Source organism: Cyprinodon tularosa, unplaced genomic scaffold, assembly GCF_016077235.1.
Source record: "Cyprinodon tularosa strain WSP-4 unplaced genomic scaffold, ASM1607723v1 ctg30, whole genome shotgun sequence".
Lineage (NCBI taxonomy): Eukaryota > Metazoa > Chordata > Actinopteri > Cyprinodontiformes > Cyprinodontidae > Cyprinodon > Cyprinodon tularosa.
This window is the reverse complement of record NW_024039008.1, coordinates 2,022,017-2,082,964: the sequence shown is the minus strand read 5'-3', so window position 1 is coordinate 2,082,964 and position 60,948 is coordinate 2,022,017. Positions and strand designations below refer to the sequence as shown.

General features: G+C 38.9%; 6 protein-coding genes across 14 annotated transcripts; 1 reads left to right on the top strand and 5 right to left on the bottom strand.

Moving 5' to 3' along the window:
- Positions 1-5,553: 5,553 nt before the first annotated feature.
- LOC119787662 (reticulocyte-binding protein 2 homolog a-like) lies at positions 5,554-12,066 on the bottom strand. The gene is made up of 4 exons (XM_038291644.1): positions 11,992-12,066; positions 8,875-9,330; positions 8,254-8,430; positions 5,554-5,568 (listed from the first exon to the last, which is right to left on the bottom strand). The coding sequence occupies exons 1-4, from the start codon at positions 12,064-12,066 to the stop codon at positions 5,554-5,556; spliced, it is 723 nt and encodes a 240-aa protein (XP_038147572.1).
- Positions 12,067-12,396: 330 nt separating this feature from the next.
- eef1db (eukaryotic translation elongation factor 1 delta b (guanine nucleotide exchange protein)) lies at positions 12,397-27,634 on the bottom strand. Of its 5 annotated transcripts, none has more exons than XM_038291661.1 (11): positions 27,527-27,634; positions 27,385-27,483; positions 22,394-23,640; positions 21,893-22,010; positions 20,172-20,243; positions 18,369-18,431; positions 18,008-18,095; positions 14,786-14,898; positions 14,491-14,688; positions 14,204-14,398; positions 12,397-12,514 (listed from the first exon to the last, which is right to left on the bottom strand). In XM_038291661.1, exons 1-11 carry the CDS (start codon positions 27,584-27,586, stop codon positions 12,476-12,478), a joined length of 2,292 nt encoding a protein of 763 aa, XP_038147589.1. In that variant the 5' UTR covers positions 27,587-27,634; the 3' UTR covers positions 12,397-12,475. The 5 variants fall into 5 exon arrangements, with proteins under 5 accessions (XP_038147589.1, XP_038147592.1, XP_038147591.1 ...); XM_038291664.1 differs by lacking the exon at positions 27,527-27,634 and adding an exon at positions 24,619-24,676 and having other exon boundaries at positions 27,385-27,485; XM_038291663.1 differs by lacking the exon at positions 18,369-18,431 and having other exon boundaries at positions 27,527-27,601.
- Positions 27,635-29,977: 2,343 nt separating this feature from the next.
- pycr3 (pyrroline-5-carboxylate reductase 3) lies at positions 29,978-33,964 on the bottom strand. Of its 2 annotated transcripts, none has more exons than XM_038291589.1 (7): positions 33,807-33,964; positions 31,607-31,700; positions 31,466-31,530; positions 31,020-31,199; positions 30,694-30,906; positions 30,419-30,511; positions 29,978-30,314 (listed from the first exon to the last, which is right to left on the bottom strand). In XM_038291589.1, exons 2-7 carry the CDS (start codon positions 31,692-31,694, stop codon positions 30,132-30,134), a joined length of 822 nt encoding a protein of 273 aa, XP_038147517.1. In that variant the 5' UTR covers positions 31,695-31,700; positions 33,807-33,964; the 3' UTR covers positions 29,978-30,131. The 2 variants fall into 2 exon arrangements, with proteins under 2 accessions (XP_038147517.1, XP_038147518.1); XM_038291590.1 differs by lacking the exon at positions 33,807-33,964 and adding an exon at positions 33,590-33,647.
- A 127-nt stretch (positions 33,965-34,091) lies between these two features.
- bmb (brambleberry) lies at positions 34,092-40,759 on the top strand. 2 transcript variants are annotated; one of them, XM_038291730.1, is made up of 13 exons: positions 34,092-34,206; positions 35,746-35,999; positions 36,275-36,403; positions 36,468-36,653; positions 36,753-36,975; positions 37,113-37,229; positions 37,322-37,501; positions 38,317-38,523; positions 38,596-38,734; positions 38,891-38,949; positions 39,017-39,129; positions 39,391-39,512; positions 40,469-40,759. In XM_038291730.1, the coding sequence occupies exons 2-13, from the start codon at positions 35,748-35,750 to the stop codon at positions 40,596-40,598; spliced, it is 1,857 nt and encodes a 618-aa protein (XP_038147658.1). In that variant the 5' UTR covers positions 34,092-34,206; positions 35,746-35,747; the 3' UTR covers positions 40,599-40,759. The 2 variants fall into 2 exon arrangements, with proteins under 2 accessions (XP_038147658.1, XP_038147659.1); XM_038291731.1 differs by lacking the exon at positions 39,391-39,512.
- Positions 40,760-44,393: 3,634 nt separating this feature from the next.
- Positions 44,394-51,478, bottom strand: LOC119787614 (GDP-L-fucose synthase-like). 2 transcript variants are annotated; one of them, XM_038291580.1, is made up of 10 exons: positions 51,418-51,478; positions 49,704-49,861; positions 49,510-49,624; positions 45,967-46,095; positions 45,810-45,883; positions 45,583-45,716; positions 45,335-45,466; positions 45,182-45,261; positions 44,703-44,802; positions 44,394-44,622 (listed from the first exon to the last, which is right to left on the bottom strand). In XM_038291580.1, the coding sequence occupies exons 2-10, from the start codon at positions 49,859-49,861 to the stop codon at positions 44,567-44,569; spliced, it is 978 nt and encodes a 325-aa protein (XP_038147508.1). In that variant the 5' UTR covers positions 51,418-51,478; the 3' UTR covers positions 44,394-44,566. The 2 variants fall into 2 exon arrangements, with proteins under 2 accessions (XP_038147508.1, XP_038147509.1); XM_038291581.1 differs by lacking the exon at positions 51,418-51,478 and adding an exon at positions 51,131-51,190.
- Positions 51,479-55,657: 4,179 nt separating this feature from the next.
- Positions 55,658-58,761, bottom strand: serpinb1 (serpin peptidase inhibitor, clade B (ovalbumin), member 1). Of its 2 annotated transcripts, none has more exons than XM_038291791.1 (7): positions 58,581-58,761; positions 57,544-57,726; positions 56,996-57,133; positions 56,802-56,919; positions 56,565-56,707; positions 56,283-56,450; positions 55,658-56,191 (listed from the first exon to the last, which is right to left on the bottom strand). In XM_038291791.1, exons 1-7 carry the CDS (start codon positions 58,698-58,700, stop codon positions 55,784-55,786), a joined length of 1,278 nt encoding a protein of 425 aa, XP_038147719.1. In that variant the 5' UTR covers positions 58,701-58,761; the 3' UTR covers positions 55,658-55,783. The 2 variants fall into 2 exon arrangements, with proteins under 2 accessions (XP_038147719.1, XP_038147720.1); XM_038291792.1 differs by having other exon boundaries at positions 57,544-57,741; positions 58,581-58,720.
- Between the last annotated feature and the right edge of the window lie 2,187 nt (positions 58,762-60,948).

Sequence of the window (60,948 nt, the reverse complement as noted above, 5' to 3'; positions counted from 1 at the left end):
ACAATTATGCCAATTTTCCTAATCCCTGACCGATTTTTAATCTAGGGTTATATGGGTGGTGGGTGAAATGGGTGGAGGGTAAAATAGGTGGTGGGTGTGTTACTCTACTTACATTTTTTTGCCTTGTTGTTGTTTTTTAGTCTGCCAAGTCCAAATAAATGTGTCTGATTCGAGGTAATTCCCGGACAAAAATCACGCCATCTGGCGGAAAATCTCGCGGCTTTTTTAAATCATGCGAGAATGTGTACAAAACAACAAAAATAGCACCGGCAACGCTTGTGGGTCCTTTTTTAAGCGAATGTCAGTGATTTAAAAGTAATTTTGAGTGATAAATAATTTTTTTGGCGATCATTGCACTTGCCTGGTGGGCAAATGCAATGAAATTTGTACTCTCCCGACAATAAAAACTACTTGCCCCGGGCAATTGGGCAATGGTTAACATCGAGCCCTGCCCTGAGTTCTACTGCTTCTGTCTCCTTGAACCCCAGTCGGCCTCGGCAGATGGCCGCTCACACTGAGCCTGGTTCTGCTGGAGGTTTCTTCCTGTTAAAAGGGAGTTTTTCCTCTCCACTGTCGCTACAAGCATGCTTAGTGTGAGGGATTGTATTTGAGTCAATGAGTCAATGCAATCAACTGGTTTTCCTTAGATAGAAAACTTTGTATCAATTTGACTGTATGATCTGGTTGAACTGTAAAGTGCCTTGAGATGACATGTGTTGTGAATTTGGTGCTATATAAATAAACTGAATTGATTGGAATTACTGTTGTTTTTCTTCGATTTGATCTCACCACACATTTAAGGGATCGCCGATCACGATCATTCAGGATGTTTTTTTCGGCCACATTTCTTCCTTGAAGATGATTGGTCCCCACTATCCTTCCAGTTTTTAATAATGCGTTGGACAGTTCTTAACCCAATTTTAGTAGTTTCTGCAATCTCTTTAGATGTTTTCTCTGCTTGATGCATGCCAATGATTTGACCCTTCTCAAACAGACTAACATCTTTTCCACGACCACGGGATGTGTCTTTTGACATAGTTTTCTAGGAAATGAGAAGCAAGTCATTGCACCAGTTGGGGTTAAATAACTTGTTGCCAGCTGAAATCTAATCGCCCATGCAGTAATTATCCAATAGGAGGCTCGAACCTATTTGCTTAGTTGAATCCAGGTGGCAACTTTTTTTTTGGCCAGGTAGTGTATTATATGGTTTTTATGCAATTTACAGTTTAACATGAGGTGCGAAAGATTAACTGACCATCTGAAAGGACGGGTCATCAGGAGTTTATATATGCTCTGTTAGAAAACCTGGGACGCGTCCTTAGAAGGCCAGATTCGAAGGACGATTACGTCATAGCGCGGCGCCGAGGTCTGGTCGGATTCCAAGACTCCTCGTTATGCGGCCTTAAAATGCGTCTTTCTTTTTGCCCGATTTGAAGGACGGGTCCGATGTATCCTCGGTATCCTTGGTTTACCCAGGATTCATTGCAAGAAAAGTGTTTTAACTATATAAAACTGGAGAATAAATAACTAATATGCAGCTATGGACATTTTTACAGTAATGGATATTTGAAAATAGCAACAACATGAGAGATGTGCAAAATGACAGCAGCATGTTATTTAACTGACTAAGGTTTATATCATTACATTTGATTTTATTTGTTCTTGCTCCCGGTGGTTGGAACATTTATTCCACTCTGGATTCTTGTGAGTGTAGTCTTTGTTCACTTTATAATAAAAAATAAATAAATAAACAAACAGTTTTGAAAACTTCGGTATTCATTCTTTTCCTGCTTTGTGTGTCAACTATCATGGTTGCTAATCAACAGAGCATACGGCAGTAAAACCCGCTGAAGGGTAGACCTGTTCGAATTCACAGCCAGAACACTTCTGGTCTCCTTATTTTCACAGACTTCGAAGGATCCAGTCTAGGTAGACCGCGTCCTTGGAGGATGCAGCCTAGGTTTTCGAACAGAGCCATAAATTCGTCACTGTGGATTGAGGACCAGTGGTGAGGGGCGTCCGTATCAGGCCTGCAACGGGGGTTATTGACTATAGTGCTGGCTTTCATTTGTTTTATTTTTAATTTTTTTGGTGGGCCCACTGATTAAAACCTGTCATTTATTTTTTATGGAAGGAAGTCAATAGGGCTTGGGATCTGCATTGCATTGTGGGACGTGGCGGCCATGTTGATGGCTACACTAACGTAAACATAGCTCTGATACAACGTTGTTGTTGAACGAAGAGACGTAGAAGTAGAGAGAAAAAAGATGTTAAAATCCCAAAAAAGGATCTGGAATTTACCGGGACACATTAAATAGAGAAGCCAGGGACCGGTATGTTGACAAAATCAGCATTATTAAAAATTTGGATCAATATGAAGTTCCAAACAATGAGTGGAGCACCGATGAGTGAGCGCCTATACTTCCAAACAGTTCCGAAGCTACAAGTCCTTGGAGTCTCATGTGCAGTTCATGAATGGATGGGTTCAGGAGCTGCAGATCATAAAGCCAGCAAACAGTGGGAACTAAGTAAACCGTACAAAGGTAAGCTGTGCCAGACGCGCTCTGGAACCTGTTAGTTTAGTAACTGCTAACCGTTAGTGTTAAAAACCCCTCACGCATGTAATGTACTTTTAACTAGCTGCTATGTGTTTCAAAGGTGTAGTTATTAAAGTTAACTGCCAACCCTGCCTAAACCCTCCGGGTTTCTCATGTATTTGAGCCTTTTCCCGCTGCCTTTTTTATTATTTATTATTTATTTATTATTAACACACTCTCATTGACATTGGGATATTGTGGAAAGTTATGTTTGGTCGTCTTACAGCCACGATTCAAGCTAGCCGACGACTCTTTATCTCTGACACTTGGTCTCCGTGGTTGCGCCTCCAAGCAGGAACGCGGTGGAAAGTTAACCCATTTTCTATGTTTTTCCACAATACATCAACAGTTTACCATGGTTGAAATCAAGTTAAGGTGAATTAAAATAAGGCTGAGAGGGAGTACAGTATGCGTTAGTCATAGGCAGTAGTCTGAGCAGCGGTAAAGGAGGCCATCAACATGGCGGCCACACAAAGTAATTACGTCATGACGCCTAAGCCCTATACTAAAGGACTCCTCTGTGGTCAGGACTGTTAAAAATGATTTTATCTAGAACTCTATAAGCATTTAACAGAGAGGGAAAGTCCCTGTCTATAAACCAGGTGGTTGACAAAGCCTTTGTTATTTTATTTGTAGTTTGTTGTATTTTTCTATTTTGTTGAAAGGGTAAAGAAAAAGGTTAGCAGACTATACCTGTTTTCATTTACCGTATTTTCACAACCATAAGGCGCAGTCCCAGTTATGTGTGCCATTTCTGTATTTAACACACACATAAGGTGCACTGGACTATAGGGCGCGTTTTTTATATACAGGTACATGTCCTCTACTACGTTTAAATACCTCTACTGCGTATTTAAAAATACAGCGGGAGCAAAACTGAGAATGATTGTGCTTTATTCATGTATTTATTACAAAGTATTAATCAAACCTGGGAGCTGGCCCTGAGACAGACACATCGCAGATGACAGAGCGCTGTGATCACTCCTAAATTAACTTAAAATCCTGAAACCTGCCGACGGAATATGTTCGCTTTTATTGCCGGTATCCTGGTGCCTGCAGTTTAAATTATTTAGATGAAAAACACCTGCCAGCCGCCGCGGTGAAACCGGAGGCTGCCCGGCCTAGAGGCTGCTGTTGAAGGGATTTCTACTGTCGGCGCACCGCTGGTATGTGGGGGTCTGAGCGCCTCGACAGAAATAGTATAGGCAGGATGATAATCTGGATGAACTGACTGCAATTATTAAGTTTTTCAGGTGGACTTTCTCACTTAAAAACATATTAAAACTACTTTATTCCCACTGATCACAGCAAATATAGCTGATGTGCAAGATTTAGATTATTTAGATGAAAAACACCTGCCAGCCGCCGCGGTGAAGAGGAGGAGACCCGGCCCAGAGGCTGCTGTTGAATTAAGTTTTCAGGTAGAAAAATAGAGCGGGAGCAAAACTGAGTATGATTGTGCTTTATTCAAGTATTTATTACAAAGTATTAATCAAACCCATCAAAGTCATGATCCTCTGTTTCTGAATTAAACAGCTGCACTAAATCAGACATGCCAATTTCCCCTTCTTTGCTGTCAGAGTCACTTTCCGTGCCGGGCGGCTCCTCTGAAATGATGCCGGCTTTTGCGAAAGCTTGAACAACAGAGCCAGCAGACACGTTAGTCCAAGCATCAACAATCCATCCGCAAACGGTGGCGTAACTTGCCCGGCGCTGCCTTCCACTTTTCGTGAAACTGTGGTCTCCGTCTGTCATCCATCGCTCCCACGCCGCTCGCAGCCTTACTTTGAACGGCCAGTTCACACCGATGTCGAGCGGTTGAAGTTCCTTTGTCAGACCTCCCGGGATAACGGCGAGCACAGCGTTTATTTGTTTCACCTTGTTTTTCACATCCGCTGATGTGACAGCGATGGTGATGCGTGGAAAAAAACACTTGGTCTCCTCACATACACCTGCCTCAGCCACTCTTTCATTATCTCCTCATCCATCCAGCCCTTTTCATTTGCCTTAATATCATATGTCATCAGAGCGATGTGTCTGTCTCGCTGTCAGCTCCCAGATCAGCTTCTCTGATTGGTTGATGCGGCGTGTCCAGCAGCAAAACTTCAATTTTTCCATCTCGAGCAGCAGAAGCGCGTTGGCGGCGCTTCAGATGCTTGAATGCTCCCGACGCGCTGCGCCTGCTGCTCAAAACGCGCCGCGGGACCTTTTGCTGCGCCTATACGCGCGTCAACCATTGACTTTGCATGTAAACTCGCTGCTTCTGCTGCGCCTGCTGCGTCCGGTTCCCACCGATGTCGAGCGGTTGAATAACAGCGAGCACAGCATTCATTTGTTTCACCATGTTTTTCTCATCAGCTGTGAGATGGGCACGCATGGAGTCACAGATTAACAGCGATGTTGATGAGTGGAAAAAAACCACCTGGTCTCCTTACATTCACCTCCCTCAGCCACTCTTTCATCCTCTCCTCAATGAGGTGGTCTCAAAAGTCGCAGTTACAACACACATAGGGCGCACCGCACCAAAGGGCGCACCGCACATTTTGTGGGAAAAAAAGACGTTTATGTGCGCCTTATAGTCGTGAAAATACGGTATAATTATTCAGTTTGACAAAGGGTGGTTAGTAACGTTTTCCAGCATGAAGAGAAATTCTAAAAGTTTACATGTGGTCTGCTGTAATTTGCATTCTGAAGTTGGTCTATAGGGCTTGGGCGTCATGACGTATTGACAGACTACTGCCTACGACTACCGCGTACTGTACTCCCTCTCAGCCGTGTTTTAATTTGATTAATTTCACCTTAACTTGATTTCAACCATGGTAAACCGTTGCTGTATTGTGGGCTGTAAAAGCTCAACACATGATCGCCATGGGAAAAACATAGAAAATGGGTTAACTTTCCACCGCTTTCCTGCCTGGAGCAACCACAGAGACCAAGTGTCAAAGATTAAGAGTCGTCAGCTAGCTTGGAGCTGTAAGACGACCAAACATAACTTTCCACAATATCCCGATGTCATTGAGAGTGTGTCCCTGCATTTTCATTCTGGTACGTTAAAGATGCACGGTTTTATTGTATAGCCTACATTGTTTCTTTCCTTCAAGGTTGGGATCTTGTACGGGAAAATAATAAAAACGGCAGCGGGAAAAGGCTCAAATACATGAGAAACCCGGAGGGTTTAGGGAGGGTTGGCAGTTAACGTTACTAACTACACCTTTGAAACACATAGCAGCTAGTTAAAAGTACATTACATGCGTGAGTGGTTGTTAGCACTAACGGTTAGCAGTTACTAAACTAACAGGTTCCAGAGCCCGTCTGAGCACAGCTTACCTTTGTACGGATTACTGTGTTCCCACTGTTTGCTGGCTTTATGATCTGCAGCTCCTGAACCCATCCATTTGTGAACTGCACATGAGACTCCAAGGACTTGTAGCTTCGGAACTGTTTTGAAGTATAGGCGCTCACTCATCGGTGCTCCACTCATTGTTTGGAACTTCATATTGATCCAAATTTTTAATAATGCTGATTTTGTCAACATACCGGTCCCTGGCTTCTCTATTTAATGTGTCCCGGTAAATTCCAGATCCTTTTTGGGATTTTAACATCTTTTTTCTCTCTACATCTATGTCTCTTCGTTCAACAACAACGTTGTATCAGAGCCATGTTTACGTTAGCGTAGCCATCAACAGGGCCGCCACGTCCCACAATGCAACGCGGATCCCAAGCCCTATTCTACCTCACATGCATTCCTCATATAGGACAGACAGACAGACAGACAGACATTGGCCACATAAAGTTTGTTTAATCCATCCATCCATTTTCTTACACGCTTATCCCAAGTGGGGTTGCGAGGGGTGCTGGTGCCTATCTCTAGCTGTCTACGAGCGAGAGGCGGGGTACACCCTGGACAGGTCGCCAGTACACAGAGACAAACAGGACAAACAACCATTCACACACACACTCACACCTAAGGGGACTTTAGAGAAGCCAATTTCCTAACAGCCATGTTTTTGGACAGTGGGAGGAACCCGGAGTACCCGGAGAGAACCCACACATGCTCAGGGAGAACATGCAAACTCCATGCAGAAAGACCCTGGGCCTGGAATCAAACCCAGAACCTTTTTGCTGCAAGGCAGCAGTGCTACCCACTGTGCCACTGAGTAGCCTGTTTGTTTTATCCATTAGTAATACATTTTTTTTTGTGGAATTTTCCCAATTTCAACAAAAATCATAATTTCTTCACCAGTCCGGTCTTAAGACCTTTGCACCAGTGCTTTTCAGCCTCATTTTAGGATCCTAGTTAAACTACATGTGCACTTTTATAGAAACCCAAGATTTATTTGCTCACGTTAGACATCAAAATAAGTTTTCACACCCAATGGTTTCTATAGCCCCTTGTACATCCAAACTTTTTCAGTTTTCCATTCCCCATAACTGAATCAACCCAAGCAGGTCTTTATAGCATCCCCGGAGTTCTTATCCCGTCAGTCCATATGTCCCCTGCTAACCCCTGTTAGTTCACCTTTATTCGTTAAAATGTCACTGTTAAAAAATGTATCCATCCTTTTCACTTATCCATTTATCCCCTTAGATTACTCCTTCCGGTCCCTCTTAATTCATTCAAAAAGGTATATGTAAACATATACACTGGCCAGTCGACAAACAACAACACAGATCAGACAAACACATTGCGCAGCCGTGATAACCGGGATCATAACTGATGAATGCCATCATCGTCAACCTGTTTATCTCTAAGCTGTTTAATATTTTCATCTTTTTGCACCATTTGCCTCTTTAATTCCTGAATTTGTTGTTTTAATGAGGTTTTCACCTTCTCATCGTCAACCTGTTTATCTGTAAGCTGTTGAATATTTTCATCTTTTTCCTCGAGTTGCCTCTTTAATTCCTGAATTTGTTGTTTTAATGAGGTTTTCACCTCATCGTCTACCTGTTTATCTGTAAGCTGTTGAGGTTTTTCATCTTTTTGATCTTGTTCCCTCTTTAATTCCTGTATTTGTTGTGTTAATGAGGTTTTCACCTTCTTATCATCAACCTGTTTATCTGTAAGCTGTTGAATATTTTCATCTTTTTCCTCGAGTTGCCTCTTTAATTCCTGTATTTGTTGTTTTAATGAGGTTTTCACCTCATCGTCTACCTGTTTATCTGTAAGCTGTTGAGGTTTTTCATCTTTTCGATCTTGTTCCCTCTTTAATTCCTGTATTTGTTATGTTAATGAGGTTTTCACCTTCTTATCGTCAACCTGTTTATCTGTAAGCTGTTGAATATTTTCATCTTTTTCCTCGAGTTGCCTCTTTAATTCCTGAATTTGTTGTGTTAATGAGGTTTTCACATTCTCAATGTCAACCTGTTTATCTGTAAGCTGTTTAATATTTTCATATTCTTGCTCGAGTTGCATCTTTAATTCCTGAATTTGTTGTTTTAATGAGGTTTTCACCTCATTGTCAACCTGTTTATCTGTAAGCTGTTTAATATTTTCATCTTTTTGCTCGAGTTGCCTCTTTAATTCCTGAATTTGTTGTAAAAATACGGTTTTCACCTTCTTACCTACCTGTTTATATGTAAGTTGTTTAATTGTTCTATTTTTTTTATCTTGTTCCCTCTTTAATTCCTGAATTTGTTGTGTTAATGAGGTTTTCACCTTCTCGTCGTCAACCTGTTTATCTGTAAGCTGTTGAATATTTTCATCTTTTTCCTCGAGTTGCCTCTTTAATTCCTGTATTTGTTGTTTTAATGAGGTTTTCACCTCATCGTCTACCTGTTTATCTGTAAGCTGTTGAGGTTTTTCATCTTTTTGATCTTGTTCCCTCTTTAATTCCTGTATTTGTTGTGTTAATGAGGTTTTCACCTTCTTATCGTCAACCTGTTTATCTGTAAGCTGTTGAATATTTTCATCTTTTTCCTCGAGTTTCCTCTTTATTTCCTGAATTTGTTGTGTTAATGAGGTTTTCACCTTCTCAATGTCAACCTGTTTATCTGTAAGCTGTTGAATATTTTCATATTCTTGCTCGAGTTGCATCTTTAATTCCTGAATTTGTTGTTTTAATGAGGTTTTCACCTCATTGTCAACCTGTTTATCTGTAAGCTGTTTAATATTTTCATCTTTTTGCTCGAGTTGCCTCTTTAATTCCTGAATTTGTTGTAAAAATACGGTTTTCACCTTCTTACCTACCTGTTTATATGTAAGCTGTTTAATTGTTCTATTTTTTTTATCTTGTTCCCTCTTTAATTCCTGAATTTGTTGTGTTAATGAGGTTTTCACCTTCTCATCGTCAACCTGTTTATCTCTAAGCTGTTGAATATTTTCATCTTTTTGCACCATTTGCCTCTTTAATTCCTGAATTTGTTGTTTTAATGAGGTTTTCACCTCATTGTCAACCTGTTTATCTGTAAGCTGTTTAATATTTTCATCTTTTTGCTCGAGTTGCCTCTTTAATTCCTGAATTTGTTGTTTTAATGAGGTTTTCACCTCATCGTCTACCTGTTTATCTGTAAGATCTTGAAGTTTTTCATCTTTTTGCTCGAGTTGTCTCTTTAATTCCTGTATTTGTTGTTTTAATGAGGTTTTCTCATTTTCATCTTCAATCTGTTTCCTCTTTAATTGCTCAATTTCTTGTAGCACTGAGGTGTTCACCTTCTCAAAGTTACCCTGTATATCTGCAGAGTGTTTAAGCTTGTTATTCTTTTGATTGACTACGTAGGTTAATTCCTGAATTTCCTGTATAAACGAGTCTATAACTCTCTCATTTTCAACCTGTTTATCTGTAAGATCTTGAAGTTTTTCATCTTTTTGCTCGAGTTCCCTTTTTAACTTGTCAATTTTTTGTAGGTTATTGGTGTTCAGCTTCTGGTAATCTTTAAGTTTTTGGCTATTTTGAATTAGTATCTGACATGCTGCTCGGAGAAGACTAATCCGTGCCATGAGAAAATCTTTTTCCTTAGAGAGCCTGTCAACTTCAAGTTGGAGATTCCTTTTATTTTGTTTCCTGTTTCGCTCAAATGTAGTGCGAAGCATTTCTATAAAATTTTGAGATTCCTGGTTGTCTTTGCTCTGGGAGCTAAAACGCTGACTGCCCAGAGCCATTTGAATGATGTGAAGAAATCCTTTTTCCTGAAGATTTGGTCAAAGTGAACTGTTAACTTACAGTTTGTCTTTTGAAATAAATCCTTTCCTGTCCTGTAGTCTGAACTCCTGTCAGGGCTGTCAGAATAATCAGGCTGAACAGAGCAAGAACTGGAATGATCAATTCCTTTAAGCCACGCCCCTGAATGATGTCATAGCGTGTCGCAATTCCATATGTAAATTAGGGGCGTGGCATGTCGCAGTGTTACATTTGGGCACTCCATATGTAAATTAGGGGGCGGGGCATGTCGCAGTGTCACATTGGGCTTTCCATATGTAAACGTGGTGGGGGAAGTTTGAAAAGTTTATTTTAGGGGCAAAATAGATTTTTACTACAAGTATCAGTTGTGTGGTTTTTTTTGTTTGTTTGTTTTTTTTTTTTTTTTTTTACCTTTTTCTGTTCTTTCTACTTTATATGAAATTATTCAGACAAATAATTTAAAAGCTATCCATTTTTAGACATGACGTGATGTGAACAGAAAACTCCCGCCTCAGAGTTGCTCGTCAGAAAAAAAAAAAAAAAAAGTTTGCTAGTCAGAGCAGATGCTAATTCTGCCTCCAGCAGAAATTAAGTGACTTTTCATTGGTGATTCTTGAATCGCCCTTTATTATTTCCCTGATTGTTGTTTTTCAGCTTCTTATTTTAATAGCTTTTAAATTAAAAAGCCAATTTATTGTCGGTAAGGTTTATCACAGGCACACTCAGTAGTTAGACAAGCGCACCCTTTCTGAGGCTGTCGTTCTATTGGCTGGAAAGGTTGCTAGGCGACGATCCGATCCAATCTGAGAGAGAGAGCAAAAAAAATCCGCAAGCAGAGCCTACGGGTTTGCAAGCATAACCGAGACTCGAGCAGAGCGTGGTTTGTGCGCGAAGAGAAGGAGGAGAGGAGAAAATATCTGTGCAAGAAGCATTCAATCTGAGAGAAGAAACAAAGATTTGAGAGAGTATGAGCATTATAAGTTTTGAGTGCAAGAAGATGAAATTCTTTTCTCAAATTGAAATTATGTTCTCTTGCATTATGGCAGGATAATTCTCCCATAGAAAACATCCGTTCTGACACGCAACAGGCAGCTAATATTAAAATTTAATAAACTCACAGATCATCAATTATAATTATCCTAACAATCCTGAAATCTATCATGTTGCATTTAGAATGCAGACTCTGAGGTGCATTTTGTGGCGTCTGTTTCTCCGCTTTTCTGTTTTGAAAGTGAGAAGAGCTACATGCTGCAATCAGAAAGGACACCGAATCTCACAAGCGAGTTTTTAGATCACCATTAAGGTGATCACCACTGATGCATCTTCCTCTATGTTGGCTACGAATGACTGTCCTGTTTTTGCTGCACATTTTGCCTATTTAAAATGTTTGCTATTGAGAGTATTTTACACTGAGTTATACTGTTGCAACCATTCTGTATTTCTATGTTGTTGTTTTTTTACATTTGATTGATGATTAATTAACATCTCTGATATTTATTTATCCTCAAAACTAAATTATTTTTATTAATTATTATAAAATTATTATTATTAGCTGTGCCTTCAACCCACTGGTCTGTCCTATGGAGATAAAATGTATTTAATCTCCATATTAACAACTGTATGAATTTTAATATGAATATTAAAGAAGTGCGTCCTTATTTATTTCCTATTCAGGTGGGGGATCAGCCAAACGGCTCTCATTGTTGATGCAATCTTCCCTCCTTAGGATGCTCCTTTAGCTCACTAACAGTCCTCCCTAATCCTCTTACATTTTCCACTTAATGATCTCTCTTGAGGCCTATATTACTTTGTGAATGACTATCTTTCCATGAGGTATTCTAGAATTACACATTTTGTTTTCCTAAATTCTAAAGCCAAAGAGCTACTTTTAGGATATTCACAAATGCTAATCACTTTTTATTTAAAATACATATATTTTTAAATAAATGGTGCAAAGGCTGCCGTCTTACCTATGTTTAAGGTTTATTTTAAGGTATGAAAGTTTAATTGTACACCAGGTTGGATTAACTTTCTTTTATATGTGGTATCTGTAAGAACTGCAGGTCCCATCTGACCAGCAGTTGTCAGCATTGCTCCTTCTTAAAATGCATTTGTGAAACCTGTACTGTATGTTTTCTACTTCACATGTCATTCCGCTGAAGACAACTCTCCCTCCTGATGTCTGGTGTGCAGCCAATTTATGTCCCATAGAAACCAGTCAGATCTCCAACCTTCAGGACCTTCCTAGGTGGGCTTCTGGGTTAAAAAGGTCTCACTCCTGCAGGGCATGGAGGCTGATCAAACTGCTGCTGCTCCCTGCAGATGCGTCTCTGAACGACATCCAGCATCATCTTCTGTAATCCAAACTGACCAGGGGTGACACACATCTAAACATGAGCTCAGTACATAAATAATGTATATAATTTTCTCAAAAGTAGAGCACAGTTTGTTGCTACATTTTTTTATATTTTGAGTATTTTAATAAAATAACAGAATAATCTATTCTTTATTTTGCAGGCTGTAGGTAAATTTGGGTACGCTTAAAAAAATGACCAATTAAGGAGCAATTTAAGGGAATCTAAAATTCATTCTGATTTTATTACAACAATGTTATAGTGCATTAAGGGACACCAGTGGAATGCTGCTCACATTTGACCACTTTAACCACACAAAACAAAAACTTCAGTGCAAGAGTTTTTATTATTTTCAACCGTTGACACAATCAGCAGAGAAAGTGAGCGATGAAGAGACGCCACTGAATCAGATCTTGTTGAACGCTGCTACATCCACACTTTGAACCTAAAACAAGAAAGAAAGATGGAGAAATGTTATATGACTCAACTGCAGGAATTTCTTAATTTTTTAACATTCGGGCCACATGAAGGCCTTCAGTCAGTGAGACAGGTTCATTGATATGGAAATGGTCATTAGATCTACTGACAAACACCCAAAGTATACAGATATAAATGCTAAGTACTTAAATGCAAACTTAAAACCTAATTTTTAGCTTAAGGATCATTTAATGTTGAATTGTGAAGTTTTATTTTTCTTACTTATACTTTCATGCCGAAAAGGTAACATAAAATCGAAAACTGTAGACAGGTTACATGTCTTAGTTTGATTTTTTCATCATCTAGGCCCCAAATGCTAAATAATTCCTGATTTTACTTTGCATCTTAATGCACCGATGTTAGAGCTTGCACTGGAACTTATAGCAAATTTACAGAAATTTTGTTCATTTTTAAATTTTTTTTGGAGGTAATGACTTAGGAAAAAAAAAATCCTCCCAGACCATTGACAAGAAAAAAATATTTTTAAAAAGCATTTCATTTGTGTAATCCCTTGACCTATTTTAACTGTCATAAATGAGATAGATATAAGTAAATATTTCATATAAAAAAAAAAAAACCTTTTGACAGAACGCTTCTCTATGTTTAAACATTGTGGTTAAATACTCATCTTTACTATATTTTAACACATCTACAGTCTAAAAACTGGCAGTGACAAACACGTTTCTGATTTCACTAAGCAACTTCACAGGTTTAACAAAGATTCAGAACCTTGAGATATCAGGACATCGATGGTGATTCAGAATTTGTAGTTAGAACAAACTGAAGCCAATTAGATATGTGACTGTTTATCTGTGTAAATGTTTGTTGTCTGGTTTTATACTGACATAATAAATATGCTGATGAAGATTCTCAGTCATCCAGGTCATAGTCATTCCGTAAAAGTTTAAAAAACACAGTCCACTGGACTTCATTTCCAAGATTTTAAGACATTTCGCTACTTCTCCAGGAAGCTTTCTCAGTTCAAAAAATTTAAATAAGTAGCAAAACGTCTTCAAATCTTGGAAACCAAGTCCAGTGGATTGTGTTTTTTAAACTTTTATGGAACATAATAAATACCAACATAAAATAATATCTATTTACAGCAGCAGATTGTGGTCGAATCCAAAAGCTCACACAGCTTCCTCTTCCTTTTAGGGCCAGTACTTTTGGAAAATGTTTACTGCATCCCACTGTTCTGATTAGTGATTTCTACTTCAACTCTGAATCTTAACCTAAAGAAATGTTGAAATATAACACTGCAAATAAATCTGATGAAGTCTTTATAGATGACAGACTTGAATATCAACTTTATTTAACTGTTCCTGGACCAGTGGGGTTTGGGGTTTAGGGTCAATAATATTATATTTACCCGTCCATGCGGGTGGGGGTTTTGTGTGTGTGTGTGTGGGTGATTTGAATACGATCAAGTAAAAAACAGTCCACCCACCCCAATCACCCGCCCGTCCCCCCCGGTCCGCGAAAATATTGTCTGACATATAGCGGTCCGTGGTGCAAAAAAGGTTGGGGACCGCTGCTATAGAGGATAGAGTTTTGTTTTTTTAAAGTGGAACTAACCAAAAAAAAAAATCATTCCTAAAAAGGAAATGTTCTTTTTACTATTTTTCTCACATGTACTAAATACTCTCCAAGTACTTACATAGTCTTCGAACTTGGTGATCTCCTCCTCCAACAGGTCTGTTCCCACCTTGTCGTCTTCTACCACACATGCGATCTGGAGCTTTTTGATGCCGTATCCCACAGGAACCAGCTTGGACGTCCCCCATAGCAGACCGTCTGCCTGCACCGAGCGCACGCACTCCTCCAGCTTAGCCATATCCGTCTCATCGTCCCACTACGACAAGGAGGAGACAAGGCACAAGTTAAACAGAGAAAATATTAAGTTGGTAGATGTTTATAGAGTAAAGTGAGTTTATGCAAACTCACAGGTTTAACGTCCAGCAATATTGAGGACTTGGCGATGACAGCAGGCTTCTTTGCCTTTTTCTCTGCATATTCCTTCAGCCTCTGCTCTTTAAGTTTCTCTGCCTCTTCATCATCTTCATCACTACCGAACAGGTCAATGTCATCATCTTCGTCATCATCGTCGTCCTTTTTAACTGGAGCGCTGGCCTTATGCTGGCCCTGGGAGAATGAGTGAAAACTTAGCTTAATTTATCCCAACCAGTTATCTTTATAACATTTTCTAATTGGTGGGAAAAAGCGATCAAAATTGGCTCACGTTTGTGTAGGGGACGGAGGGAGCAGGAGCTGGGGCTGCAGTGACCGGAGATTTCTCAAGAACAGCCACTCGACATTCCAGTTTGGAGAGTGCCGCCCGTAGGTCATCTACCACTAAAGAAAACAGGATGAGCGTAGGCATTAATTAAACAGGAAATGTCAAATACTCAGTACAACAGATGATTCACTATAAAGAAAAACCATCATAAAAGAGAGAATATGCCGTTTACCAACAGTCCTCCTTATAAAGTTTTGGAAAATATGTCCTGAGTGCTAGATGTGAACCTTCATGTATCCTCTCTGTTCCATTTGAACTTTTTTGGACGATTAAGAAATTAATATTAAACAAATTGGTAGTTTTTGAAATTTAAATACCTGACAAGTTCAGGGTCTTAAAAATGATTTAGTGCTGAAATTAATTAGAGGATGAATTTTCCTTTTTTATTACAAGCTTTTAACTCTTACTGCTTTTAAATGTTTTAGCAGTTAAATAATAGACTAAGTTATATGGAAAGTTAACATTCAGGGTATAAAACATGTGACTTTCAAATCCAAAATGTTGTGACTAATTTAATAACATCCTCTAATACTCTAAATATAGATTTTCCATTTCAAACTCTAAACCTCTCCAGAAGGAAATTTATCTTTTTTTTGAGGGGCATCTTGATAAAATTACTTTTTTTTTTTACAATTTACCACATAAGTAGATGGATAGCGCAACATTTAAAACAGATTCCTCTTATGATGATGTAGACATCTTTAATAAGGTTTTCCTTGAAACAGGTTTTATCTTAAAACTTTTCAAACAAATGATAAATTAGTGGCACAAAAATAAATAAAAATGTTTCATGGACATGTTCATTAATTTGAAAATTTGTATCGAAATTACAAATTAAATCAATTTTTATCATAGAAAAAAAAATTTAAAACTATAGTAAATATTTAGGTGTTTAAAAGTGAATATTTTACACTCAACAAAATGAGAGGAACTTTTTCGACATAGACAATAAAACCTTTTCCCTCAAATGTTGTTCAGAAATCAGTCTAAATCTCAGATGGTGATTACATCTCCTACGCAGAGATAATCCCTCCCAGGGGGTCTTGGAATTTGAACAGTCAATATCTGGTCTGATCACCATTTGCTTCACATAAAGCAACACATCTCCTTTGTTTAGAGCTGATCATCAATGTTGGTCCATTCCTCTTCGATGGCTGTGCGAAGTTGCTGGATATTAGCAGGAACTGGTACACACTGTTGAATACGCCGATCCAAAGAATCATAAACATGCTCAATGGGTGACATGCCTGGCGTATGCCGGCCATGCAACAACTGGGACATTTTCAGCTTCCAAGAATTGTGTACAGATCCTTGCAACATGAGGTGAGGTTCTTGGATGTATGGCACAAAGACAGTGGTAGCAATTCAAAATTTACCCACTTTCCTTAATGGGCCCTTGGCTGGTCCCCTGCAATTCCTTTTTAAACCTTAATATTTGTACTACAATATTATGTATGATTATGTATGTCATGATTTGTGGACATTAAGATCTAAAGAGAAGCATCATCTCCTGGTCAGACCCTGTAACTCATAGAAAGGGTGAAGTCAGAGTAAAAAAATGTTGGAGACTGGGTCACTCCAGTGGCTTGAAGTTGGAGGGGATTTTCGGTGGGAGTTGGAGGGAAGTTGGCTGCCAGTCGGCTGGCGTTTGCCTAGGAAGGGCCATTTTGAATGGCTGCTGCTGTATGGGATCAGGATCTCATCACGTATCTCTGTGCATTCAAAAACCATCAATAAGATGCACCTGTGTTCTTCTACCATAACAGATGCCTGCCCATACCATAACCCCACATCTACCATTGGCTACTTTGCACAACAATATCAGAATACCGCTCACCCACTGTCTGCCATCTGCCCTGAACAGTGTAACCTGGGATTCATCCGTGAAGAGAACACCTCTGCAACGTGCCAGACGCCAGCATGTGAGCATTTGCCCAATCAAGTCGGTTACGACGATGAACTGGAGTCAAATGGAGACCCTCGATAAGGGCGACAAGCATGCAGATGAGTTTCTCTGAGATGATTTCTGACAGTTTGTGCAGAAATTGTTTGATTAATTAAAATGGTTGTTTCAGCAGCTGTCCGGGTGGCTGGTCTCAGACGGTCGTGGAGGTAAACATGCTGGGTGTGCAGGTCCTGGGCTGGTGTGTTTACACCTGGTCTGTGGTTGTCAGGATTATTGGATGCACCGAAAAATTCCCTGAAACACCCTTGGAAACGGCTTCAGGTAGAGAAATGAACATTCAATCCACGAGCAACAGCTCTGGTTGACATTCCTGCTGTCAGCATGTTTAGTGCACGCTCCCTCAAATCTTGTGACATCTGTGGCATTATGCTGTATAATAAAACTGCCCCTTTCAGACTGGCCTTTTATTGTTGGCAGTCTAAGGCACACCTGTTCAATCATGGTGTAATGAGCATCTTGATATGGCACACCTGTGAGGTGGGATGGATTATCTCAGCAAAGGAGAAGTGCTCACTATCGCATATTTAGTCTGGTTTGGTGATAATATTTTAGGGAAACGGTGATTTTATATATATTTAGAAAAAGTTATAGATCTTTAAGTTCATCTCATGAAAAATGGGAGCAAAACCAAAAGTGTTGCGTTTATATTTTTGTTGAGTTTGGGTTTCAGAGTGCAGTCCTAATTTTAATAGTCAGATCCACGGTTATCACAAATTAAAAGATAAGAAATTATTCAACAACCTGTTCTAAAGATTTTAATTCAGGACTAAACTGGGACATTATGTCTGTATATTACATTTAGCCTTAGAGAAAGGAAATGAGTGGATGCAAGTAGTTTTTCAGCTCATTGAAAGTATTCATAGAGTCCATCTTTCTAATAAAAAAATAGATAAATAGATTCAGCCAAAATAAAGCACCAAATGTCACTTTTGAGTGATGTTTTTTTTTAAATTAGACAAACCCTTCTCATTAAAAATAAAGTTAATATAAATTTACAACATGTCCATTTTTGGTTTTCTTTCAGAGAACTGTTCTTTCACTCTGATGCTTCAAAAAAAAATAAAAATACTGAATAATACATAAAGCCTGAATTATGAATTTGCAATTTATTTGTATATTATACAGGAAATAATACAATATGCCCCAAAAGTTCAAGGACAGATGCTGCATATATGGGAAACTGAAGGCGACAAACAGACCTTTGTGTAAACTCTGGTTCTCCAGCTCCAGGCTTTTGATCCGAGAAACGAGTTCTCCCTGATCGGCTGCATTGTTGCTGCTGTTGTTCTGCAAACGAAGGACATTAAGAATAAAAAGGTTTAAAGAACTAAAAAGAAGTCAACATGGCAGCCTCTTCAACAAGACAGAGACTGAAGAAAAACAAGTTGTGAGAAAGCAGGCAGAATTACAACAGTGATAAAGTTGATGCTTCTACCAAACTGGAAAGTCTTCCACACACTTTGTGGGATTTGGATTTTAAAGAACTGGCTTTATAAGGCCACCTGTAGATAGAGCAGCAGAAGGTGCTTCCAGTGACACACAAGACTGGGAGGAACTTACAGGATGGGACTGTTGGGTCAGGGAAGCTTGGGAAGACCCTTTGTTACGCAGCGTATTCTTCAGCTTGGAGGAGGGGGTGCAGGTATGGAGCAAGGAGAGCAAACGGCAGGAAAATTGAAACCAGGGAAAGGGAAATTGAATAAAGAACATGAAAAAACAAAACAACTGAAATTTGAGGTACATGGAGTTATTTTTGTGAGGGGGGGGAGGGGGGGGGGGGGAGAGAATTCCAGAAGAAAAAGTTATTCTGAAAGGGGGAAATGGCTTTGAAAGTAAAATTAATATATTTTCACACTGATGGCAAAAGCTGATGTTATTTGAGACTGAAGAAAAAGTTTTGAGAAAAAAATATTTTGTCATTGAATAAATAAAATAAATTGACATTTTGAAAATGATTTCCAAGGGAAAAAGGCTCTCTCAAAAATGGCTGGCATCATGCTTGTTTAATGCAACTTATTGTGTTTAACAAGTTGCACATGACACATTTCTCACATCGAGCACACTTATTCTCCCTATATTTTTTCATGCGCAAATAAACACCAGTTTTTGCCATCAGTAAATTTTTGTGCTTTTAATACAATTTTCCCCCTTCAGACCACTTTTTTCTTGAATAAAAAAAACCCCAAAAAGAACTCCATAGAGACAATGAAGGAAATCAATCTGAAAGCAAATAATAACCAGAGTAAAGAAAGGGGCGCATGCAGAAAGCAACTGAATCCAGTGGAAGTGAACACTGCTAGATTAAACTGATGAAATTAGTGAAAAATATCCCATTCATTCAAACTAAAATCACCAACAAGTCTGCAGTCAGACGACTGGAAACCATCCCTTTAAAATTCACCTGTTAGCCAAGCATGCTGGGGATGCCTGAAAGGGCCTTCTTGCTGTCTATTCCTCCTTTTTGGTCACCTGTGAACATTTGTTTTCCTTCTAATTTGAGTTTTTTCTAGTTTGTGTTTTTTTTTTTTTTTTAGGCTTATTCTAGATTGATTCACTCACTATAATATTAGTTGTTAGTCATCATTTATAAGATGTTCCACCCCCCAGATCTTAATAAAGACGAATAAAAATAAGCTGGGACTTTTTTTGTCACCTTGGTAAATGTCAGAGCTCAGTCTGTCTTAGAAGGTAGTGCTTTTCTACTTTTGGCTACTTTAGAACACCAGTGAAATGTAAAGTAATAGAAAATATAGGTAATAGTATGTTGAGACTCCAAAAGAGATCTGATTCTTAAGAAATGGGTGCAACACAGTCTGTCCGAGTAGCGCTGCCATATGATGATGTCATAAGAAGGGGCAGGGCCCCGAGCAGATCTGACATCCCAAGCAGTCTGGTACATTCGTCTCCAAAAGGTGTCGGGTGATCAACTCTTAACCCGTCTAAACAGGTGGCAGCTTAGCGCAAATGTTTTAAGTGGCAAAGAAGAAATATGTCAGAACTAATAAACTAACCAGTAAATAGATTCCTATTTTAAATTACATGGTATTAGATTAGTACCTGGACTCCAATACTCGACAATACTGATGCCAGCATTTTCAGAATTGGAGACATTTCCAATACTGGTAAACCTTAGTTAAATTCAATAAACACAGGAGGTGAGATTATACTGGCAAATGGTCTTATCATTTTATGCCATTTAAAGCTAATGATTGCAATGGTGCTCCGGTTAAAGGTTTCAGTTTAAAATAAGATAGCATGCAAGGCAGAAAAACTCTCAAATAAATTCTGTAGAATAATTAGACATGTATTCCATGGGGGGAAAGGTTTCAAATGTGCATGGTGATGGCTTTTATAAATCCCTACCCCGGCTAGAGATTTCTGGATGTTCTCCCGAGCACGAGCAATGTCCTGCAGGATGGCGTTAGCTCCAACATCCTGTGAGGAAAAACAGGAAATGTTGATGGACTTTTTACTTTGAAAACATTTCATTAGAAGACACAGATGATGGTTGAATATGTGCCTTCAAAATCAGGTTTAACAGAGAAAGAGTCAAATCTTTTGTCTCAATGATTTTTCACCAGACTTAAGCTCCTGTCACACCTTGCTGATTAAGACAGCGTATGCCCGACGGCATACACTGTACTTTCTATGTACTTTTTAAATTTTTTTACATGCAAATAGCGGATCCTTAACAAGTCCAGAACTTATGTCCAACTAACTTATGCATAACTCACGGCACTGTACGAAGCATCAGTTAAAGCTGCTCCCCAGTCTGCATAGAAAGATGTCTTTGAAAGCTGTATTAACCTGGCTACTGTTCAACCCCCACCCCCCCAAAAAAAAACAGAATAAATAAAAAGAAAGAAAGACGGTTTGCAGCCGCAGCAGATTCAGCATCATGTCTGCTAGTAAGTTTGCTGGTCGTGGGCGTGAACGCAGGGAGGATCCATCACACTTACCTTCTCGCTCACCCTATGATGGGGATGCTGCAGTATTGAGGAGAACAGACGGTTTCCTCCTGTGAACCCCCCTTTTATACCAAAACGCTGCCAACTAGGGTTGTCAAAAGTATCGATACTGAAACGTTGTATCCGGATACAATACTCATTTTTAAAAGTATCGATACAGTGCCACCACCAGTGGCACCTAAACAGTCATTCATCTAAAGTGCAGAGTAGAGGAAAATGCACTTTCAGAACACTGTGTGATTGAATAATTCTACGCACTTTTCAGTTTCACACTTTTTCGTAAAAGGTGCAGCTGCTGAGAATTATTTTTGTTTCTTAACCGGTTTGGCTAGCGTCATTGTTATGTGTGCAAAACATAGCCAAGGAAGGAACACTTAATTTTAGTTTTATATGGTTTTTTTTTCACAGCATACAACCTTTATTGTATTTATTTATTGTATTTTATTTATTAATGAAAATATTTCTGTAGAATTTTGGAGTCTTTGTTTTTATCCTTTTGGTATCGAAAATGGTATCGAGTATCGAATATTTTCCTTAATATCAGTATCGAGTTGAAAAGTTTAGTATCGTGACAACCCTACTGCCAACACACCATTATACAGTAGCTAGAAGTTAGAAACACGTTCAGCGGTCCTCTGGAACACGTCAAATACGTTGGAGATTTCTTGGAGAACTTTTTGATAAGTTACGCATAAGTTATGCACACGTTACTCATAGGTTTTGGATAAGCTAGACGCCACGACTTCTGAGTAACTTACACTTAATGTATGTAAACGATCAAATAGCTTACCTGAAACGTATGGCCCACGTATGCCATACACTGTCATACGTCAGGAAATTTTGACAAGGTCTAAATCATCAAGGTGTGACAGGGGCTGTAATATGATAGCAAATCTGCCTCAGCTTCCCCGCTTTTTTTCCACACAAAAAAAAGACCATAATACCTGCATTACAGTGACTGAGCTAATAACACTTGCAGGACAACGCAGTAGAACAAATAATTTAGGATTTAAAAAAGGTTGTAAAAAATGAAAATTAAACCATTCCTGCAGGTTATGATCTACAGCTTCTCTAGCAGTGCTCTCTAAAAACTGAAGGACTAATTTGAATGGTTACCTGCGAGCTTTGTGATGAGCCGTTCATTTGCTCATAGAAGCGTCTTTCTGCCTCATCGTAACGCGGCTTCTCAAACCAGATCTTCTCCTGAGCCAAGAAGTTCATTGAGCTCATCTTTCTATGAGAGAAACGGACATTTAAGCACAAAGAACAAAAAAATACTGTTACGATATGAAGCTTATAATGACGTAGTATGTATTGAAGCTCTGCTATCAACTTTAAACATTTTACATGGCCTTTTAATATGACTTTCTTACAAAACCAAAACCCAAGTGCAACTTAATGCTGGAAGGAGGATGGGAAGAAATAAAGCAAGTCTGGTAGAAGAGTCACCCAGGGAGTTAAAGAATAATAACAAAAAAAGGAAATGAAAGCATGAAATACAATGAATGAAAGAAAAAAACAAAAAGCGAAACTTAAAATAAGGAAGATTAAAATAAAATGTGATGAAAGATGAACTGAAACATCTGGAGCAGCTCCGTTCCCCCGGTTTGGTCATACTTGTCCCTTTTTGCCGTCTTGGAGGCGGCTGGTGTCTTTCCTGCCTCTGGCCTCTGTTTCTTCTTCACGGTGCAGACTTTATTTGAACCTCCGCTGTGAAAACGCTTCTCTGCAGCATCGTACTTCCACTTGTCCAGCCACACCGGCTCGCTGTCTTGGTGAAGGAACAAGCACACCCCTGAAGCTTCTTCAATCTCCAGGAGCTCAGCTGGTTCTTCTTCCTCCTGAATTGGGTGGAGGGCATGGAAGACCTCGGCTTTACACTGCAGGATTGGCCGTTTCTCCTCCTCCGCCACATCCTCCATGTCCTCTTCTTCCTCCTCTTCCATGAGGCTATGAGGGTGGTCGCTTGGTCTGGGGGTGGGGCTGCAGCTTTGTCTCTTGGAGGAATTGTTAGCATACATGTTCTGGTAAAAGGCTGCTTCTGCGCGATCGTACAGAGGTTTGTCGAGCCACACCTCCCTGAGCAGCTCCACCGGGATACGAGGCAGCCCGTTAATCGACTGCCGAGATGTTGGAATGACAGGCGTAGCAGGAGTTGGGGTTCTAGACTGATACCCTTCATCAGGGGTTCTGGAGGCCCTGGGGCGGTTAGTCGGAGGGGGGAGCTCAAGCGAGTTTGGAACGGACCGTGGAGCAGATTCTTCAACAAAGCGGCGCTCTGCTTGGTCAAAAGTCATCTTGTTGACCCACACTTCTTCCACTACATGGTGGCACGCTACCTGATCACCATGGTGACAAGTCAGTCCTGAGGTAGATGGAGTCACGGTGGAAAGCGTGATGGAGCGTTTCCCTGAGGGCAGATGTGAGCGGCTGGGCTTGGCGTTCCGTTTATAGGCGTTCACCAGCCAGCGCTGGTAGAGGCTCTCAGCCCGCTCATAGACGCTGCATTCAAACCAGACGCTGCTGCACTCTGACTGCAGGCCCATTAACACAGCCTGATGGTCAGGGGAATGGCTGCTGCCTTCTACGGTCTTTTCTTTAGTTTTCCCTTCATCCACCTTTCCCTCATTGGCGCTACCAGGATTGGATGAACGTTTCCTGCGACGTCTGCTTTTCCCACTGCGCTTTCCGTTTCCATTCAAGCTGCCGCTCTCTGGGGATGAGGAGGTCGTCTCTCCGTTTCTTTGGCCCGGTTCTGTCTTTTTCCTGCAACTCGGGGCTGCCTTTGTGGTCTGATCCAGCTGACTTTGGCTGGGAGGCTGCTCATGCTCCGACTGGTCCTTTACAGAGATCTTCTTGGACATCTTTGGACCATTGTAGGACAGAAAGAATAACAGGTACAAGCTTTTGGATTAGTTAGAGGCAAGAGAATGAAGGCTTCATTTTTAGGAGCTAGATTAATGGTATATTTTACTCTGGAACGGACCATAATGCAGACTTTAAAACAAAATCCACAGGCGAGTCCATGACTAAAACAGCAGCATGCAGACAGCCTACAAGTCTCCATGCAGAATAACGGGGTTCATGGGATGCAACTTGGTAAATCTGATTATTAAAGGGTTACAGGCATTCAGAGTCCTATATTAGCCGTGATAGATTAAATAGTGAAATTAATACCACAAACCTCAGTGTATTTTATTAGGATTTTTGGTATCAGAGGGGGCAGGTTCTGGTCAGAACAGGGTTGAATAATGAGAACAGAGTTGAAACTAAATACCAGCCAATCATGGAAGGAAGCAGAAGTTGCAGAAAAAAAATTAAAAACCCAGATGGATCTTCACCCTCCATACGGGAAAACAACACCATGTATAAAACTGAAGCTATAATACAACTGTTTATATCAGAGCTTTTAAAATAGAGACTAAAAAATACCAGCATCTCCGGAGCCAAATGTTTTCAGTGCAGTTCAAACTGCATGGAGCTGAACAGAAATCTATTCTAGTAGATGGTCTGTCACATTAAATCCAAATAAAATGCAAGAGATTTGTGGTAAATTATGAGGTAAACATTAAAGAGTAAAGACTGCATGAGGATCAAAACCCAGAGCTACTCTTAAATCTTTACGTACTATAAAAGGTTACTATAAAAACTTCCAGAATACAGGATTAATACTAATGTATGAGCATGCAGAGAAAACCTTTCATGCAATTTATCAACATTGCAGCAAATCCGACATGCAAATCATGCTGGTTTATAATATCCCATAAAATACAGGCATTTACTTACTGAAAAATAACTGATAAGCTAAAACTAATTCCCTTTAGGGAAAATTTTTAACTCACCTTCCTTGGTAAAGGTGTAGCAGTCAAGCTATAAACAAAGTGAACCCCTCAACACGTTCTTTTCATCCAGTTAACCGCAAGCAAGTGAAAAAGAGATTTAACAATCACCACCTTGTTAAGTTTATAAGACAATTACATTACATGCCATGAGAAGTAAAGGTTAAAGCAATCCAATTTGTAACTCTCTTAGAAACTAGTATGTGCAGCTAGAGGAAAAAGAGGTGTGCTATCTTATATAAGTCATTGTTCCAGATTAAAATGTGCTATTACCAAGAATCCAGGGCTCAATGTTTACCAAAATATAGATCAGAATAAATCCCAAAGCTAATTTTTTTAATTTACCCTGATTTACAGTAATCTTTTGGTAAATCAGAGATTAAATTTGAACAATTTTTCTTTAATTATGGCAGACTGGGCTTGATTAAGCCTTATCCTTTAAACTACACGTCTTAGACTAAATCCATGGAGAAGAACTGAAAACTCTGCTCATCTACAGCTTCTTTTAGTTTCAGTCTAGTCTTAGTCATAAAGGATTATAGATATATAAATAAGCATTTAATCAGAAATCCATCCATTCATTCATTTTCCGCCAAGCTTTATCCCAAGTGGGGTTGTGAGGGGTGCTGGTGCGCATCTCCAGCTGGACCCTGGTTAAGTCTCCAGTCTATCGCAGGGCAACACAGAAAAACAACCATTCACGCGCACACACACATCTAAGGAGAATTTAGAGAAGCCAATTAACCTAACAGTCATGATTTTGGACTGTGGGAGGAAGCCGGATAGAACCCACGCATGCTCAGGGAGAACATGCAAACTCCATGCAGAAAGACCCCGCGTCGGAAATGGAACCCAAAACCTTCTTGCTGCAAGGCAGCAGTACTACCCACTGCTCCACTGAGCAGCCCTTGGTCAGAAATATTATTTAGAAATTGGCATAAAGGTTTTATTCCAGCCACAATTGTAATCTTCACTAAATAAATCCAGTTGTTTGGGGCTTTTAATCACCTAGCATGAAAAGCCTGAAAATACTTACCTAAACAGGACAAATACATTCTCCCTGCCTCTTGTATAAACCCTAAAAAAAAAACCTAATTTAGACCTTCTAATGTTAAGGAATGCAAACACAATCATAAGAAACTTCACAAGTCAGTTTTTGTCTTTATCAGAGCTAATCCTGTATGTAGTGATGTTATGTTCTGTGCTCGAAGGGCTGGTTGTACTACTGCAGCAGTGTGTCGCAGCGAGCTTGACGCAGACATTTTTGATTTATGCTCGATATTGAAAGGTGGTCTGCGCTACACGCTGTGATTCTAGATACAGCCGAGGCGGTGAGGAAGTTTGTCCGACAACGGAGGGACATGACGACCAAAAAGAGCGAGGATCCAGGTGGAAAAAGGGTCCCATCGTTCTCGCGCACCTCGCTCTTCTAGCTGGTCCAAGTTCACAAGTTGTTTTCCGCAATTTCGGTCATAAAACAAAACAAGCCAACCTCCTGCCTGCGGCACTGTCTGCGGTCACCTACAATTTGGGATAGGTGCAGCAGAGTGTCAGCGGAGGGGGCAGGGACATCTTTTTGTTCACAGTGACACCTACGCAGACGACCTGGTTTCGAAGTATAAATCAGCCTTTAAGCTGTATGAATGCAATTCACAGAGGAGATCACATACAAGTCGCATATATTTGGAAATGTGAACGGCAACACACAAAAAAAAAAAAACATATTTCACAAAAAAATCTGAATTTAGCATCAAGGCCTGCAGTGTGAACGTAGGCTTAAAGACCAGTTTGATAAAACAATTTCATACAAGAAATATATATAATTAGGGGGTCCCTGCTTCATCTCGCCATCAGTTTGGGGCTCCTTGGCCTGGAAAACGTTGAAAACCTCTGATGTATGTTACAACTTTCCGATTATGATTCCTGCTTAACATAAACATGTCATTTTGTCTTGCTTATGGTCATAGATAGATATCTGCACCTGAACACATCTGTGTTGTAGTTACACATCTTCTGAAGCTCAGGTCTGTTAATGGGCTTCACTTCACAGACCTCCATAAGTCATTCTCTCCTTTATGCACTTTTTTCCTTCCATTAAATCTCTGATTAATATTCTTTTTCAATGGATGACTGTCGACAACTGTTTCCCTTCCCATTATGTAGTTTTTAAATAAAAAGTCAGTGGCCTCAAATCATTTAATACGTTTTCTAAGGAGGAGGGTAAGTTTTTAAAAAAAATAATCTCCCAAATCATAATTTTCTCAATTAACTATGAATCAATCTCTAAATAAAATAATGAGTTTCATTGTTTGAAGTGCGTTATTAATATTGATATGAATATGAAGCTTGTTAAATAAAAATAAGACAAACCTGTCGCTATAAAAGGAAGCAACGTCCTTCATCTGAAGCAATAAAGAGCCTCATCATGTCAAAGTGCGTCCAGCCTGCTAACCTCAACATTAGCCATTTAATTCACTGTCATATCGGTGTTAGCTCGCGCTAAATGTCCCCGTCCGAACATTAATATACGTGATAAAACTAAATTAACAGTTTTAATATGAATGTAGACTACTAGGTACCAATTTCAACCAGCAGCAGCGGCCATTCACGCCGGTTTTCTGAAGGCGTGCCAGTTAGCAGCCTGCTAGCCTCTGCTAACAGGCTAGCACCTTTATTCTTCCCTATAAACACCCAGTGTCCGAATTAACATTTTCAAAAAGCATATAAAACATTGAGCCATATCTGCCAGTCAACGTTATCGTTACTTACTGCTGTGTTTTTTGTCTTTGTTACGTAGTGAATGCAGGCCGGTGGGGAAAACTCGTGTTCCTTCAGCCGAGTGTGTGACGAGGAGGAGGAGAAAGGAGGGACCTGGATGACTGAGAACCTTCATCAGCGAGGAGAAAGGAGGAGCAGGGAGCAGCGGTGGAGGAGTGTGAAATCGGAGCATGTGGGGAGGGGGACTTGTCATTCATTAATACCCCCGCGTGTTTGTGCTGAAATTATACCATTAACAGCATCTGATACACAAATTAATATTAAATGCCGCCATTTTCTACCGAATGACGTCACGAATCAGTCTTTTTGTTACACCAGCATTTTAGTGATGGATCCAATGGCGTAACTATCGGTAAGAAGAGACTGCAGGTGCTTAGGGGCCCCATCACCGACATTTGGTTGGCCCCCAGCTGGGCAACAATAGTCTGCTCAGGGGGGGAAGAAAGGAAAGAAGAGAAAGAGAGACTCCAGGGTTGCGGGTTCGATCCCAGCAGATGCAAAGTTATGTTTGAGTAATAAATGTTCCCAAAGTAAAATAAAGTAATTTGTTTTGCCTTAAATACACCTGATAATAAATCAACTGACCAGACAGTATTTATACACCAATACAGGCCAGATTTCAACATGATGGTGACACCAATAGCAAAGCAGACGGTGGTACTTTTAATTACTATGTTAATAACCGTGTATAATTCATTAGACGGTTGGTAAAAAAAATACACTGATATATGTCTCAAACTGCAATAAAGATCTTAAAAGAAAGATGTATTTGAGTATTTAATTATTGCAACACGACTTGGAATTATGGGTAATCCAGAGCGTAGATTAAAACCATAACCATTCCAGAAGACAAAAAGCGAAGAACAGCTGCTGGAAGAAAGGAAAAAAAAACGGGGATGGGGTGTTGTACTTCATATGGGGCCCACCCAGATAATGTTGCCTACAGGCCTATTGTTGTGTCTTTAAACCATTGGATGCATCACTCTACCAACCCGGGGACCAGGCTCTAGGGGCCCTAGGAAGCTCGGGATGGGGCAGAGGGTTGAGATGCCAGTCATGTTCTAATTGCAGGAGTGTAATTTTGTGATGAAAGTTGGTGGGAACACTCAGGTGGGGGCTGATGGACCTACAGTTACTCCACCCGAACGCTCTCATTAGGTTTTTATATTTTCCAAAAATTAGCTCAAACATATATTTATTTTATGCTTTCCTATTGTTGAGAACACAAGATAAATATAATACCCTAATATTTATATTTAGAGATGTCTTTTTGTGCATTCCATATATAGGGCCCAAAAACAATTTATAAACAAATAATGAATAACAGCAGATTCTGATGCCAAAATCGATACATCATGCATTCCTAGAAGCACAATTCAATTCCATCCATCCAGAAAAATTATGGCTATGCTTCATTTTAAATATAGCATAGCCATATTTTTTTCTTGTAAAGTTGCAGACATATTTTATTGCATATTCCAGTAAATATGTTTTACCTTTAAATCTGCAGTTGTCCCTACTTCTCTCTTTGCTCTGTTTAAAAAGACTCATGAACCTATTTACTAATAAAATGATGCCAGGAACAGAATGTAAAGGTATGTAGAAGCTCTGCAGTCTGATTCTGTCTGTACAATAAGAAAATGTGTTCATTTTAACCTGTAACTGGGAGGCATGGTCCTCTGAGAAGCCCAGCTTTTTTAACTAGTAAAAAAGAACAATGTTTTCTCAAGCTTCTTGAATTATAATACTAACTTTTATAATCTTACAATTTATTAAAAAGCTCTGTATGTCTAACAGATTTTTAAGTAGTATGATCTCTAATTTTTTTAACCAATCCGACTCCTAACTTTTACTTAAACATCAAAGTAGCTGCTAATTAATATTCACTGAGTGCTGCTGTGTGTCTCTCCTCCAACCACGTAGCTACTTTGTACGCAGTGAAATGCGACCGCAAATCAAATGTCTTAAAACGACAGATCCGATGATTTCACCCCAAGATGTGAGACACTGGAGCAGCAGGAGAGAGGAAAAAAAAAAAAAACATAGACTCAAAATGCTCTGAACACAGACAGCTGCACCAACCTCTGTTACCTTAGGCTAAAGTAAATAAGCGGAGAAGGGAAAAAAGTGGAAATTATTGGTGGGTACATGTCCACACCAGTCCTTCAGAAAGTTACACCTGTGTCTCATTTAATAGTAACATCGCAGAAGGAATAATTCAGTCTCTGAGGACTGAGTATATTTATAAAAAAAAAAAAAAAAAAAAAAAGTTATTTTCAACAAAAATTAAATCGCCATAACTGTGTTCGGCTTTTCATATGGTGATAAACAATCCCTGCACTCATATGCAAATTAGCATTGTGTCAAAACGCTACCTACTTTAATTTCTCCAAAATGTTGACATCTTACCTTATCTGATTTTCTGAACATTGGTTCATAAAGTGGAGAGAAAATATAAGTCATGCATCTTTTAGCACAAGTTTAGAGTAAAACTTAGAAAGTTATCATCCGCTGTCATTTCTCAATTTTGAGAAAAGAGATAAATAAGCTCTTATTGTGAAAGACCAGACAATGAGATGCAAAGTGATAAAGAAAATAATCATGTTTTTCTTTCTTTTAATCATAAAACACTAAATTGTTGAAAGAAAAAGAAAAGCATATTTTTAAGACTTTCCGTGGTTAGAGTTCAAGCTGTGGTTTTTGAAACCCATCATGGACGTAGAGATCCTTCCTGCTGCCTATTTGCTGCCAAGCTCCCGGGCCCTCTCAGTGGCTGATTCCACCGCACTCATGACAGACGCCCTCAATCCTCCCTGCTCTAGAGTGTGAAGCCCATAGATTGTTGTTCCACCAGGCGTGCAGACCTCAGACCGAAGCTGAGCTGGATGCTTCCCAGAATCACGTAACAATCTCCCAGCACCCTGCAGCACATTATAGTAGAGAAAAAAAAACTGTAAATATGAAAATAGATTCCTTAATCAAGAATACCTGGAAAACAACTGTGTAGATAGAAGATTAAACTGACAAGAACAGTTTGGGATGCAATGCTGTGAGCCAGAGAACTTGGCATGCCCATTTTTACAGCTCCTTCTGCCAGTGCTTCAGCAAAAAGATACACCTGGAAAAAAAGAAGCAACATTTACAACAAGCAACATTTTACATGGTGCATATATGTTACTCTTGGGAGATAATTCAGAGTAAATATGGTTTATTTTACTAACAAACTCTGTATTCATATTATCGAAAGGTTTAATGGGTGTCATATTATGTAAAAATACAAAGAACTTAACACAGACTTACAAAAGCAACTCCGCTCCCACTCAGCCCTGTGTGGATATCAATCCAGGCTTCAGGCCCTTCCTCCACCAAACCGCAGCAATGCAACAAGCTGCGAAGCACATCCCCATGCTCCTGCTTTGCGTTGGCCCCCCGTGTAAACAAAAGGGCCCCCTCTTGAACCAGACAGGGAAGGTTTGGCATCAGTCGGATGACGATCGAATTTTCCGGGAGAAGCTTGTAACGAAAGCAAGCAAGCAAAGCAAAAGACAAAAAGATGTAAGATATTTGACATCATGGTAGATCAACCCATTGATGTGGAAATCTTTAACAACAGCTGAAGCCCTCACCTCCTGCAACACAGATAGGGTCACTCCTGCAGCAACAGACACAACAATGTGTTTCTTGGTGACGTACTGAGAGATTTCTGAGAGAACGAGTCGAACGAGATGAGGTTTGACTGCGACAAACACCACATCTGACCCACAGACTACCTCTGCGTTCGAGTGAGTTACAGAGATGCCAACTTCCTGAAATCATTGTAAAAGCACATCAGCAGTAGGAGATATAAAATACTCTGAACAGAATCCAGGGTAGGTGAAATAACCGATTGTTGATTTGATTTAAAAAAAAAAGAGGGTTTTCTCTCTTCATAATTGCAGAGCTTGTTACAAAGGGCTTGAAGAGAAAGTCAGACTACTAAACTTAGAAACAGCAACATGTTCTCATCTGTTACCGCTCATTTTCCACAGGTAGCAGCTAGAAAAATAAGAGAAGCAGGATTAAACAATGGTACCTGGAAACGTTTCATATTCCTAGAGGATGGTGCACTGACTTTGATGTTTACAGGGAGAACGTTTCCTGCAAAGTAACAAAATGAACATGAGGATTTTTTGCACAATCATTAGTATTTCAGCTTTTCAACCAGTCTGCTGACCTGACAGCATGCCCTTTGCGATGCCAAAAGCCATGTTTCCTGCACCAATGAAACCGATCCTCAGTGGTTTGTCTGCATCGGGATCCATTTTGGTCTGAAAGAAATGCAGAGAAGAAAAATTTGTCTGGAAATGTCACGATCTTTACTGTACCGATTCTTTCCTCTTTTTTTAGATATATTCTTTGAAAGAATATGTATATTGAAAGAAACACATTTTCATCATCTGCCAGCAAAATATTGTTAATTGAGACCATTTTCCCTCAGTTAGAGGATTCATAGTAATAATGCAGCTCATGTTCTTCCCATTACGACAACAAATGCTGCAGGACATATATAAGACATGAAATTGAGATCCCTGTACGCAACAGTTTACAGATCTGTGTGCAACAGAACATGTGATGTTTTTTTGTGGAATGGAAGGTTATAAATAACCTGTCCCTAAAGTGCGACCCTTAATTAGTTCCTCGTGTCCATTTCAGCTCTTGGTTCATATATATATATATATATATATATATATATGTGTGTGTGTGTGTGTGTGTGCGCGTGTGTCAGGGCTGTCAACTCTCACCCATTAGGAGTGAGACTCACCCATCTCAGTGTCTTCACACACTCTCACTACATATTCCCAATTTCTCACACTAAAAAATGACAGTCATTAAAACTCAGTCTAGTTTAATAATCTCCCGTTGAAATTTAGGAGTAATTAAATCAACGCAAATATTTTAACACTTAAAGTTTTCAGGTTTGCCCATAGGAGGTCCACAAAAAGAAAAAGAACCATTGCATTTTATTTTTCAAAAGATCAGCCACCCAAGAAAAGACCAACCACATCCAGAGAGGAGGTGCAGAAAAACTCAGTTATCCAGGATTCATAGAGGAGAAACCACAGGGATGTTCTTCATTTATTATTACTTATCATATTCATTTACGGTATCTTTATTTTGGTCCATTGAATAAGTTTAAAAACTTAAATTTCCATCACACCTTCCAAAATGAAAACATCCAGAGAAGTGCCGTCTCCTGTCAATTGTATTAAAAACTAATAACATAATAAATAAAGCTTTTTAATCCTTATTCTATTACCAATTATTCATACACAGTGTAGTTTGCATTGGTTTCAACTGCATTGGTTCCTGTTTCAGAGTCAGTAATCCAGTGATAACTTATTAGTTCCAAATTGTTTACTTTACTTGAACTGCAGATAATGATTAATGAACAAAGTTGTGAATTTCTTAGTGTAAAGTATAATTAAGATGCAAGTATTTTAGTGGGGCCCATTCTGCTTTACTTCAATTCTCTAAAAATCCCAAGAATGTAGAAAATAAAGTATATTGTAAAAAAAAAAGAAAAAGGTCCATATAACTACAGTCCACTAATTGTTACTCAGTAACATTTACTGTTTTATAAAAATTTCACATTTTGCCACTTTGTTTCAGTTAAATCCTCTGAAAACCAACCTATAGCTGCACCTGTCCTCATCTGACCTTGACAAGGTTTACTGTCAAGAGTCAAATAATGCTAACCTGACAACAACCAGATGCATGTCTCGCTCCGCCTAGCTGGAGCAAGGCGGAGCGAGACATGCATCCGGCTGTTGTCAGGTTAAAATAATGCAGCCACATTCTTAAAATGAAAAAGAATTTCTGGAAATGCTTTTTCACTTTCAAATTTTACATTTCAAATTGAATTTTGGTATTTATTTGCTGGGGTTCCTTTTTAAAAAATAAATCTCAAATGTTTTTTTCTTTTTCATTTTAATTAAGTAAAAGGATGAGCAGTCTTGTAGAAGAAAATGGAAATGCAAAGAGGATTATTGATTACTAATTTAATTTATGAGTCAATGCAGCCACATTCTTAAAATGAAGAAGCATTTCTGAAAATGCTTCTTCATCTGAAATATGGTGACGATTTGCTTCCATACAATCTGCTTCAATGGGCTAGGCTAGCTTATAATGTGCTAACGCGGCTAACTAGAAGACTCACATAAGCAGATTTATTCCCACTGTCTGGTTAGCCGGCTCAAAAAGATGTTCCGAAAGTTCCATCCCATATTCAGAGAATAAAACCCTCTGCTGGATGAAACGGGCTTTCATTTTAAATTGGTAATCCTTCACACGTGTTTAGCTAATTTAATAACAACAAGAAAACAGAGTCATTTCAGTTTGTAAGAATATCAGACGCCGAAGGGGTTATTATTCACCTGATTCCGTTTTTCTGAACCACTGAAGTCCAATGTATTTTAAATTAAAAGTTGTGTTTTGAATTGTCAAATAGTCTGCCCGGTTTACTCCCCCCTAGCATCCATAAGAACCAACCGGAGGAGAAGAACTGCTTCGTGAGTTTGTTTGATTTCTATTCTTTGTCCTGCCGCTATGATGGGCGGTGCAATGAGTGGCATCTCAGGCAGCGTTTTGCATCTCCTATTTTAGCTGACGTCGTATTTAAATCGAGCGCCCCCTATAAAAGAAATCAACTAATGTGATTGGTTGCCTGGTTGAGGAGCAAATTTAGCCATCATCTCAATCAGCTGTTATTGCCTGCAGATCCCGGACTGTTTGCTTTCCCTGCGCGTTTAGGAGCTTCCCTCAAATTCAAATAAGGTATTTATTACACCCTCTTCAAGCCCCTGCTCATTTTTCATATGTCTTTTACTTTGATACAGAAGAAAACTTAGACAACTTTAAATATAATTTTGTATACTCAGGGTGTAAACAAAACGAAATGTTGTTTTAGTACAGCTTTTCAGACAGTAAATGAACATTTTCATTCCATAAAGTGCAGCAGTGATCTAATGTTAACAGTGTGGGAGGAAAAAAAACATGCATCAATATGGAAATTTAAAGCATTAATATATATATATGATGCAAATATGCATTAATTTTGATCTGGAGCTGTAGCAGTTGCCTCCAGGCGCAGCTATATTGAACATGTCTTATAAACAATCTATGTATTGCTTGAAATTATAGTGTAAATAAGCTGAATGTAATTTTAGGGTAACCTTTTTTTAAATTATTTTAGGTAAACTGTTAACACATGCAGGTTTGCAGTGTAAATATTAGGGGGAAAAAGAAAAAAAACATTTGCAAACCAATGAATGGCAGTGGATCCTTCCCAGTTCTACTGTGAAATAACATGTCTGGGCAAACCCCCCTTAGCTCTGTCCGTTTAAATACGCAGATGGATTCATCTTTATTTCATCTTGGCTATAGAGTTTGACTCTACTTGTAAACAAACAATTAATTTAGAGTCTAACGAATAGAAGATTAATTTTAATCTGTCAGAAATCAATAATTGATCAATTTATACCGCCATCTGTAGTTGATGAGTAGAATTGCAGGTGTCCAGAACCAAAAAAAGCAGGAAAAATAGCACTTAGTGTGGTGTAACCCTAACCCCTGATCTAAAGGGTGAAATACTGACTGCCATTTCTAAATACTTAATAAAGTAAATTTCAAAGGTAAATATACAATGTTCCAAATAATGGATCAGTTATGGCATCTCCTGTCTAATGAGGAACTGATTTAGTATTAGACTGGAAAAAAAATATTTGAAAAATGTTTTTCCTTCATTTGGGCGGGCAGATTGATAATTTACCAAAGGAATATGTATCTTTTTTCACTTTACATAATATTATTAGATATTATAAAGTGGAAATAACAAAAAGCAGTTGTTTTTGGGGTTTTATTATTTTGGTTGTAAAGCATTTTATTCCATTGGGGAAAATGTCTTGCCTATCTGCTTAAATAATGGGGAAATAATCATATTTCAAGATGAGTAGAGTACAGATTATAGAGCAACTTTATCTCTTTTAACCTCATATTTCCTCATTCGATAATGAAAATATTTATTAAGCCAATTAAGTAATTCTCAACAGCTCCATATTAATTAATTGAACACTTTGAAAAGAAACAGAGTATTTTATTTAAACTTTTTTTATGAATACAAACATTTTTATTTATGCAGGTGTATGTTTGGCTACCTTATGACCAAATAGAATTCCTTGTATTGTAAAACATTGCTTGGCAATATAACTTTCTCTGATTTAATGTGTTTATCGACTGTTCATAATATGTGAACCTTGGAACCCTGAAATATTTGAATGTATAAAGGAGGCCTTTTAAATCTGTGTTCTGATCCAGACATGGCCCACCACCTCCTCTACCATCTGCTCCTCCTGATTACTGTCTGGATGCTGGCCTGTCCTGCAGTCAGCGGCCTGTTTGAGTGGTTGAGGACATCACAGCCTCCTCCTGCAGAGACGACCACAACGACTCCAGTAGCTCCGGCGGTCCTCGCGAAAGATGCTCGGTTTGAAATGATGACCGCAGATGAGAAGTTTCTAGCTGAGGCGAAGCAGCTGGAGCTGAGCCCACTAGACAGCTGCCACTACAGGGTAAACATGGTTTTCTACCATTGTTCATTTTCCAAGAAAATGTTTTCTTTTCTTGATGGATTGCTTACCGGTACTTCTAAGAACCAAGTAAGCTCAAGAACTAGCGGGACAAAGTTTGTCAATTTGTATATAAAGGCTTTGTACATTTTAATCGAACCAGACTAATTGCAATGAGTGGAGCCATGACGATATCTGGAAAATGCTTTTTGGTGGAGCCTGATTTATTTGGTGAAAGGCGGGAAAGAAAAGACATTGACTTTTGGATGTTTCTGCAGGTCGTCGCCCAGCTAAGGTCAAGCTGTGAAAGCCTCTCTGAGGAAAATCTCGCCAAATTTGGAGTGGAACTGTTTAACTGCCAGGCAGAGATCGAAGGGCGCCGGACCTTCCCATGCACAGAGGAGATGGTAAAACTGTAAAATTGGGTTTAATCAAAAAAAGTTTTGTTTTATAATGGTCTTATTGTTTTAGACGATTAAAGAATGCACAGCAGACATGGACCCAGACACCTGGAACGCCTACCACATAGTGAGCAACAGAGCGCGCTCAGTTTGCTACGCAACTCGCCAGCAGCTGTTTCGCCGGCGAGCAGAGCTCACAGTCAATTCACTCATCTCCACGGCAACAAGCCAGTTGGATGCAATGAAGGACCTTAAGGTGAAGTTTTTGTTTCCTCTCAATCTAAGGCTTTCTACATTCTGCTCTAAAGCACCAGATCCTGAGATTTTTTTTGTTTGTTTTGCTGTTTTGAACCAGGTGGGACAGCTGGAGCTGAAAGAGCTGACTGCAGCTTCTCTGGACAAGCTGCTGGAAGGCCACAGCGTGCTCCAGTCTCAACAGGGCAAACTGAACGAGGGTCAGGAGCAGATGGAGAGTTCGTTGAAGGAAAACCTGGAACGCCTGGGTCAGGAAAAGGCCCTGATTGCTTCTGGACAGGAGCTGGTAGCTCAGCTCATTCAGGGAATTACAAAGCAAATGGGTAAGAGGCTCACTATTATTTATATGTTTTCCACAAACTGTTAGAACTCTAACACTGCTGGAGGACTCGGCTTTTATTTACCGCCATCTTCTTATCCAGATGTTCAACTGAATAGAGATTTTTTTTTTCTCCATTAGAAAACGTGAGTGAATATCTACACATCCAAAGCTCCGAGGTCCAAGACAACCATGAGGCCATTGTTGATGAACTCAACGATGTCAGGCATCAAGCTCAGGATATCTACCAGAAAATTGGTATTTTATCAACTTTATAGTAATTCTGAATGGTGCTTAATGGCTGGGCTGCATTGTTTAGTAATTTATTGTTTGCTGCTGCGAATCAACAGACCACAGCATGTCTGAGTTTTTGCAGTACCAGGACCAGACCTCCCAGTACTACACCGACCTGATGAATAAACTGGAACGCATGAACAGCACACTGGGAGCCATGCTGCACTACTTGGATAACATGCAGCATCGCATAGAGGAGAGGCTTCATGTGATCCAGAGCTACCTTGGCTGGGCAGGTGAGTGGACCATGATACTGAAATACTGAAATAAAACTTCACTCCTGTCTTTAACCCTTTAAAGCCCGATCCAAGAATAAAACAAAACAGAAAATAACTTTTTTTGGTTTTAAGTCCTTATTTGGCCTTTTAACAAAATATGTAAAAAGAAAAAACAGAACTACATTTTTGATATTAATAATTTATCACTATGCGATAAGTCAAGATTATTTTTTGTGTAGTCTTCTGCCCTCTGTTATCAGGTATATCTGATTGTGTACAATAGGATTTTGAGCAAAGTTTTTACCATAAAATTATGCAAAAGGTGTCAGACGCAAAACATTTCAGAAACCGTATGTATCAAATACGATACGTTTGGCATTACAGGGTTAAAACACTTATTATACATATGTATGAAAAAAAAAAAGTATTCATCTTATACCCATCAGGTCAAATTCATTCTGATAACATTAATCTTGTCCTGGTTGGCAAATTATATGAATTTTTTTCTTCCTAAAAGGAGGAAAAGGTTACTAAATTGAAAATCATTTTTTGATTTTTAACTAATTTAATTTCTTTCCCACTCATCTAAGTGATCTTTATTGTGCTGGTGAAGATTCTCAATCATCCAGGTCATAGTCATTCCAAAAAAGAACATTTAAAACAAAATTTTTTTTAGTCCAGTGGTTTGTTTTTAATTTTCTTTTTTTGGAATGATGCTCATTGTTTTTATTTTTCCACTTACACCCGTGTGGGATTGATGTGCACAAGTGATTTAGCATATAAGATCAGTATAAAATCAGGTTTTCTTGAACGTATGTTTCTTCTTCCTGCAGGTTTAAATATAACAGCCATGTGGACCTGTGTCGCACACACGGCCTACTTCATATTGTGTGCGGTCCTTCTGACGTTCCTGCGCTGTCCGGTTTTCTCTCGAGCCATGCTGCTCCTGGTGGTTCCTCTGAATGCAGCAGCTGAGGTCAACCAGCAGCCGGCTCTGGACCTCAGCAGCCTCAGTGTGCTGCTGCTCACTCTGTCCCTGGGTACAAGCTTTGAGCAAGTTACAAATCTGAAGTTCCTGAGTGCATTCCTGACGGGATTGCTTGTTTCTGTAGGTCACTGGTTTGTGATTCATCTTTGGGCATGTTTGCCCAGCAGAAAAGAGTCGGCTTCACCAATGATGCTGGGCCCATGTAACATTATAGAGACTCAGAAGGGCACAAAGTTGGGTCCACAATCATCCACACCGGAGAGGTTTCTATATTTCCTGTTTATTCAAAAAAATTGGTGCAAGAGGAACTTTACAATGCTGTTTCAATGAATTTAGCATTTCTATGCTTCGTTTCTATGAATTAAAGTGAACTGTGTCTTTAATTTTTTTAATTCTATATATTTCATCTCAAATTTTAGATGTGTAAAGGACGACTTATTCAAACCAGACTTGTTGGATACTGACACCTTTTTATCAGGTAGGGAAAAAAATTGTTAAAACGATGCAATGAGACAGAGAAACTGAATTGCTCTTTTTGTTTACAGGTGAATTTTGCATGTCTCCTGTATCGCCCTCAAACCAAAGACCTATCCAACCAATATTTGGGACACTAAATCAGTCCATTACCAGACCAGAACCTCCTGAACCTCTATCACAGGTGAGCTCATTAGTGTGACGTCACATGTCTAAAATAGGGTTCCTAAATTCTGGTCCTAGAGGTCAGGTGTCCTGCACCTCCTATGTGTCTCTATTTGGTAGAACCTGAATAAATACCAAGGAAGTAATTCAGCCATTTGATTCAGGTGTGGAAGCAGAGACTTCTACCTGGTGCAAGGCATTGGATCTAGAGGACTGAAATTGAGGAGACCTGCTCTAAAGTTCAGTGCATTTGAATTATTTATCAACTTATCATTTACAGGCTTTAATCGAAGACATCCCTCAGAAAATCCTGGGAAGAGTCTTTGATGCTGTGAATGACTCTCATGATATTGGCAGGGAGTTTAGAAGTCAGTCTCCCACCCCATCGATTATCAGCAACAGGTTAGCATTATTCATATTTTTACTCTGGTTCTGTAAAACTGCTGGGGATGCATATTCATTTTCAAAACTTCATCCTAGAATTTTCATATTAATAAAATTTAGGGGTTTTGAATGCTGGCATAGCTGGAGATAGGCATCGCTCCTGACTCCTGGGATTAAGTGTGACAGAAAATGTATGAATGCTGGGATGTTTACAGAGCTACGACTTCAAACAACCCACAGTGATTTGTTACATGAGAAGGGTTGATCATTTAAAGCAACGTTTCTAAATACCGTAATTTTCGGACTATAAGCCGCAACTTTTTCCCCATTTTTCGACTTTGCGGCTTATATAACAAAGCGGCTTATCTATGGACTTTTACAGCTAACGGCCACTGGGGTAATACCTAAATCTAAGGATTTTACCATCCACCATGTTGACGTCACATTTTCTTCAACACACAAGTACGGTAGCCGTGTGCGGGGGAATGAGGAGGTCCTCCGGAAGCAGACTTCTACCACCAGTGGTACGAGACAGAAAGACGGACATTAAACATAAAAAAGCTGCGGCTTATAGTCTGGTGCGGCTTGTATATGTACAAATCATGCAATTTAGCTTCTGCGGCTTATATTCAGGTGCGGCTAATAGTCCGAAAATTGCGGTAGTCATTTTTCCTGGTTTGCACCATCTGATTAAAAGCCTGTAGGTCCAAAAAGACGAGTATCTGCTTCCTAAATTCTTGTTTCTACATTAAAATTACCTGAACTATAAATCAAAACAGGGCAAAAGCCCATATGTTTACTTGGGCTAGTTTTTCTTTAAAGTAAATCATTTTCATAAACTAAATCTATATTTCTTTTACCGTTTTGTTTGAAGTTGGTCAGTGATTCTTATAAATATTGATCTTGATGATTTAGTTTGTCAGACATTACTGGAGACCTTGCATATAAGCTAAATCCTCTGGTTTCTGTTGCAGCTCTTTCTCAGGCCGTCAGCTGTGTAACGGGATCACAAAAAATGGAAAAGCCTGCAAGAAGAAAGCGGTTTCAGGACAGGAATACTGCAGAGTCCATGAAGGGGGACACAGCTCCTATGTTGTGTCCTAAATAATTGTGACATTAACTTTTTAAGAACTTCTTTTTTCCTTTTTAAGCTAAACTGTTTGTAGTTTGCAGTGTTTTAAATCTTAAATGTTCACTGCCCAGAAACAATCTGGGCAGAGCAGTTTTATTACATGTTTATTTTAATAAAGCCAATCAAACATGCATTGTTTTTCTTCTTTTCCATAAAATTTTTTTATCTTTTATTTCTCATACTTATGCTCATTCTATAACTTTCTCACCCTCCCAATAGCTAGCTGTTTTCAGGTTTCTCACCACCATCTAAAGGGAAAATGTGAGTTGTAAATAAAAAAGAATAACTCCGAGGTCAAACCTTAATATATATATATATATATATTTTTTTTTACCTCTGTGAACTTAACTCTGTGCTACATCCTTTTATATGTTCAACTGGAACTACAGATAAAATTTTGAAAGGAAAGTTATTTGCAAAGAAAGAATTCCTACTTCTTTAATGTTTGCAGTGAAAAGTGAGTTATAGATTGTCATAGATGTAAAGAGACAAAACACTTTAACTCGCTAAAAGATTAGGAACTATTGGAATGTTAAACAATCCAAGAGAAGGAGGCAAGTATAACCTAGCAAACATAGATATGATGGATGGCAGCCAGGCCATTACAGCACAGCTATTTCAGAGCTTGTTACGGTAGAAAAATGTCTCTTCTGCATCGAATGAAAAGGCCCAATGTTTAAACTAGCAGCAGTATCAGCATTTGGATTTCCCTCTTTAATGGCATGTGTATCACATTTTAGTGCTAAGACTAAAAACTATTAACAAAGGTAGGGTTTTGATAGTGGGTCAGGTTGTATACAAAGAAAAGACATGATGGCTATAGTGTTTGCACAGTTCCACCCTTCAAAGTAAAACTGACTGGTTTGCTTTATTAAAGGCTCGGCTGTATTCTCATCAGTATGATGTTTTGGAACCAGGACAGGAATTAAAAAGGCCTCATTAATTCTGCCAGACTGTAATGGCAGCCATTTATTGACCACAAATCGATTTCAGTTTACTCAGTAGGAAGCCTGTTTTTCTTCAAGCTACTGCACTGAGAACATTCTTTTTCTCTTACCCTGAAATTCCACATCCTCCACAACCGCCCCACTCTGTTCCAGACTGCCTGCAAAGTACAGGTGCTGGTCATAAAATTAGAATATCATGAAAAAGTAGATTGATTTCAGTAATTCCATTTAAAAAGTGAAACTTGTATATTATATTCATACATTACATACAAACTCATATATTTCAGATGTTTATTTTGTTTAATTTTGATGATTACAAATGACAACAAATGAAAATCTCAAATTCATCATATCAGAAAATTAGAATATTGTGAAAAGGTTCAAAATTGATGGCCCCTGGTGCCACACTCTAATCAGCTAATTAACTCAAACCACCTGCAAAAGCCTTTAAATGGTCTTTCAGTCTAGTTCTATAGGCTACACAATCATGGGGAAGACTGCTGACTTGACAGTTGTCCAAAAGACGACCATCGACACCTTGCACAAGGAGGGCAAGACACAAAAGGTCATCGCTAAAGAGGCTGGCTGTTCACAGAGCTCAGTGTCCAAGCACATTAATAGAGAGGCGAAGGGAAGGAAAAGATGTGGTCGAAAAAAGTGTACAAGCAAGAGAGATAACCGCACCCTGGAGAGGATTGTGAAACAAAACCCCTTCAAAAATGTGGGGGAGATTCACAAAGAGTGGACTGCAGCTGGAGTGAGTGCTTCAAGAACCACCACACACAGACGTATGAAAGACATGGGTTTCTGCTGTCGCATTCCTTGTGTCAAGCCACTCTTGAACCACAGACAGCGTCAGAAGCGTCTTGCCTGGGCTAAAGAGAAACAGGACTGGACTGCTGGTGAGTGGTCCAAAGTCATGTTCTCTGATGAAAGTAAATTTTGCATTTCCTTTGGAAATCAAGGTCCCAGAGTCTGGAGGAAAAGAAGAGAGGCACTTCATCCACGTTGCTTGAAGTCCAGTGTAAAGTTTCCACAGTCAGTGATGGTTTGGGGTGCCATGTCATCTGCTGGTGTTGGTCCATTGTGTTTTCTGAGGTCCAGGGTCAACGCAGCCACATACCAGGAAGTTTTAGAGCACTTCATGCTTCCTGCAGCTGACCAACTTTTTGGAGATGCAGATTTCATTTTCCAACAGGACTTGGCACCTGCACACAGTGCCAAAGCTACCAGTATCTGGTTGAAGGACCATGGTATCCCTGTTCTTAATTGGCCAGCAAACTCTCCTGACCTTAACCCCATAGAAAATCTATGGGGTATTGTGAAGAAGAAGATGCAATACACCAGACCCAACAATTCAGAAGAGCTAAAAGCCACTATTAGAGCAACCTGGGCTATCATAACACCTGAGCAGTGCCACAGACTGATCGACTCCATGCCACGCCGCATTGCTGCAGTAATACAGGCCAAAGGAGGCCCAACTAAATACTGAGTGCTGTACATGCTCATACTTTTCATGTTCATACTTTTCAGTTGGCCAACATTTCTATAAATCCTTTGTTTTTATTGGTCTTCAGTAATATTCTAATTTTCTGATATGATGAATTTGAGATTTTCATTTGTTGTCATTTGTAATCATCAAAATTAAACAAAATAAACATCTGAAATATATGAGTTTGTATGTAATGTATGAATATAATATACAAGTTTCACTTTTTAAATGGAATTACTGAAATCAATCTACTTTTTCATGATATTCTAATTTTATGACCAGCACCTGTAAAGCCTACCTCAACCGTTCCTCTCTTATCATATTCCTTGGAGCTCAAGGACAGCATGCACAATATTTAATTCATAGGAGCAAAACATGCAGAAATGAATGCTTAATTTAATATGACAATTAAAAATTACCATCAGTATCTGTCACACATGTTACTCCTCATTTTGTTTTCGGTCTTTGTAATGTGGATAATTCGGATCATACAAAATTGGTTTGTTCTCTGCTTCCAAAATCATCATCTCTTCATCCATGCCTGCGATAACAGGTTAGTTTTGACGTTGTGAGATGTGCTTTTAAGCCTCTAAAAAATAAATATTTTTGTTTAAAATGAGTAATCTGGTATGTTGAAGTACAAATAGTTTGCATATAATTAATTAAAATATAAACTGTCTGATTTTTGGGGAATATATAAGAATTATGCTCTAATTTGTAGTTACCGATCTGTCGTTACCATATTTTAATTTGACAAACCGGATCTTGACCTTCTTTTTCCTGTTTGGTATGATTGCAATTGCGTATCTGGACCTAGCCGGCTTCCAATGGAGTGGAGCAAAAAATAGATTGGCTCTGTATTGTTACGGTGAAGGCTAGAGAAGACGTCGTGGACTGTGACGCGAGGATGAGTAGCTGTGGATGTGGAAAAGTTCTCATTGTTAAATATGACCGCGCAATTGCTCTGCACGACGTACATGAGCAGGGCTGAATGGTGACTGAGGATTTGGAATCTGGGGGTTAAGGATAAGAAGCTAAATGGACACAATTTCATCTTTAAATGTGTAACAAATTCCCATTTAAGCTTGAAAGACTTAATGACTGCTCTCCTCCTGGATGACCTCTGCTATGCGTTCCATAGGCAAACAATAGACTTAAACAATTAATTGTTTAAGTAAAGTAACTGCTAGCGTTACTTTTATGCATTTGATCTGTCAAAGAAAAAAAAACTTGAGTATAAGCTCTGACATTGGAAGAGGAAATTCATAAATTTAAGAAAACGGTTCAAAAGAAATAAGAGCAAAAGGAAAGAATGATTTACCACACAGTTTACATGTTTTAGTTTGGTCCTGGAGTTTTATTATAAAACTACAAAGCTTCAGTGATAACCAGACATCATCACTATAGGCTCACTACTTCCTGCATGCCTCCGTACTCTGGCTTCTTCAAGAAAAAGGAAATGGGATTGATGGATTTGGAACCAACCAGCTCAGCAGCTGGTTTACTTCCTGGCGGAGTCATAATTTGCAACAAACCAATCACACGTTTCTTTCAAAGCTGCAAGTGAAAACCAGAAAACATCTGTTAAGGTACAGAATCCACTTCTGTAAATACAAACCAGAAATGTTTGATATCACCTTGTTTGAAGGGTGTGAATTTGAAGTCTGGCAGATAGCGGCATAGCTTTGCGTTACTGGCTGTCTTTTTAAACTGGCCATCCGCTTTACTGGTGTCATACTGGATACGGTCAAAGAAATCACACAATATCTACTAAAGAACAAACACTTTTTTGCAAAAAATTTAAACTGATATAATTTTTACAAAGAACATTGCAGAGACATAAACCTTTCTGTGGTGGATCATCATTTAGTCCCAAATAAGAATAAGTTGTCATTTGATGACAGACTCTAAGCCCCGCCCCCTCAGAACAGGAAGTTGCATTTTTTGGCTCCGAAGGTCCCATTTTTGCCCAAATAATTGAAACCACAAAAAAACACCGGATTCTGACAGAAAACAAGTTGAGGTAACTTAGTTTTGACGGAGAAATCTCTAGTTTTTAATTAAAATGTACATGGCTTGACATTTACAGCTGTAAATGAATAATTTTAAAGGATACCGTTACTCCTCCTTTAAATCCCAAAGATTCAACAACCGCATCTGCGGCTTCTTTAATGGAGACCTCGTCTTCCTCCCCAACTGTAACCAAATATCACGTCATTAAACTTCCCTTTCAGTTAATAAGATCCATGATATATAACGGAAGGATTACCAGAGAGAATGATTGGGTCGACCTCCGAATATTCTCTCAGGACCCAGAGAAAAAGACGAGCCAAGTCCAAAGAGTAGATGAACTGTCTTCTAGGAGAGCCTGAACCCCAGACCATCAGGGGCTTACCCTCCTCTAACAAGACACAAAGAGTAAAAAAAAAAAAAAAAACTTAGCCTAAATGAACAGCCTTCAACTTTCACCTTAAAAAACTCCAAAATGATGACGCCTCTCTGAAAGGATGGACTTACTTTGAGCGATGTACGCTTTATGTATGAGCCCTGGCAGCACATGTCCATCTTCAATGCTGAAGTTGTCATGGGGACCAAACACATTCGTGGGAATCACAGCTGTGTAGCATCGGCCATGCTGCTGAAAATAAGCCCTGAGAGACGGACATACAAACTAAAACTTAGGACCTAAATCACCCACATAAAGAGGAGTTTTATCTTGTTATAATATGAGAGCAATAGCAGACCTGTTTTGAACGTCGATCATCCTTTTAGCATAGGCATAACCGAAGTTGGAATCATGAGGTGGGCCATTATGGATCTGGTGCAGACAGAGCAACATGTGGTTACTGTTAATAAACGGACTGATTGATTCTAACAGGAAGGATCGGAGGAAGGGTTCACCATGGTCTCGTCGATGGGATAGGTTGTTTTATCGGGGAAGATGCAGGTGGATAGACAGGAAACAACCTTGAGCGTTCCCACCTCATGCGCCGCCTGCAGCACGTTGTCGTTGATGTAGACGTTGTTCCTCTGTATGACAAAGATTGTTAGTTCAACCTTTGAGGCAAAGAGGGTAGGAACCATTCTGCAATAAGCTCATGGAATAGGGACTATACAGGTGTTGAGGACTTTAAAGCAGTCTAACCAAACAAGGGAATATGTGCAAAAAAAGCTGATAGGGAAGCAAAGAATGCTGAAAATGTTGCTTCTGATAGTGAGTTCAGACCGCATGAGGTTGAGGCTGTGCAGGTAGTTCACCGCAGGTAGTTCACTGCTCCGTGTTTCAGATGCACAATGTTTACACCCTGGATCGCATCATCAAATAGGAGGAGCTTCAGCTGCGTAAAGCTGACACCCGCAATTTTATTCGGGCCAACATTTTCGGTGCTACTTCTTTTGTGCAGGTAAAACTATTGTTTGTGCTGATTTGATTTTTAAGATATATTTATTTTTAATTATGGCCGATGATGTCACCATCCCAGCAGACCTTAGTGCTGCGTTTGTTTCCTAATATAAAGTTATTGCATAACATCACATATCGTTCCTGTGCCGGTAGTGAGTATAACAGTGGGCATGTTTACCTTATTTAGTGGTTGGAATGATTGTTTAATATTTAGTAAATTCCCAGACTCTCTGCTTTTGACCTGCCGTTACGCCCGGCAACACCGTGTCATTTCCTTTCAAGGTCTCGCTGTCGGTGGGCTTTTTTACAATAAAAGCACAAGTGAAACTTAACCTCATGGACTGATGCAAAACTATTCGTTATAAAAACCATCAGTTTTTAGAGAAGCCCCAAAAGATCTGAAAAAGGAGTGTTTCTAAGGCTAAAGTAAAACTGCTCTTTCTAAAGCCTCTTGAGCGCATTCCTTATTTCTACCTTTTTTATTGTTATTTTCTCTTTATTCAATTTAAAGTGAAAAAAAACTTCACCTACAATCAGACCCTGATTGGCTACCTTGTCGCAATTTCATGGAAGCGATAATCACTCCTCTCTCCATGCAGTGCTGTTGTTTGCCAACGTCTCATCTCCAGCTAGTAGCACAAGGTGAGGGAAGAGCGGCGAACGCTCTCACCGCATGGGAATCACCGCTAGCTGCTTCACCGCACGGTTTGCATAGGAATTCTTTGTAAATCCATGCTAGGGCCATTGCCACCACCTCTGGCCTGAATGCACTATTGGATGATGTTAAATTAGTCACAAAGCTCATTTCTCTGTAAGCTGGTTGTGTGTGTATATATATATATATATATATATATATATATATATATATATATATATATATATATATATATATATATATATATATATATATATATATATATATACACTCACCGGCCACTTTATTAGGTACCCCATCCATGATGCGAATCTCCCGTTCCACCACATCCCAAAGATGCTCTATTGGATTGAGATCTGGTGACTGTGGAGGCCATTTGAGTACAGTGAACTCATTGTCATGTTCAAGAAACCAGTCTGAGATGATTCCAGCTATATGACATGGTGCATTATCCTGCTTAAAGTAGCCATCAGAAGTTAGGTACATTGTGGTCATAAAGGGATGGACATGGTCAGCAACAATACTCAGGTAGGCTGTGGCGTTGCAACGATGCTCAATTGATACCAAGGGGCCCAAAGAGTGCCAAGAAAATATTCCCCACACCATGACACCACCACCACCAGCCTGAACTGTTGATACAAGGCAGAATAAATCCATGCTTTCATGTTGTAGACGCCAAATTCTGACCCTACCATCCGAATGTCGCAGCAGAAATCGAGACTCATCAGACCAGGCAACGTTTTTTCCAATCTTCTATTGTCCAATTTCAATGAGCTTGTGCAAATTGTAGCCTCAGTTTCCTGTTCTTAGCTGAAAGGAGTGGCACCCGGTGTGGTCTTCTGCTGCTGTAGCCCATCTGCCTCAAAGTTCGACGTACTGTGCGTTCAGAGATGCTCTTCTGCCCACCTTGGTTGTAACGGGTGGTTATTTGAGTCACTGTTGCCCTTCTATCAGCTTGAACCAGTCTGGCCATTCTCCTCTGACCTCTGGCATCAACAAGGCATTTCCGCCCACAGAACTGCCGCTCACTGGATGTTTTTTCTTTTTCGGACCATTCTCTGTAAACCCTAGAGATGGTTGTGCGTGAAAATCCCAGTAGATCAGCAATTTCTGAAATACTCAGACCAGCCCTTCTGGCACCAACAATCATGCCACGTTCAAAGTCACTCAAATCACCTTTCTTCCCCATACTGATGCTCGGTTTGAACTGCAGGAGATTGTCTTGACCATGTCTACATGCCTAAATGCACTGAGTTGCCGCCATGTGATTGGCTGCTTAGAAATTAAGTATTAACGAGCAGTTGGACAGGTTTACCTAATAAAGTGGCCGGTGAGTGTATATATATATATATATATATATATATATATATATATATATATATATATATATATAAATAAAACTGTAACTGGAGCGTGTAACAAAAGTAATTTCCCTCTCGGGTTATTAAAGTATTTCTGATTCTGATCTGAAACAATCCTAATCAGGAGCTTTGATTTGTGGCTCACTGAGAAAATCTGGTAACATTTTTATTGATTTATTTTTTGTTAATAGCATAATGTGATACAGGATTTCTTTTTGGGATATTCAACACTTTCTGTGGGGAAAAAAAAGACAGATTTTAAGATCTCCATAGTTTAGTCCCATGTAAAAATGTAGGTTAATGTTTGTTTGTTTTTTAATAACTAATCCTTTCATTTATTGAGACAAAGCAAATATTCTGGACTCGACTACAGATCTGACTGTATTCTGTCATCATACGTTTTTTTTTACTTGAGAAAAATTTTGATTCTTGCCTTATCTATACTAAAGAACTTTCAATTTTGGTCAAAAGCTGTATTGTTTTTTTTCCTGAAGGAAGACTAGATTTCCCATCAGTACCAGCATGTTAAAGAAGATGGTAAAATCCGGATTTACAGGTTCCCCTGCAGTTGGATTAAACTACATTTCTGTTTCCAGCGGCTTTGAAAGATGAACAGCGATGAGGTAGTGAATCCAACCATGACAAAACAATATCTTATAACAAATGTTTAAAATAAGAAACGCTTAAGGGGGTGATGTGCTGACAAATCTAGAGCCTTGAAACAGATAAATATGTTGGATAATTTCACAGTAAACACACGTATAGATCCCAGAAGGAAGGTGCTGCACTGCCTGAATGTCGATCCTGCAGATTTTGCTTAAATATAGTCTCTCTTCCATCTTTTTTTTAAAGAATGCGGGACAGTGACGTATTCCGTAATGCAGTCAATTAATAAATAAAAAAAATAGACTAATAGACTACATAAAGGTAAAAAAAAAAATGAAAGACCTACCAAAGCAAAAGAAAAAGCTATATTGACAAAAGTTGAGTACATGTTTGTTACCAGGAGAGGACGTGTCTCATACCCAGAAGTCCAGGTTGTGCTTCATGTTCTTGAAAAGTCCTCCCACCATAGCAGCCAGGTGGATCACATGGGTTGGCCGATGTTTTTCAAAAACTGCCCGCGTCTCCTCTTTGTTCCTGAGGTGAAACCAAAAGCACCATGAAATAAAAAAAAGATTAACAGCTACACAGATGTGAGAATATTACTGATTCTCACATGAGGTTTGCATCTCTGGAGGACAGAAATATCCATTCTTCTCCTTCTTTGGCTCCACCTTCTTTCTCTACAACATGTTGAATGGCTCTCCCCACCAACCCGGACCCGCCTGTGACCAACACCTTCATCGGACCAGTGCATTCACGCTGACAGGTCATCTAAAAACAACAAGACGCAAAATAAGGTTAACAGAAGGTGACCCTCATATTATGGTGTTATTAAAGAAAATCTTAATTTCCCCAGTGGCAAAATGATAAGGTGTTACTGTTTTTATTTAGAAACAGACACCAGGCAGCGCTCAAACGATCTAAACAGGCAAATACTGGACAGATCGCCAATAAAGTTGAAGTCCTTTTCAAAAAAAGAAAACGAAAAACCATCAGCAAAATAGGAAGTTTTATAAATAAAGGTATATCAAAGGCCAAAAGATAAGCAAATGCATAAATCAACATCAGAACCAAAAAAATAATAATTTGTAAATTGTTGCCCTTTTTCCACACCATTGTTTTCTTTTCTTACTTTGTCTCCTACAATGCAACCAAAGACAAACACAAAATGTACTAAAGCTTCCCAACCTATGGCCGATTGTGTGAACTAGAGCTGCAACGAAGGATTATTTTGCAAATCGATTAATCTGTCGATTATTTCTTATTAATCGATTAATAATCAGGTAGCCAAAGATTCCTTGAAGAAGATTTCTTTGAGGAAATTAATCCAGGTGAAAATAAAACTTACCCACTTGAATTCTGGATAGAGCATGTTGACAGGCAAAACCATTCTTTTTTGTTATCTTAAATGCAAAATGTTCATATATTTTTTTTACAATTTTAATATTTATATTTTTTAATATGTAAAACTGTAAAAGTGTGAAAAGCTTGAGTTCCTTTAAATCAAGACTAAAAACACATTTGTTTAAGATTGCCTTCCACTGTTCTAGTTAAACAGTTCAACTGAAACATCATTAGTTTAACCTTTTTATTTTCTTTATTACATTTAGTCCAACTGTTTTTAATGGTCTTTTTTGTTTCTGCATTTTTTTCCCTACTTGCTTTGATTCTATTTTATTTTCCTATATTTTAATAATGTAAAGCACTTTGCATTGTCTTTGTACTGAATTTTGCAATACAAATAAACTTGTCTTGCCAATGGAAGTGGGTTGCTCTGACAGTTTGCATATTTTACAGTCTCTTTACTCTAGTTAACAATTAATCGATAAGTAAATTAGTTTACGATTATTTCAATAATCAATGAATCACAATTAATCTGATTAATTGCTTCAGCCTTAGTGGGAAACACAAATTAATTAGAATAATGGATTAGAAAAAGACTTAAAGATTAAAAAATATCACCAAACACTCACAGCTCGTTCGAAATATGTTGTTATAAGTGACTATTGATCCAAGCCTAATATATCTTTTATAGTTTACCTGAGTTACGAAGGTTGAAAGTAAACAACATCATCTGTATATCAGGTTTAGTGTCAAGGAAATTCATAAGGACTTTTCTGACAGGTAAAACCAGTCCTACAGGATCCTACCAAACTTTGTGACTGCTAGCAAAAAAACTGCAAAAACATATTTATCAAATAATCCATTCATTTAAGTTCATTAACTACATATTAAAACCCAGAAATATATTTTCTTCGGGTTTTAAACGAGAAAGCTAAAACTTATTTGGTTGAATTAAATGAATAAATAAAACAGTAGTTTCTCACCGGTTAGCAAGCAGCACTCCAACAGGATGTTGTCACGCGGCGTCAAGCTACGCCACATCTTAATGTGAAAGACGGCTTTCGGTTTTATTTCTTCAAAATAAAAGTTAGTGCTGATGCAAAGCCAATGTTTGAGCTGAGCAGATGCGGGTAGTAGTAACTAGTTACATTTACTCAGTTACATGAACCTGAGTAATTTAAAAAAAAAACACTTAGGAGTAGTTTTACAGAATTTAAGCGTTTGCTTGAGTAAGTATCACTACTTTTACTTTGGTAAAATTTCTGGCTACGCCTTCCCTTCTGAGTAATTTAACTTAATGCAAACAAGATTGCTTTAAACAAATATGTACCTTTGAGAGACACACTTGCCTCCTTTTTGCTCTCAGGGCTTATTGTTAAATGTTATTTTCCAGCGGAGTAAAAATGCACTATACTGTAATTTAACATATTCTCAAATACTGAGACTATTGATTTATAACCAAAAAATATATTTTACTCCTACTTGGGTGATTTCTTTAAAGACTACTTTTTACTTTTACTTGAGTAAAAATATCCTGTTATACAAGTTCAATTTTTGGGTACCCTAACCACCTCTGAAGCTGAGCTGTATTACACCGATATCAACACCCCATATGATTGTAGCCTAAATGTTTTGATAGCTTCTGCTATTGATAAACAATGTTTTTAATATTTCATCAAATAAAATAGTTCTGCATAAATGCAAATCTAATAATACTAATTATTAATTATTAATTAAGGGATTCTACCAACCCAGATTGTTTTTTCTGTGAAAGCCATACATACTAAACACATTCAAAATAAGTATATTTCACTTTTTCCATCCATCCATCCAGGGGCGGATCTAGAAAAATATTTATGGGGTGGCAAGAGGGGGGCAGGAATTTTTTAGGGGTGGCAACATATGGCGTTTGTTTACACTGAATTTAATCACAGTTATCACAGTTTGGTGAGAATAGTATGTACAGTACTAGTGTTTCATGTGAAACAGTTCATATTAATAATACATCGTACAATGTGATCTCACTTAATAGGAGATAGAAGAATGATAACACTACTTCTAGAGGGGCATTATGACAGGAAAGGTATTAAGGTGAGACACAGGTGCTGAGTCGCAGATGTGTGAGATTGACTGTCAGAGAGGCAGCTTTGCAGCATTTGCACAAGAAGAAACTATAGAAAGAAAAAGTTCCCCATCAGAGATCTATGGACTGAGCTGTACTAAAGTGAGCAGAACTACAAAGTAGAAATAAATGGGTCAAGGCACCCAAACAAGGTACTGGACATCCATGTAATGTTAACTCTGAACACACATTTACCCCATTTGTTCCTCAGTAACATTTCATGCATGTAAATATGCTGTAGATAGAGCTGTATATGGAGGACCAACTCTGCCATATTTAAAAATAAATACAGAAATAAATAAATGCTCAATAAATAAATAAGCAGACAATTAATTGCCACCAAAAATACAATCAACAAATAAATGTATTAGAAATTATATTATAATGGCAGGCAGAAATGTTAAAAGGGCAGGCAGAAAGAAATAGCGGCGAAGAAATAACTAGGGTAAAAAAAATACAAAGGAAGAATAAAACAGACAAAAATATGATAACATGCACATAAATAAATACTTAAAAATATAAGTAATAAAAAAATGAAGTTGAAGATAATAAATGACAAAAAAAAAATAAGGTAAATATTAAAAAGGCAAAGAAATAAAGAAGCCAATTAAAAGAGTTATATACCTTTATGACTAGCTGTATAATTTAATTTCTACTTACATTTATTTGTTGTTTGTGTTTTTGGTGGCAATCAATTGTATGCTTATTTATTTATTAAGCATTTATTTATTTCTGTATTTATTTTTAAATATGGCAGAGTTGGTCCTCCATACAGCTGTATCAACAAATCAACAAAAAGGCGGGTTCTGTATGTTACATCAAAATCTCCACAAATCTGAAAAGAAGCAAAATAAAAATACATTTTGCTTGTGAGTAGGTTCATACAGGTCATTTCTGGATAGTTTCATACTATATATACAAAAAAGAAACAACAACACTGCTTCATATTAAGCAGGATTTACACCAGTATCACATTTTTAACTTTTAACACTTTTGGTTTTATTAAAGGAAATATCAGATTTTCTCAGGTGCCAAAACAAAATGTAACATCTCTGTAAAGGCTCACCAGAGAGCATAACATAAAGTTAACATGACTATAACAGCTGAATGCGGTGATTTCCACGTTGCTCAGCAAAACGCTTCACAAATTTATTTAGATCCAATGCCTTTGTGCGTTTTGATTTGAGTTCAACCAAACTTGATCGTCTCTTTTCTGTCAAAGTTGACCGCAAATATGTCTTTATGAGCCTGAAACGTCAGGCCTAACTAACATCATAGTTAGAGAAATAACATTCTGCAACCTGATTTTTATCATCTCAAAATCAGCATTGCAGCTATGCTAGCAACATTGTGCTTTCATTATGATTTAATTTCTCCATAGATAGTTAATCAGTTTTTACCTGTTTCATCCCGTGTCTCCTCTCCCCATCACCCCTGGCTCCCTCGCTTTGCCCCATTCGGTTTTCAAAACAATCAGTCTCAGTCACTCTCACGTCATCTCGTGCTGCATTCACTGCAGTCCGACATTGAAATTAGCGGTTGTAATTCTCAAATGATCCATAATTTATAAGCCTCGCCACCCCTACCGCCAACTGGGGTGGCAGCAGGGGTGGCAAGGCTGTCATTTAGGGTGGCATTTGCCACCCTATGCCACCCCAGTAGATCCGCCTATGCATCCATCCATCTCATCTGAGGTTGGGTTGTAGCAGCTTCAGTACAGAGGCCCAGGCGTCCCTCTCCTCACACACTTGGGCCAGCTCCTCTGGGGGAATCCCAAAGTTTTCCCAACCGAGAAACATAGTCCCTCCAGCATGTCCTGGGTCTTCCTCTGGGTCTCCCCCTGGTGGGACGTGCCTGGAACACCTCACCAGGGAGACGTCCAGGAGGCATCCTGACCAGATGCCCGAGCCACCTCAACTGGTTCCTCTCAATGTGGAGGAGCAGTGGCTCTACTCTGAGTCCTCCCTGGATGACTGAGCTCCTCACCCTGTCTCTAAGCAAGAGCCCAAAAACACTCAGAAAAAATATCATTTCAGCTGCTTGGATCCAGGATCTCGTTCTTTCAGTCATGACCCAAAGCTCATGAACACATATGAGGGTAGGAACTTAGATCGACCGGTAAATCGAGAGCTTTGCTTTTTGGCCCAGCTGTCCCTTCACCACAACGGACCGGTATATTTCACTTTTTATTCAAGTTCAGTTTTTTTAATTACGTTTTAAAATTACTTTTCTTAGTTCTGTAATACTGTTTAAGAATAAGATACACTGAATACGCTGAAGAAGCAGCACCCCTAGTTTTGCATCTTGTGATCAACCATGTTAAAATGTATTTATTAAAATGCAATATTGTCCATCTCAGTCCAAGCTAATGTGTTATTTCACATTTTAATTTTTCAAAAGCAAAGGTTTAACAAATATTAATATACATTTTTATGTGTTGAGTTGGAATAATGACGTATATTAGAAAAGTGCAAAAATTCATTCTGGTAGTACCTTAATCCAGTAAGTGCTGATAGAGATTTTTAAGGATGCAAACGAAGTCGACAAACCTGATAAAAGTTATTCTCATCATGCCGCCTCTTAGGATGACCACATGAAGAAGAAAAATCAGCGTAAGCAAATGGTAACCAGGAGCTGATGAAGCTGCGGCAAAGCAAAGAGGCTGAAGGGTTTAGGACTTCCTAAACTTTGGACAGTTCAACTGAGCAAAGGCGTCTAAATTTAAGGATGGAGACACTGAGGCTCATCACTGAAGAAGTAGCACAACCAAATATGCATTTTACTACTGCAAAACATTTTGCTCAATATGGGCAATTAAAAATATTTACTCGTTAGGAAAAAAAACAAACATGCAGAGGCATGATGAGTTCCAACATGTCACTGCAGCAGCATTTCCACTTGGCTCAGCTCAGTTTATTTCTAATCATCCTTAATCTAGATGTAACATTTATTTCAATCTGTTAAAATCAAACGCTGCTTCAGATTTATAGGAAACAGTTTCAGTTCCGTGTTTGACTCAAAGTTCAGGAAATGCTTAACTTTCAAATCATGATAAATGATACAAACCAATTTCACTATAGAGTAATCAGATTACCAGAGTGTGACTTGCATATTTACTTTATTGTAATTTATTCCTAGTTGAAATGAACATACTGATGGATCATTTGATGAATGTGGGAACATTTCCAGCTTTTACTTTGATATCAAACTTAGCTGCTACTTCAGTTCTACTGAGGAGATGAGAGCCTGCCAAAGAAGAGGATGGACTTGGTCTTGTTGTGCCTGATGAAGAAGAGGAAGGGGTGATCTGCCTGGAAGTGCTCCTCTCGCAGCATGCAGAATGAAATCATGCCAGCTGTGGCTGCGGCGGCTTCCGTCCCCTCTTCGTTCACATCCACAAAGGCCTTGTGGGCCACCGTAGACAAGAAGAGCCCCCCTTCTCCGTTCATGCCTGCTAGGTCGGCCTTGCCAGGACAGAACACATCTGTCATTCCCATCTTGGACAGATGGTCCTTCAGCTCATAGTCCTCCTCCAGCTTGAACTTTGGCAGGTGGATGATGATTTCTGTTTGGGTATCCATATTTGCTCTGTTGGTCCATTCGTCCAGCTTCTCTGGCGTTAGCTCGCTTTCCAGCTGCAGAAGTAAAAGATCTGCTGATTAAATTGCCCTTATGCGTTCTGTAGATTTTAGAGACTGAGCTTGAAAAACAAAATTGAGATTTTACCTTCAGCAAAGGGTCTGAGTCACCTGTAGCCAACTCTGGCAGGAGGATAAACATGCTGAGGTCCTCATTTACGTATGGAAGCTCCAGGATCTGCAGTCCCAAGTCAGGGATGTAGTTGTAAGGCAGCTTCTTCACCTGGTACATCATCTGGACCGTCTTTGTCTCATTCTGACACACGAGAATAGAAAACGAGGGGCGATCAGAGTTTTAGAGAACTTGTTTTTGAAGAAATCCAGCTTCACATTTATCGCAGTTCGAACGTCGACCGAAAAGTGTTTTTACCGGGTTGACTTTAAAAGGCATTTCCTTGGTTTGAGACGCATCAAAGCGACTCATCCAGTTTCCTTTGAAGTAGATGGCGTTCACCAGAGCCAGTCTGGTCATTGTGTTGACGGTTCCTGGCTTTAAAAGATCTTTTATTTTATCTGCAAAAAACATATAAAAGAAATGGAACACTTAATCCTGAGCCGAGAACAAACTCAGATGAATGGATGGATGGATTAACAGTCATATTCTAACTCTCTGTCTGCTGCTCCACCCAGCTGTTGATCTCTGCTCTACAGTCTTCTGGGCTTCCAATGAAATCCACAGGCTTCAGATCCGCTTGGTAGAACTTCTCTGTGTCTTCCAGGAATTTCTGCAGATTTAACATGAGGGTTTAATCAAAGTTGACTTTAGCACATCTTAAATCAGTTTGATTGGCAGAAACTCACAGGGAGGAACTTGGAAGAGGTCTCTCCGTAGAGACGGTTGGCCACTTTCAAGATGTACGATGCAGATGGGGAGTTTATTTCAGCGTTTAGTGTTTGGAAATCTGCATGGACGCCTTCACCGGCAGTGAATGAGAGGGCCTGAGAGAAGTAACAGCGGGGAAAACCAAACTTTATTTGGGAAACACAAAATCTATTAATCAAACTCATTGTAAACTTTATTTGTGAGGAACAAGTTTTATTTTTTTTAAATGTTCAGGTTTAGGAACAATGCAAGGCTTGTTCCGAGGGCTGTAAAATGAGGTCAAAGTACAGGTTAGAGATTCCATATGCAGTAAGCGCCTCACCCAGGACACACCTGTCAGTTAGCCTTAGATACACAACTTGATTAAAAGACCTGATAAGTGTGTTGTAGAACACAAGTGGAGCTTGACTACATTACATAATACTTGGCAGAAAGCCTATTTTAAATCCCTTTTTTAATAAAACAGGTGCTGGCATTGACAGAAACTTCAAAAGGTGATCATGTGAGGGAGGGAGTGTCTGCTGACCTTCGCCATCTGAGTAGCAGTGTCTCCTTTAGCACCCAGGTAGACCATCGCCATGGCCGAGCCGATGCTCAGCGGAGAGACAAAGATATTCCCAGCTGGTTTCGCTCGGCTCAGTGTGCGGAACAAGTCCAGGGAAAAATCTGCATTGCTGATCACCACCATGGCTGATTCTGTTCGGCTTTGCTAAAGATGGAAAAACTGTAATGAATTAAAATCAAGTCCATTAACTGCCTGTAATTCTAAACCTCACAATGCTGAACCTGGGTTCCCACTCTGTTGTTTTGGCATCAGCCCTACAGACAATATACACACAGTTTTCACTCTAACGTCTATGGGCTAAAAATAGAAACTCTTCTATTTTAATTAGTAATATTTGTTATTCTTACAATTGAAAAAAAAAAGATTTAAATTTAACATAAACCTCATTTTTGTTTAAAATATGTCGAAATAATAGGAATTATTTTTTTTAGAAAAACTGTTTATGTTTGAGTCTAGAGAGCTTGGGCAAATCTATTCCTTCCTATCCTAGACAGCAGGTCAAATGAACCTCCCAAACTGTTTACTGCTGCATAGGAATCCTCATTAAATTGGTTTCTTAATTAAAGACGATTGGAATAATTAAAGGAAAACAAACAAGATAAAATAATGAAAGCAGACCTGGAAAAAATGTGGAAAAAATCCTAAATGAGCCCCGTAAAATATCTCCAAAGCAAATATATAACTCATTTGGAAATAAGATTAATGCAGACAGCAAAGCAGAGCAGTCACCTGTACTAACAGGTGGGTAGGGCGACATATGCTCTCCTCTATAACTAAACTTGCACATTTGTAACATATTAAACGAGTTAAATTAAGATATATTCGTTTATAGGCTTATATAAACACTGTCATTATATTTGCGATAATATGAACGCAGTGCGTCTGACTGTCACAGCAGAAACTACCCGGAAATTAGCCTACAGTAATAAATCTGATGCAAAGCAAAGCTTTAGACAAAGTTGCGTGTTTCTAGTCGAAGCTTTTTTTTTTTTTTTTACCTTTTCTGGGTCTGGATGTGCGCTCAAACTCTGCGAGTATGAAAGTGAAAGAAGAAGCAGAAGAGAGGCGAAAATCCCCCTGAAAAGCAGGCGTGCTTCCTCTGGACAGGAGCCGATCATAGGACTGACAGCAGAGTATGGGTGCGACGCGTGACTGCGCGATTCAGGAGTGGCAAAAAACATCAGCGAGAAACAGCAGATGCTGCTGCTGCTACCAATCTGCGTCACAATCACCGCTCTGGATTGATCTCATCATAAAATAAAGCTTTTTTTACTTTTTTTTTTTAAGTTTAATTGTTAATTAAAGCAGGGGATGGATGAGCTGCATTTCTCTGATTCAGAAACATAAAGACAGTAGTCATTATTTAACTCATTGTGTTGCTGCAGGTGCCATAACCTAAGATGGTCAACAGGGGGCGGATACTACGGTGGCCGGGAGGTGCAAACCAACATTACAAGTTATTTTACAAGTTCCAAAACAAATGATCATTTCAGAAAACAAATTTACATGAAAAAACTTTTACAAGTTCCAGAACAAATGATAATTTCAAAAAACATATTTACATAAAAAACTTTTACAAGTTCCAAAACAAATGATCATTTCAGAAAACATGTTTACATAAAAAAACTTTTACAAGTTCCAAAAGAAATGATTATTTCAGAAAACATATTTACATAAAAAGGTGCAAACCAACATTACAAGGTCTTTTACAAGTTCCAAAACAAATGATCATTTCAGGAAACAAATTTACATTAAAAAAAAAACTTTTACAACTTCTAAAACAAATTATCATTAATTATCACTTGTGTTTCGAATGTTTTTTTAATTTGTTTTCTTAAAATGTTATTTGTTTAGAATTTTTAAAAGTGTTTGGTTTATTTTTATTTTATTTCATTTTTCAAGTAAATTTGTTTTCTGAAATGACTTTTTTTTTTTGGCAAAAGTTTTTTTAGATTTTGTAATGTTGGTTTGCACCTGCCGGCCACCTCTTTATTTGACCGCGGAAGAGGTCAAATAAAGAGGCGTCAGAGGCAGCCTTTCAACTGCAAGAAAGTTTTAGAACAAACAATAAAAAATGTATACACACTGTTAATGTAATTCAGGAAATATTTGAAGAAATGTAATATATCTTGCCCCTTTTGTTATTCTTTTCTTTTCTTTTTTGTTGTTGCTGTTTAATATCATCTGTTATTTATTTAAGTTAAAGTATGTCATTATATATATATATATATATATATATATATATATATATATATATATATATATATATATATATATATATATATATATATATATATATATATATATGAAGATGTTGCACTTTTAGCTTCAGTCATGTATCAAGTGGCACAGTGTTAGGGGTCTACCGACTGATGTTATTTGGCCAATAACTGATCATTAAAAACCCTGCCATGCTGATTCTGACTGTATCAATATCAAGTTCAAGTTTCAAGTTTCAAGTTTCAAGAATTTATTGTCATTGTCAAAAAAAAGGCAACGAAATTATGTTTGGGGTACAATACTTAGTAGCAGCAAGTTCCAAGTAAAGTGCACAACAGGTAAAAGTCACACCAGTGCTTGACCCCCCCAGCCCCGCCCCCCCCCCATCCCACTTAAAGTGCAGCAAAGATTACTAAGTGCCATAATGCTTGCCCCCCCAACACACACACGCACGCACGCACGCACACACACACACACACACACACACACACACACACACACACACACACACAGAATAAATACACAGCTCCCAACCAGACTATAATAACGGGGCCCTAATGAATAAGGCAAATCATTCAGAATTCAGAATTTAGGTAGTCCGTTCCTCAAGTCCTGTGAATTCAAGAGTCTTATGGCCTGGTGGTATAGGCTGTTGGCCAGTCTTTTGGTCCGGCTCTGAAGGGACCTGTACCTTTTACCTGATGGTAGAAGTTGGAACAAGTGATGGGCAGGATGGTGGCTGTCACGCATGATGTTCTGCACTCTCCGTAGACAGCGTGTGGTGTAGATGGAACTAATCTCTGGGAGAGGCATTCCAGTGATTTTCCCTGCTGTTTTCACCACACGCTGGAGTGCCTGCTGGTCTGCTTTGGAGGAGCTAGAGAACCACACTAGGAGCCCATAAGTCAGAACACTGCTGATGGCACAGTTGTAAAAGTTCACCAGCAGTGGCCTGGGGATGAGGTAGCTCCTCAGCTTCCTCAGGTAGAAAAGGCGCTGCTGGGCCTTCCCAACAGTAGAGGCGATGTGAGTGCCCCAAGACAGGTCCTCCGCCAAGGTCACCCCTAGGAATTTAAAAGTGCTGACTCTCTCCACCACCTCTGAACTGATGGAGAGGGGTTCGTGCTTTTTAGGCTGTTTTTTCCT

Bases quoted from the DNA above. Each gene is read 5' to 3' on its own strand.
- eef1db (XM_038291661.1), bottom strand. From the start codon at position 27,586: ATGACAAGTCCCCCTCCCCACATGCTCCGATTTCACACTCCTCCACCG. The intron at 22,011-22,393 runs GTATGACCAAAC...TTTCTCTCATAG, and splicing joins AAGACGGCAAAAAGGGACAA to AAAGATGAGCTCAATGAACT. The intron at 14,899-18,007 runs GTCTGTTTGTCG...TGTTTTCTTTAG, and splicing joins GAACCAGAGTTTACACAAAG to TGGTAGATGACCTACGGGCG.
- LOC119787614 (XM_038291580.1), bottom strand. From the start codon at position 49,861: ATGACCTGTCAGCGTGAATGCACTGGTCCGATGAAGGTGTTGGTCACA. The intron at 49,625-49,703 runs GTGAGAATCAGT...GTTTCACCTCAG, and splicing joins TCCAGAGATGCAAACCTCAT to GAACAAAGAGGAGACGCGGG. The intron at 45,467-45,582 runs GTAAGTCCATCC...GTGTCTTGTTAG, and splicing joins TAAAGCGTACATCGCTCAAA to AGGAGGGTAAGCCCCTGATG.
- LOC119787662 (XM_038291644.1), bottom strand. From the start codon at position 12,066: ATGATGCTGGATGTCGTTCAGAGACGCATCTGCAGGGAGCAGCAGCAG. The intron at 9,331-11,991 runs GTGAGACCTTTT...TCGTTTATACAG, and splicing joins AGCCTCCATGCCCTGCAGGA to GAAATTCAGGAATTAACCTA. The intron at 8,431-8,874 runs GTGAAAACCTCA...CAACAAATACAG, and splicing joins AACAGGTTGACGATGAGAAG to GAATTAAAGAGGGAACAAGA.
- pycr3 (XM_038291589.1), bottom strand. From the start codon at position 31,694: ATGGATCCCGATGCAGACAAACCACTGAGGATCGGTTTCATTGGTGCA. The intron at 31,200-31,465 runs GTACCATTGTTT...CAATGATTTCAG, and splicing joins GGAATATGAAACGTTTCCAG to GAAGTTGGCATCTCTGTAAC. The intron at 30,315-30,418 runs GTCAGTTTAATC...AATGTGCTGCAG, and splicing joins TTGCATCCCAAACTGTTCTT to GGTGCTGGGAGATTGTTACG.
- bmb (XM_038291730.1), top strand. From the start codon at position 35,748: ATGGCCCACCACCTCCTCTACCATCTGCTCCTCCTGATTACTGTCTGG. The intron at 36,654-36,752 runs GTGAAGTTTTTG...GTTTTGAACCAG, and splicing joins ATGCAATGAAGGACCTTAAG to GTGGGACAGCTGGAGCTGAA. The intron at 39,513-40,468 runs GTTAGCATTATT...TTTCTGTTGCAG, and splicing joins CCATCGATTATCAGCAACAG to CTCTTTCTCAGGCCGTCAGC.
- serpinb1 (XM_038291791.1), bottom strand. From the start codon at position 58,700: ATGATCGGCTCCTGTCCAGAGGAAGCACGCCTGCTTTTCAGGGGGATT. The intron at 57,134-57,543 runs GTCAGCAGACAC...TACTTCTCTCAG, and splicing joins CTGCTACTCAGATGGCGAAG to GCCCTCTCATTCACTGCCGG. The intron at 56,192-56,282 runs GTAAAATCTCAA...TTACTTCTGCAG, and splicing joins ACTCAGACCCTTTGCTGAAG to CTGGAAAGCGAGCTAACGCC.